This window comes from Furipterus horrens, unplaced genomic scaffold, assembly GCF_987537825.1.
Source record: "Furipterus horrens unplaced genomic scaffold, mFurHor1.1.pri manual_scaffold_4, whole genome shotgun sequence".
Taxonomy (NCBI): domain Eukaryota; kingdom Metazoa; phylum Chordata; class Mammalia; order Chiroptera; family Furipteridae; genus Furipterus; species Furipterus horrens.
Genome location: NW_028327174.1, coordinates 171,323,858 through 171,395,946, shown reverse-complemented (window position 1 = coordinate 171,395,946; position 72,089 = coordinate 171,323,858). Strand labels below are relative to the sequence as shown.

At 38.6% G+C, this 72,089-nt stretch overlaps 3 protein-coding genes and 1 long non-coding RNA gene across 5 annotated transcripts; 2 read left to right on the top strand and 2 right to left on the bottom strand.

The window, feature by feature from the left end:
• Positions 1-39,989: 39,989 nt before the first annotated feature.
• Positions 39,990-46,002, bottom strand: LOC150013286 (uncharacterized). The gene is made up of 2 exons (XR_016510557.1): positions 45,540-46,002; positions 39,990-41,001 (listed from the first exon to the last, which is right to left on the bottom strand). It is a non-coding gene; the product is annotated as an uncharacterized LOC150013286 (long non-coding RNA).
• NDUFB6 (NADH:ubiquinone oxidoreductase subunit B6) lies at positions 45,702-59,783 on the top strand. Of its 2 annotated transcripts, XM_090274254.1 has the most exons (4): positions 45,703-46,015; positions 48,388-48,480; positions 56,716-56,760; positions 59,607-59,783. In XM_090274254.1, the coding sequence occupies exons 1-4, from the start codon at positions 45,836-45,838 to the stop codon at positions 59,673-59,675; spliced, it is 387 nt and encodes a 128-aa protein (XP_090130380.1). In that variant the 5' UTR covers positions 45,703-45,835; the 3' UTR covers positions 59,676-59,783. The 2 variants fall into 2 exon arrangements, with proteins under 2 accessions (XP_090130381.1, XP_090130380.1); XM_090274255.1 differs by lacking the exon at positions 48,388-48,480 and having other exon boundaries at positions 45,702-46,015.
• A 649-nt stretch (positions 59,784-60,432) lies between these two features.
• On the bottom strand, positions 60,433-61,168 carry TZMP1 (transition zone microprotein 1). The gene is made up of 2 exons (XM_090274253.1): positions 60,994-61,168; positions 60,433-60,658 (listed from the first exon to the last, which is right to left on the bottom strand). Exons 1-2 carry the CDS (start codon positions 61,036-61,038, stop codon positions 60,545-60,547), a joined length of 159 nt encoding a protein of 52 aa, XP_090130379.1. The 5' UTR covers positions 61,039-61,168; the 3' UTR covers positions 60,433-60,544.
• A 56-nt stretch (positions 61,169-61,224) lies between these two features.
• Positions 61,225-70,372, top strand: TOPORS (TOP1 binding arginine/serine rich protein, E3 ubiquitin ligase). The gene is made up of 4 exons (XM_090274250.1): positions 61,225-61,373; positions 61,898-61,969; positions 62,466-62,660; positions 67,505-70,372. Exons 2-4 carry the CDS (start codon positions 61,958-61,960, stop codon positions 70,313-70,315), a joined length of 3,018 nt encoding a protein of 1,005 aa, XP_090130376.1. The 5' UTR covers positions 61,225-61,373; positions 61,898-61,957; the 3' UTR covers positions 70,316-70,372.
• The last annotated feature ends 1,717 nt before the right edge of the window (positions 70,373-72,089 follow it).

Sequence of the window (72,089 nt, the reverse complement as noted above, 5' to 3'; positions counted from 1 at the left end):
TGAACTAGAACTTGAAAAATTGAGTGAAAATATAATAAAGGAGAACTTCCCAGACTTGGGAAAGGGAATAGACCTGCAGGTCCAGGAAGCAAGGAGAGTTCCCAAGAAACTGGACCCAGGGAGAACCACTCCAAGACACATTATAATCAAAATGTCAAAAATTAAAGATAAAGAGAGAATCTTAAAAGCAGCAAGAGAGAAGAAAAGAATTATGTACAAAGGGGTCCCAATTAGACTATCAGCTGACTTCTCAAGGGAAACCCTACAGGCAAGAAGAAACTGGCAAGAAATATTCAAAGTAATGAAAATCCAAAACCTACAACCACGAATACTCTATCCAGCGAAATTGTCATTCAGAATAGAAGGACAGAGAAAGTGTTTCCAGGACAAAATAAAACTGAAAGAGTTCATTAGATCCAAACCACTGTTATATGAGATGTTAAAGGGACTGGTTTAAAAAAAAAACCAGAAGCTAGGGAGATGAAACAAAGGCAAACTAAATAGGCAACGAGAGGGGAAGAGGAACTGTGGGTACGGGAAGCATATTGGGGGGAGGTCAACAGGGAGGGGGAATGGGGAAAGGGAGGGAGATGATATAGGAATTGGGGATCAAGGTAGGAGGGAATGGAATAGACGGAGAGAGGTTGGGAGGAACTGTATGCACAACTAATGGACATAATCTAAAAGGGGGGGACAACTGGAGGGAGGGGGGCCACCGGGTGGAGGGGAGCAGAGGGAAGGGAAATTGGCACAAATGTAATAATTTAATCAATAAAACACATTAAATCTGAAAAAAAAAAAAAAGGTTTTGTGCAGATAGAAAATAAATATATAAGTAAAATCCTACTTTTATAATGGGAACATGTCTAAGTCCCAAACTGAGGCATGAAGAAAATGTGCATGTTTTTTTACTTTTCTAAAATTCAAATTAATTTCTATTTTGCACCCCCCCCATTTCATTCATGTGGCAGAAATGTAATCTTTCTGTTTGGGATTTTCTACTTCTCTGTCTGCCCCAGGGGTTTGTGTCTCAACTGTGGGGCACTTACCTAGAACTGGGATATCTACCTAGGACCAAGGAGATGGGTGTGGAGGAGGAATCTGTCCTCTGTTCTATTTGTCCACAAAGTCATCTGTTGAGATCTATCCTTCATCCCATGGAGTCCTTGGCCAGAGGACTACACATGTCTCCTGGCAGACCTCCTTGCTATCTTCACTATGAAGCCTTGGTCTGCGTGGGGCTCTGTCTGCCTGAGCTAATGCTCTGTGGTCTTCCTTCCTTCCAGGAAATAGGGTGCTTTGGACCTCTCTTTGAGGTCCAAATTTGCCAACTTATTTAATTTGTTTTTCCAGAAGAAACTGGAAATTTTTACTTTATGCAAACCTTTCTGGTTTTAAATTCTGGAATTTATTCATTTGGAGAAAAAAAATCACTGCAATTCAAAGGAAAAAAAATCTGTGGCCCAGCTTTGCCCTGGGGGGCTCCATTTTCCAGCCTCTGTCCTAAAGCCTTAGGCTGTGGAAACCAGAGCAGGGGAAACACCTTTTGTTCTGCTTTCCGGTGTGTCACATCTCTCCCCAAAGCAACAAGGTCATGGCTGTCTACTAACTGGAGGAGGAGAGAGGGGCCTCAATTGGTTAGCCATCTGAGTCAGTGGGTTCTGGAGCAAATTCTTTGCTTTCCTGCAGTTTAGTCTCGACTCCTTCAGATGACTTCTCCTCCAACTGACATCTTGACTGCTTATGAGGGACCCCCAAGTCAGAATCTCCCAGCCAATTCACTTCCAAATTCTTGACCCACAGAAAAAGTGAAAATCAATAAATGTTTATTTTATTTTAAAATGTTTTATTGAGGTAAAATTGATATTACATACAACTTATCATTTTAAAAAACAATTCAGTGTTTTTTTGTGTGTGTTTTTGTTTTTAGTATATTCATGACGTTGCACATTTACCATCACTACCTAATTCCAGAATACTTCCATCACCCTGAAATTAAATCCTATACCTGGCTTCTTTCATTTAACATAATATTTTCAAGCTTTATCATGTTATAGCATGAATCAGTACTTTATTCCTTTTATGGCTGAGTAACATTCTATTGTGTAAATATAGCACATTTTGTTTTCCTGTTCATCATCAGATGATCTATTGAATCATTTTAGTTGTTTCTACCTTTTGGTTGTGAAGAATTATGCTGCTACAAGCACTTGTGTACAAGTTTTTGTGTGCACATACGCTTTCAGTTCTCTCAGGTATATACATAAGAGTAGAATTACTGGGTCATACGGCAACTCTACCTTTAACTTTTTGATAATAAGTGTTCTTTGATATTTTAAATTACTAATGTTTTGGGGTAATATATTATGCAGAAATACATAACAATTTCCATTCTTTTAGTGTATAGAACAATTGGCATAGCACAGGTTCTTTTCAACCCAATTTCATTGGCTTTGTGGTTAGTCCCTTTGAAATTCTGGGAATAGATTGACTCAGTCATAGTAATCAATCTTGCTATGATTTTTTCCAGTTTTTTTTTTTTTTTTGGTATGTGATTTCATATGAATTTTTGTTGAAATTTGTGAAAGGCCATGATCAAAGCTGCATTGCTGCATATCAAATTACCACGAACGTAGCAACTTAAAACCAAACACACTTACTATCTCACAGCTTCTGAGGGTCAGAGCTTGACAATTATCTGGGTCCTCTGCTCAGGGTTCCACCAACTTGCAATCAAGGTGTCTTCTAGACGGCATTCTCATCTCGAGCCTCACTGAGGGAAGAATCTCTGCTTCCAAGCTTATGCAGGTATTTGGCAGAATTTATTTCCTTGTGGTTGTAGGACTGAGGGCTCCAGCTTCTTGTTGGCTTTTGCCTGGAGGGTGTGCACAGTTTCTAATGGCCACCCTCAGTTTCTTTTCACAGGGGCTTCTGCCTCATGGTCACTTATTTCATCAAGCCAGCAGGCAGAGTCTCTAGAACAAGTGTGTTAGGAAGGAATCTTATAAAAGGTAACCTTGTCACGGAAGTGACATCTCATCACTTTTGCCATATTCTATTGGTTAGAAGCACAGGTCCTGCCCACACTCAGTGGGAAAGGATTATCCAAGGGTGTGAACAGCAAGGGTTAGGGATCAGGATGGGCCTCCAGAGTCCGTCTCCACAGGCCACAAACCAAAACTATTTTAAACAAGATGTGGGGAGAAATCTTGTAGATAATCAAACTCTTTTCCATTTTACTTTAATTAGTTTCTAGAAGACTAGAATTTGTTTGATTGTACTTGTATGGTACATTTTCATGCTCACATGTTATTGTTTTTGATACAGCATCGTTCAGTTTTCTTTCCTTAAAAAAAAAAAAAAAGTTTTATTTTTCAAGCATTGTTCCAGCTCAGAAATGGCAAAAAAAAAATTGCAATCTAGATCTAGCTATCTATAATGGCTCTGCTGTCTCCGTAATCACTCTCTTGAAAACTTCATGAAGTGATGTAACCTAATGCTTACAAACATATGTTCAAAACCTGGCTCTGCACTTTCCTAGCTATGTCATCTTGGACAAGTTAGTTAACCTTCTGTGCTTCAATTTCTTCGTATGTAACATAAGAATAATAATAATGATATCTAACCCATGGGGTTATGAGTATTCAAGGGCAAAATGCATATAAAGCATTTAACACACCACCTTATATATAGTAAGCACTCTAGTAATGCAAACTTGTAATAATAATGGCAATAATAATTATTCTTATTGATCTAAAAAGGAGAGTTTTGAGAATGAGGAAACAATAAACGGTGTAGCATAAAGGCCAAGTATGATGAGGACTAGAAGATACTCAATAGCTTTAACAACCGGAAAGTCATTGGTGGCCACAGTAAGAGCTGTGCCAGTGGATGGGGGGCCGCTGTAGCTGCACTGCAGTGGGGGGTGTGGAGGAAATGCGAAGCTGGGAAGCAAAGCAGAAAGAGAGGGCATTGACTCTGGCAGGAGAAATTGGGAAGGGGAGATAATTAGACAATACCTACTATATTCACTTTGCTGCTACGTGCAATGAGTAACAGGGTGCCACCTTAAAAAGACAGTGTACTCAGCAACTCTCCACAGCTGTGCAGGAGATTCAGTCTTTTCCCTCTTTGGATTAATGCATTTCTAATCTTTTCTTGTAAGAAAAAAATTTAAAAATCCACACTGCTATTTCTGGTTTCTCTGTAGTTTGCTAAATTACAACTTTAAATATTTAAAGGTTTTCAGCATACATAACAAGCTGATGCAATAAATGCAAAAAAAATAAAAATAAAAAAATAAAAAGAAGCTGATCTGTAAGAAGCAGGAGAGATTAATGAAGAGTTACAAATTCCCAGCTGGCATGAGATGAATGGTGGAGACTTTGAGCATTTGGGAGGAATGAAATGCAAGCCAAAGATGGTGGATTTAGGGGTTTAATATTGTATACTAAATTGCAAACCCATTTGGCAAGTGACCAACTATCAATATGGGTAATTGCAGGAGCTAATGTTTATATTTTTCCTGAGCCAGTTGGAAGATTTATCTTTGTGGTAATAAGCTCTCTGAGCTGAAACAGTAGGTAAAGTGCTTGAGTTTGTAATTTATTATTGTTCCACTTAACATTGTATTTCATGCCAACAGTCACGCTTTACCCAGATATTTCTGAATAATTTTAGTTCATCAACCAGAAGGAAGAATAATTCCTCACGAGTAAGGGTCATAAGCCTAATGCTGTGTATTTACCTTAAAAGGGCATTGGAAATTCGCATTATGCAGAACCTGAATATTTATAGAGCCAAGGGAATCCTTAGTTCTCCCCTTGAGGGTGTTTATGGAAGCTTCAATAAATTGTTACCATGAGGAAGTAGAAAGGGCCTGGACTGGTTTCACAAGTTCACTAGCAATCCTAGCTCCATTACTATTGTGTGAACTGTGTCATTTCATGCCCCCACTAAGCCCCATTTCCTTGGTTGTGAAGTGGGGCAAGTATATAAATTTCATGGATTGTTGTACAGGTGAGATGAGATGCTAGGTGTCTGGCATGTTGAAGGTCCAATAAATTCCTCCCAAATTTGGACTCCTAGAACATCTCTATTTTCTATTCAACAAATATTTTGTATTCTTCCTGTGAATTTAATCTGTGTAATAACCTCTTAAATTCTATCCCCAAAATGGGATATTATGAGTTACCTGTTCCTAGCTGTATGGCAGGAACGGGGAAGTGTGGTGAAGCGATGCTGAAACCAGAGGGCAACTGAGTCAGGAGCTCGTGCTGTCTGTCACCACTCAGCTGAAATGCAGAGACGGGGCTTGGATTATAATTGCGCTTTTATTCGTATCAGAGGCCAGTAGTCTCAAAAGGTGGCAAGTAAAAACCCTAACATTCACCTCACCTGGAGCTCTCAGACCCAAGTTTATATAGAGGAAACATAAGAATTTGGGAAGGGGAAATTCCTGGGGGGAGCACAGATCTGCTGTTTCTCTTGGGAGGGGGAGCTGAAAGGGAACTTCTTCCCTAGCTGGCTCCCTCTGTTTCCATGTTATCTCCCCATTTACATGTCTTCATTAGCATTCTCCTCCCTTCCCAACGCCTGTGGTTTATGGCCAGGGAGGTTGTGTGTTCTCTGGTTAGGAAAGAGAGGGATAGACCATTTGCTCTCAAGTGTCCTTGGTTAGTGGGGATCAGGTCTTGCGATTTACAGCTGGCTGTTAAGTTGCTAAAACTGTTTGGCCTTGTTTAATTTTCTTGTCTCAGTTTCCTCATTCTACTTGCCCAGGGGTTTTCTTAGCTTCTTACTCTCCTGTCTCAACATGACTTTGTTGCCCTGAAAGTCAAGACCCCTGGTTGTACCTGTCACCCACTGAGTGACCTTCAAAATGCTATTGACTCTCTGAGCCTGTTTCCTGAGTTGTAAATTATGGTCACAGGGTGGATGTTGGTATGAAATAAGTACATTCTAAGTTTTCTTCTGTTTGAATATGGCTCATCTAGATCAGAAAATTCTTTCCCTACTGGGCTATTGAGTCATACTTTTGTTCATGGTAATTGATTAAGAAGCATTATTAGCAGTCATTATTATTTCCAGTAACTCTAAATGATTTTTGTGGAAGAATTTAGCAGCTAATGAGATCATTCACAATAAATAGACTTGCAGGCCCTGGCTGCTGTGGCTCAGTGGATTGAGCGTTGGCCTGCGAGCCAAGTGTCGCTGGTTCGATTCCCAGTCAGGGCACATGACTAGGTTGCACGTCAGGTCCCCAGTTGGGGGCGCAAGTGAGAGGCAACCACACAGTGAAGTGTACTGCCTCTCTCTTTTCCCCTCTCTCTAAAAACAAATAAACCAACCAGCAAATAAATAAACTAACAAATAAATAAATTATTAAAAAAAAAACTTGCAGACTAAAATGTGGTACAGTCCTAGGAAGAAGAGAATTTGTTTTATTTCAAATAATATTTATTTAAAAAGTCATTATTAATCAGTTCCTGAATTGTATGTGCATGGATATTTGTTGATTTAACCAGTAAACAGATTCTGGCATCCATATGGGTAACCTATGCAATAGGGTCAAATATGAGTAGGAGCGACTAGGACATTAGAGGAAACTTGGAAGGGGAGTATTCTGATCACTTCCGCTCTCTGATGTTGATCGGTACTGCTGTCCTAAAATATACCTTAGCCTACAAGGACCCTGCAGGCTAATTTCAGCAGCTGGGAACCTGCCCAGGCTGTCACTGGCTTTAAGGTACGCTGCCGTAGGCGGTCACCAGCAGGCATCTGTCTCCAGATCTAGGGGGAGCTTGCAGTGACATGACTCCCGGCCCCAATGGGCCTAATGGAAAGTGATATCATAGTTATAGATACAGTGTTTTTGTCATAATAAATGCAGGACTTGTTAAAAGTTGTGTACATGCACAGAGAAGAGTTAAGTGGACTACACAGGGATCAATGCAGATATTCAGAAACCAACTGGGAAGTTACACATCAGGAGTCCTTACGCTTCAAGGTGCTCAGCACATCTGCTCCATCGTGGGGTCCTCCTATAGAGCCATCAAGCTCTGTGGGCTTTGCTGTCAGCCAGACCCAGAATCAGTTCCACCTGATTCTACTTATAAGCTGTGTGACTTTGGGCACGTTTCCTCTTATGTAAAACGAGGATAAAAATAGTACCTACCTTGTATACAATGATTGTGAGAATTAAATGAGATGATGCATAGTCCATGCTTTGTTAATTGCTTTTCACATAGTAAGCCCTGAAGTATTACACTTGTTTAGTATAATTTTGTTATTGTTAATTCATAATAACAATTGGGGCTCAGGAGAAGTTGCTCAAGATCTGACAATTAACAGCTGGCAGGGCCAAGGTGAATGAAGGCCCAGGTCTATCCGTCTTTGGTCATACAATACCATGCTGCTGCAAAAGGGAAGTGAATATGTTCACTCCAGGAGCACCAACATCAAAGGCAGAACTTGTCTACTAATGCTGCTGTGGAACAGTGGATTCTGAGAAAAGTCTTTTAATTTTTAAAAAATTTTATTTTATTTTAATTATTATTATTATTTTATGTTGTCACTCAGAGACAGAAGGAGGTGGGAACCAGTCACATCTACAACAATCCTTCCTGTCCTTCTTGCAACAGGCCTTAGAAAGACTAAATCTGAGCCTCTGGGGTACTCCCCAAACTGGTGAAACCTAAGCTAACCTGCGTGTGAACTGGGGGTAAATTTAACAACATAAATACTAAGCAGCGCAATAAGTACAGCTTCTTTGTTCTGCATAACTTCTCCTTTGCCTCCCTCCATACTGCTGTCCTACCCCATGTGCTCTGTGAGGCCATCTCCTTCCAAACCCCAAGCTGGGACTGGGATGCAGATGCCTCTAGTATTCCTTTCACTAGACTTTCTGGGGTTTTCTTTTGCATGGCTACCCAGAAGCAACGAGGGGAAGCAGAGGCAGGATGGCACATCTGACTACTCTTCTTTTGGTAAAAGGCTTTTGACTTCCTCTTCCTGTCTTAATGGTAACTTTTTGGGGGGTCACCTCTGAGTCCACAGCACCCATGCTTAGAGGAAAACCATATATTTTCTTAGAGGAAAGCTGTAAGTGTTGTTTCTTATGTGTGAAAAATGAGATTTTATAATTTACAATTCTCTCTCTCTCTCTCCGCAATGTCTGGCTTTCAAATATGTCTTGCTATGAAATTAAGAAAAAAAAAAGACATTTGTTTGAGGTGGTACCAACCTCCTCCTTCCCCAGGGCAATACTACCCTTGGCTTATCTTTAAAACAGATGGGATGAAAGGGAAAGAAAAGAAAATATCACCTAGGTTACTTAGAAATTACTGAGGAAATAATGAAAACTACTTAAAACAATATTATCCCCATGACAGGAGAGAAGATCTACAGTTGTGCCTTTTGGACGGTCATAAATATTTATAGAGAGCCAAAATGGGCCAGGCACTGAGGATAACAATAAACTGAACTTTCCCACTTTTCACAGCCCAGATGATAGCTGAGATCATCGATAAGCATAATTGTCTGATTTTCACAGAGCCTTAGAGAAGTCTCATAGAAAATGAGTAGGTGTTTTTCTGATGGACTGTGATGAGAATATAGATATTTTTGCTTTATGAGAGACCATTGCCTCCCCTGTTCAGGGATGCTATAGTCCAACCCTGTCTGCATTTTGTTTTGGTTATTTAGTGTTGTATAACAAATCACTCCCAAATTTAGCAGATTGAAACAGGGAACATTTATTACTTCACAATTTCTTTGGCTCAGGAATTTGAGTGCAGCTTAGCTGGATGCCTTTGGCCCAAGGTCTCTTATAAGGTTGCCATCAAGCTGCCCACCAAGGCTGCAGTCATCTCAAGACTTGACTGACACTGAAGAACCTACTTTTAAACTTACTCATATGTTATTGCTAGGCCTCAGGTGACCTGCTTCCTAGCTTGCTCACGTGGCCCTCTTCATGAGGCTGCCTCACAACATGGCAGACGGCCTCCCGCAGGATGAACACTCAAGGGAGAGCGGAAGAGAGCACCCACGATGGGAGCCACAGCCTTTTTATAACCTAATATTAGAGTTGCTGTCCTATCACTTCTGCCATATTCTATTTGTTAGGAGCAAGTCAACAAATCCAATCCACACTGATGACCCAGGGTGTGAATACCAGGTAGCTGGGATTATTGGGTGCCATCTTAGAGAGGCTATCTAGCACAACCTTCTTCACCTCCATAAATGCCTCTGGGGTTATAGGTCACAGTATAGGTTTCTCTGATTTCCTCCAATTCTTTGGCATAAATGTCACAGGCATTTGATGAAGTATTTCACACACTGTGCCTTATTCTCAAATATGTTTAGACAAATCTGCCATGTTGCTGATGCCTGGCAGAGCCCATAGCATAGAATCTTCCTTCTGAGGTTCATCTTGTAATCACTTGCTCTCTGTTTGCTATTGAGAGAGCATATTTGAGATACAATGATGGAACCTCAGATGAGTGGTTAATGGGATAAACTAGAAATAGAACAGGCTTTTTCCTGGTGATTCCCATTCTGCCATTTTAGAAGTTGTTTTAACCACAAAATCAGATCACAGAATTAAGAGTCAAGAAATGTGAATTAGAACCCCAGCCATGCCTCTAAGTAGCTCTTGTCATGGGACAAGTTACTTTACTTCTCGGAGTTTCATTTCTTTATTTGGAAAATGAAAGTTTGAACTAAATGGTCTCCCAGGGCACTCCCAGCTCTAACAGTTGGTGCTTCCTTAGCCACAGATGTTTTCCTTCTTCAGGACTTTGTGAGGAGCCAGGTAAATGGTCCTGATGCAGTCTTGCTCCAGTTGTGTGAATTGTTGGCATTAGATACATCACTATTATTTGGCAGTTTTCTAGAAGGACAAAGTCTCAGGGAACTGCTAAGACACATTTTCACCCATCTTGTACGGGAAAAGAATGAACATTTATTGAAATCTTACCATGCGCTAGGCACTATGCTGATCATTTTATAGGCATTCTTAGTTTATCCTAAGAGCAATGTTATGAAGTAGATCTCTTTTTATCCATAGTTTGTAAAAGAATAAACTGAGGCCTAGAGAGTAAAGCGATTTCTCAAGGTCATAAGCTAATAATGAGCAGGGCCAAAATTCTAACGGTCAGTCTTTCTGGCTCAAAGCCAGGCTCTTGACCTCTAAGTTATCTGCTCTGTGCACCAGCTCCGTGGGTGATCAGTTAAGGATCCAAGACTCCGAGCAATGGGGCTTATCAAAGTACTCTGGTCAGTGTGATATCTTAGAAATATGTTTCCAGAATAAACTGATGATGTAAAGATATGAGCAAGTACCATTTTCTAACAAGACTCCTAAATGTGTGTTACTGATTAGAGATGGCCAACCTTGTGCTTCTCTTTTGTTTTCTTTCTGGTGTGAGTTTTTTTTTTTTTTTAATTTATATTTCTTATGGAAGTACATTTATTTGAAAACCTCTCCTGTGTTTTTGGCTAGTAATGTTATACAATGGGGGTCTCCCAAAATCCCCAGAGCCTGTGGCTTGGGGGATGGGGAAAGGAAACAGCTTTTAAGATGCCTTCACATGCCTGTGGCTAGTGGCTAGTGTCTTTGCTACACAAATGACTTTGGTTTTTCCAAGGCCCCAAGAAGATGCGAGAGGTTTTGGACCATGGAATGGTGCCGAAAGAGCATACAGAGCCTGCACAAGGTTCTGTGAATGGTCAGAACTGGTTACCATGCCCACGGCGTCACAGGACGCAGTCAGGGATTTAAAAATAGGCGGCAGACATTTTGGCTAGGAGAATACCATGTGGCTTAGAAAGGAAAGGGAGAACTCCATGCAGTTTACAAGGAGCCTGGGAACGCCACGCAGTTCTGCATTAAGAGCTGGAGGGCACCACAACATAGGCAAAACCTCCCCGATCAGGATCAAATGATTGGGAGCTGCTGGTAAAGTTAAACTGTGTCTGGGAAGTAGGAAAACTGTATCTCTGACTTTTCTAAAACTAGCCTGGTTTGGTAGGGGGAGGCAGAACTGTGTGTTTGTGGGTGTTTTAAAGAAGATAAGACTTAACGGCAGAGATCCGCAAATAATCTAAATCTATATAACCATTAAAATAAACAATTCCTTTTCTTTTCACCAAACTCTGGTATTGAGAGTTATGCTTCTGGTGGTGGGCAATCGGGCCCCTAATAACTGAACAGTCCATGGGTTCTGTTTCAATCGGGGCAGCCTGTGGGTTCTGTTACAGTAAGAGAGATATGAAATGGAAATGCCTCTCTTGGTCCCCTTGGCCCTCCTGGAGGTATAGCTTCTTAAGTTTCCTGTTGCCAGAGGTTTTTTAAAGCAGACAGGACTTTGAGGCTGTGTTTTTGCTCCTTTAGGCTTTTTGTCACACAACTAGAGCTTAGAATTGAATTTGAGCCACAGTATACTGTAGAATTATCTGCAAGAACTCCACAGGGAGCTCCTCCTGGCAAATGATGTGTCTGGTCCCTGGTTCTTTGTAGACACTGATGCTGCTACACAAACCAATTCCTGCTCTGGGTGGAGAAGGGAGGACATTTATCACTTTCCAGTGGCTCTTGTTTCTAAGTGACTGTTTAGGGAGGCAACCCTTTGGAGTTGGAAGAAATACTATTTTATACAGCCATTTATTGGGCTGTTGCTATAAGGAAAATTTCCACTGACATGAAAAGCCATTCCAAAGATTTTACTATGTGGGAAGTTCTGCACTAGAATGATTAAAACTATAAAGTAATGAGGCACAATCGCTGATAATTATGGAGAAATTTGCAGGAGCGTTGCACATTATCTAAGTCAATTCTTTCACCAAGCTTGGTTGAGAAGCTATTATCACCATCATGCAGGTGATGTGTAGAGATTTTAGAGCCTCATTCATCTCTACCTATCCCGCACCCACCTTCCCTTCTGGCTACCTGGGGGGCGGGGTTGAGAATGCAATGGAAAGAGACTTTGCTTGAGGCAATGGGCACACAATGCAGTGTGCAGATGATGTTTTATTGAGTTGTACACTTAAAACCTGTATGGTTTTGTGAACCAATGTGACTATTGGTTCTCAACAAACCCTCTCAAGGAGCAAAGTTTATGCAACAGCAAGAACACCTTAGACCTCTCTATGTTTAGTTTCCTCTGAGAACTTGCACTACTTCCTTATTTGCTTATTCTTCCAACTTCTTTGACTACAGCTGTTCTGTTCAATGAGATCATCATTGGCTACATCAAGCTTCTGAGCACTTGAGTGTGGCTAGTTCAAACTGAAAGGTACTATACCTGTAAAATACACACTAGAATCAGAAGCCTGGGCACCAAAAAAAAAAAATCTCATTAATTCTTTTTTCTATTGATTACATGTTGAAATAATATTTCATATACATTAGGTTAAAGTATATTATTAAAATTAATTTTATCTGTTTGAATTTTTTAAGATGTCTCCTAGATACTTTAAAATGACAAAAGTCCACTCACATCATATTTCAATGGGTCACTGCTAGATAACAGTAGATAGATTAAATAATAAAGGAGATGTAATTAGAAATGTTGATTAGGCCTCAAACTTGGAAGGCCTTGAAAAATATTATGAATCGCTCTGAGTGTGTGAAATATCACCCATAACTTACAGAAATACATGATAGCTTCACTCAAGATTCATGGCTTTAATATTGCATGGTACATATAACTTTAACATGTCCATATCCACAATTATTTCAGCCAGTCACCTTTTCCAGTTTTTCTTTGGTGTGTTTTATGAAATGGTTAAGTCGTTAGAAAAAGCTGCCAAGAATAGAGGTGAGGAAAGAAGAGAGCTCAGTTCTGCAAGGGAATGAAGAGACAGTTGTGTAATTTCCATATAAAAGTGATGAAAATAAAGGCACCAAGTCATTAACCCAGGGTGCAGTCTATGGCAGGCCTTTGGCAAGAAGCATAACACCTACTTAAGTGGGTCACAGCCTGATTGTTAATTTCCATTCATGGGGTTTGTTTCGTTTTCTGGTGTCTCAGTTCGCTCCAAGGGGATGCTTTAAATAGTTGCAAAGATATTCTTGGAGGTAAAGTTTCTGGAGTGGTCATCATTAACTTCCTTTGTCAGTATTTCTCCACTTTCCCATGAGTCTTCAGCAGAATCTGAGCAGTTCCTCCAGCAAGCTGTTATCAGAATTCTCCAGCCACTCCTGGATAGCATTGCCAATGAGCTGGAAAGAACTGTGTGGGAGGAAATGCCAGTCTTGCTGAGTCAGGCAACTTCTTCATCCCAAAGTTGACTGGTAATTATCGTGACTATGTTCATGGGACCACACGAAATACAATCAGCCCAGACCTAACCTCGCTCAGTCAGGGAAGGACACTATCCTGGGTACTGAAGTGGTCCAACCCCATGCAGCGAAGAGCTGGCAGTCAGGCTGCATGAGGGGAGACCCAAAAACCCTGAACTTTATTTTTTAAAAACTTTGTATTTATTCTTACATGTTTAGACTTCAGTCGCCTTCAAAGCACTCCCTATTTGATGCAATACACATATTGAGATTTTATTTCCCACTACTCAAAACAGTTTTTAACTCCTTGATTTTGACGCCTTTTAGTTCTGCTGTGTTTTGTTTCACCTCTTCCACATCACAAAGCATTTTTCTTTGAAGACTTTTTTCAACTGGGAAACAAACAAAAAAAGTTGCTCAGGGTAAGATCAGGTGATTAGGGAGAGTGGGGAATGGGGGTCATGCCGTTTTTTTGGTTAAAAACTGCTGAACACTCAGCTCGGTGTGGGAAGATGCGCTCATAAAATCACCCATTGTGAAATGGGCAAATGCACTGAGAGTCTTCAAAGAAAATTCACTGAACCTCTTACAGCCTCTCACAACAATGCCAACTGGTACACTGATACAGATGGGTTCCTAGAACACTTGTCAAGCAGGGGAAGACTGCACTATAAGGAGCCCTCTCTCCAGAAGACAATTCCAGGTTGTTTTTTTGTTTTGTTTTTGTTTTGGCCTCCCCTTCCTATGCTGGCAGCAGGCATGGTTACCAGTCCTCCAAATTCCGGGGTTCTTTTGGTATGATTAGATTGTGGATGAAAGGGAAAATAAAAGCTGAGGGTTGATAGTCTGTATAACCCACAAACTCATGCTTTCAATTCAGATCCAGTTCTGGATGAGGGTGAGTGGTCCAGTCTGAATAGTACACAAAGGGACTCTAATATGGAAACTTAGTTAAAACGGGGCTTTGAAGTCAAATGAATTAAAGCTGATTACTTATTCTGCAAGTTAACAGCTGAATGACCTTGGCAAAATCACTTAACTCCTCTAAGCTTCAATGTCCTCATTTGTAAAATGATATACTACCTCCCTTCTGGGCTTGTTGACAGATTTAATTGAGATGCATATGTAAAAACACCTGCTATCCATCACAAGGAATGCAATAAATCATCCTGACCTTTCCCCTTTAGTGTATTTTACTGTTACAGCCATAATATAAATAGGGATTTCCCATTTGAAACCAAGTTCTAACTGTTGGTAATGATCATGCTTACTCTAGCATCTTTTTAAAAATACTACTTGACCTTGGAGATCATTCAATTCTGATGATGATCATGATGCTGATGATGAAGCTGAAGAATATGTATATTTTATTCGACACCTACCCAAGGTTTGACCCTGTGTTAAATGTTTTTCATGTATTATCTCATAAAATCATAATAACCCTGTGAGGCAAGTACTGTTTTTCCCACTAATAGATGAGGAATGACATTAAAAAAGATTACTGGTTTGCTCAAGGTTGTGAAACTAGAAAGTAGAAGACCTGGGATTTAAACCAGGTGTGACTGACTCTAACACTATCATTCTTAACCATTATGTTATATGGTATCTATGCTATTAGTTCACCTTATTTTTCCTCAAACCAAAAGAGTTTCTGTGTCCAAAAGAGTTATCAAAATGCACTTTAAAAAGGAACCATTCCCAATTTTAAATATGTTAAGTAGTTTAAAGATATTTAATATCTTATGGAAACAAAAATTTTAATTGAAAGACAATCAGGAAATCATCTGATGAAAAACTATTGAGTTTTTTATTCTGTATGGAAATTTAAAAAATAAATGTATTCCATGGAGAAAGAAAATAAATTATATTTAAACCAACATCTGAAAGAACTAATTATAGAGATGTACATAATTTAGAAATAATTGTAGTACTTAAAGTTTTATTTTAATGTTTTATTATTCACAAAAATGTTTGAGAATTTGTAGACATGAAAGCTTATTTGTATTTTTGTAAGATTCCAAATGTTACTTTTGTTTTCTATAAGAGCTCAAAAATTGAAATACAATTACCACAAAACCAGAAATAACCAGACATTCCAGAAAATAAAGCTACATGGAAGTCCAACATATGAAGTTATAAAGAAGTGGTGCTCGTCTGGATGGGTAGGAGGGGCAAAGCCAGGGTGGAGAGGTCAAGCTGTGCTGGCGGCAGCATCTGCAGCGATGGTGGCGGGACTGTGGTAAGCACAGACACTCGTATTTAAGGGAAGGCGAGAAGCGCCTGGGGAGCACCCCTAGCTGCAGACCAAGCCCGTCAGCTCACAATTCCAACACTGGGGAAGGCAGACCCCCATTGCCTTGGACTGTGAGGGCTGGAGAGTGTGGAAATGGAGGAGGAGGCTCTTGGTCTCTCAGCAGGGAGTGAATGGCAGGAATCCATCTTGGACCCCTGCCCCCACACAAAATGCCACAGAGTGGTGAGAAGGGTTTTCCGGTAGTGACGAGTGCACAGAGCTCCACCCCCTATAGCGTAGGAGGTGTGACAGCCCCGCCCAGGAATCAAAGATAAACACAAAACTGTCAGCATGGCACAGATCATGATAGAGATATCAGATCAGCAGATAGGAAATCTTTCTGAAGCACAGTTCAGAGCTTTGGTTACAAGAATGCTTACAGACCTAACAGCAGATCTTAAACAAGACAGGGAAGGAATGAAGGCTAGTCCTGCTGAAATGAATGAAAACACATGCGAAACAAGTGGTGAGGGAAGGAAAACCGGGCATCAAATCGACAAATCGGAACATAAGGAGGAAACAAACAGTCAACCAGTGCAGAAAGAGTAAATGAAAAGTGAGGAACATGAGGAGAGGCTCAGAAACCTATGGGACAGCTATAAGCGGGCCAACATCAGAATCATTGGGTTGCCAGAAAGTGAAGAAGAACTGGAAATTGAAAAAATTATGTTAAAAAATAATGAAGCAGAACTTCCCTAACTTGGGGAAGAAAACAGACTTACAGGTCCAGGAAGCACAGAGAGTTCCAAAAAAACTGTACCCAGGGAGAACCACACCAAGACACATTATAATCAAAATGTCAAAAATTAAAGATAAAGAGAGAATCTTAAAAGCAGCAAGAGAGAAGAAGAGAACTATGTACAAAGGGGTCCCAATAAGACTTTCAGCTGATTTCTCAAAAGAAACTCTGCAGGCAAGAAGAGACTGGCAAGAAATATTCAAAGTAATGAAAAGCAAAAACCTACAACCACAATTACTCTATCCAGTGAAGCTGTCACTCAGAATAGAAGGGCAGAGAAAGTGCTTCCAGGACAAAGTAAAACTGAAGGAGTTCATCAGATCCAAACTACTGTTATATGAGATGTTAAAGGGACTTGTTTAGGAGAAAAAGGATCAGACTATGAACATTAAAATAAAAACTGTATCACAATAACCAACAACACAAGCTAGGGAACTGAAACAAAGGCAAACTAAGTAGGCAATGAGAGTGGAAAAAGAATTATAGGTATGGGGAACATTTGGGGGGAGGTCAGTGGGGAGTGGGAAGGGGGAAAGAGAGGGAGATGGTACAGGAATTAAGAAGCATAGTAGGAGGAAGTGGAGTAGATAGGAAGAGGTTGAGAAGAACTATATGCACAACCAATGGGCATGAACTAAGGGCGGGGGGGAACCACTGTAGGGAGGAGGGTCACTGGGTGGATTAGAACAAAGGGAAAAGAAATTGGGACAACGGTAATAGCAAAATCAATAAAGCATATTAAGAAAAAAGAGCTCAAAAATTATGTAATACCCCCTGCTCTCATATCACAAAATATAATATTGGATAAATATGAAAAATTTGAGAATATGAAAAATAAGAAATAATCCAGAAATTAAGTTAGACGAAGCTACTTCTGAGGCCAAAGAAATAATTAATTAAAGGGTCAAACCAATGGACATTTTTTATGGTGGAGGCAGGGAGGCGCTTTCATTGGTCAAGTTGATTCCATACAAGACTGTTATTTGCTACAGCCCACAAGGCTCTATTAGAATTCTTTTTCTTGTGTTTTGTTCAAAGGAATATATGTCATTCTAATGTCAATATTATCAAGCGCTATTAATTGCTTAGATTTACTTTTCTAAAAATTTTCCTCTCCTTAAGTAAAATTGTCTTTTAAGAATATTAAAAGCCCCAATTTAACTAATGATGAGATTATTCAGAATAAGTAAAGTGTCCTTCAGCAATTGGCTTATTGATATAATTCACATTAACTGTCTCAGAGGAAAATTAGTAAATCTCATGTTGGTACAATAAGTAGCACCTTTTCTGTTAAGCTTGATAAAGTCTATTTTTAAGTACATTTTATTGATTGTGCTGTTACAGTTGTCCTATTTTTTCCCCCTTTACCCCCCTCTGCCAGTACTCCACTTCCTTCCAGCAATCCTCTCCCATGTCCATGGGTCACGCATATAAGTTCTTTGGCTTCTCCATTTCCTATACTATTCTTAATATCTCACTGTCTATTTTGTACCTACCAAGTGTGCTTCTGTATCCCTGTACCTTTTCCTCCATTTCCCCAAATGATCTCCATACCTATAATTCTGTTCCTGTTCCGGTTGTTTGCTTAGTTTGTTTTTATTTTTTAGATTCAGTTGTTGATAGTTGTGAGTTGGTTGTCATTTGAATGTTCATAGTTTTGATCCTCTTTTTATTAAGTAAGTCCCTTTAACATTTCATATAATTATGGCTTGGTGATGATGAACTCCTTTTTAGCTTTACTTTGTCTGGGAAGCACTTTATCTGCCCTTCCATTCTAAATGATAGCTTTGCTGGATAGAGTAATCTTGGTTGTAGGTCCTTGTTTTTCATCACTTTGAATACTTTTTTGTCAGTGCCTTCTTGCCTGCAAAGTTTCTTTTGAGAAATCAGCTGGCAGTCTTATGGGAACTCTTTTGTAGGTAACTCTCTGCTTTTCTCTTGGTGCTGTTAAGATTCTCTATTTATCTTTAACTTTTGGCATTTTAATTATGGTGTATCTTGGTGTGGTCCTCTTTGGGTTCAACTTGTTTGGGACTCTGTGCTTCCTGGAATTGTATGTCTATATCCTTCGCCAAATTAGGAAAGTTTTCTTTCATTATTTTTTCAAATACTTTTTCAATTTCTTTTTCTTTTCTCCTTCTGGCATCTCTATGCCTCAGATGTTGGCACTTTGGAGATGTCCCAGAGTCTTCTTAAACTCTCCTTGTTTTTTAAAATTCTTAGTTCTTCATTTTGTTCTGGTTGAATGTTTATTTCTTCTTTACGTTCCAAATAGTTCCAAATCTGGGCTTCCTTCCCTTCACTGTTGGTTTCCTGTGGATTTTTCTTTATTTCACTTAGAGTAGCCCTTATTTCTTCCCTTATACTTTTGCTGTTCAATGAGTCCTTTGACCATTGTTATCAGCAGAGTTTTAAACTCTGCATCAGATAGGTTTGGCTATATCTGCTTCACTTCTCACTTTTTCTGGGGTTCTGTCCTATTGTTTTATTTGGGCCATATTTCTTTGTCCCTTCAATTTGGCAGCCTCCCTGTGTTTGTTTCTGTGTACTAGGTAGAGCCGCATTGACTCCCTGTATTAGCGTACCTGTTAAGTTGTACAGGGTGGAGCCTTGGTGATTTGTGAGGGTGGGGCAACCCACTTCACCACTTTGTGGATCCATGTGTTGGGGGTTCAAAGAGGGGACAATGCTGCTGCTGCCTGACTTCTGGAGACTTGCCTGGCACTTGCCCCATTTCTAGTCACTTCACCCAATTCCTGTATGAGACTAGTGCCCCTCCAGCTGCTGCCTTGGTGGTGGTTCCAAAATGGGTGAATTTGTGTAAATTCCAAGCCCTGCAGTAAAGCAGCATTTTCTTCCACCACCCCAACCCCCACTGGTTTTTACAGCCAGCAGTTACAAGGCTTTATTTTTCCCAGTGCTGGAACCCTGGGCTGTGCAGTCTGTCCTGGAGCTGGGATTGCTCACTCACAAGTTATCCCTCCCCCCAACTTTTACCCACCACACATGAATGTGGGACCCTCTATTCTGCCAGCCACTGCCCCACCACAATGCATCCTCTCCACTCCAGCTCTCTGTTTCTGCCCCAAATATGGCTTCTTAAAATCCTTGGTTGTTGGACTTCCATACAGTTTGATTTTCTGGCAGTTCTGGGTGTTTTTTATTTTGAGGTTAGTTGTGAGCCCTCTTATGGTTGTGCAAGGTGAAGCATGTCTACCTCTGCCTCCATCTTAACAGGAAGTCACTAAATATAATTTTAATTAGTCCAAGGAACCATCAAAGATTATAGAGCAAATGAATATTCAAGACAAATGGCAAATCATGTAGTTCCAAGCCACCACTTAGCATATGAAGAAATGCTCAAAATCATTAGTCATCAGGGAGATGTACAACAACATAGCACTAATCACAAAGCAACTGGTAACACCAAGTGCTGGTGAAGATGCAGAACAATCAGAACTCAGACGTATCACTGGTAGGAAAGTAGAGTGCTATAGACACTTTGGAAAGCAGTTTGGTAGCTATGAAAAGGTTAAACACACACTTACCATATGACCCAGCAATTCAACTTCGAGATATTTATCCAAGAGAAATGATATATATCCATACAAAAACCTCTTCAACAAATGCTTATAGTGGTTTTATTTATAATTGTCAAAAATTGGAAATATTTAAAATTGGTAAATGGATTTTTAAAAACTGCTCTGAATACACTACGAAATACTATGCTGTAATATTTGCTGGAACTTCTTTTCAAAAGGCCATGTTTGCTGTTTTGGATTGGTCTGATGTTTCAGTCACCGCTGTGAATGGCCCATGGACATATTGGAGCTTTTGAGAGCAGGACAGTAATAAACCTTTAACTCAGGGAAGGGCAGGCAGCCCTGTCACTTCATGTTTCTCCCTTCTGTTTGGCTTGCTCAGTTTCCCGTTTGACTTTGTGCTCCTTCAGTCGTTCCTGCTGTCTCCTGTGGTTGGGCTCATGACTCCTTTGATAGGGCCAGACAGCCAAGGATGTTTGCACAGGAAGGGCATTTGCTGTGGGCTCAGCTGCCTCACTAATCTGGCTGGTGTTTTATATCCCCTGGAGTAGGAGGGAGAGATAAGACTTGTAACTTGAGTGCAGAACCTTGTTTGGTGTTTCCTGTAGTGATCTGTCATCCCCAAGTACAGAGCCTCATGTTTGGTTTAGGGTATTGGCACTGATTTTTATAAATTATTGGTGGGAATAAACAGAAATAAAACATCTACCACCCTGGCTTTTGTGGCTCAGTGGATTGAGCACTGGCCTATGAACTGAAAGGTTGTTGGTTCAATTCCTGGTCAGGGTACAAGCCTGGATTGTGGGCCAGGTCCCCAGTTGGGCATGTGTGAGAGGCAATAGATTGATGTTTCTCTCAGTCTCTTTAAAAAAAAAACTACCAATGTTTGGAGACTTGTATATGTGTGATTGAATCATGTTCGTGCTTATTGATGCAAAGTGATAATGTTGAATCATTTGGGAGAATGTTTTGTTTTCAGTTAGTTATTTTTCCAAATCAAGATAAATTGAGCTCAAGAGTCTCATTCTCTAAGAAGTCATTATTAATCATTTAGGTACAATAGAAACACCTTTGGCTTACAAGATCCAAGAGGAAATAGCATACATACACAGGAGACAAGCCAGAAAAATGGGGAGTTTTTATTACTCTGAAGATGGGTCCCAAGAGAGCAGAAGTCCAGTTAGACTGAACTAAATGGAGGACTTATTTTAAATACTGTATCTTTATTCCTTTAATTTAAATACTCATTATTCTTTCATAAAAGTAATATACAATGGGGGGAATATAAAACAGAAATTGAAAATCTTCCATAATTCTAGGCCTCAAGATAAACATTATAATCAATTTGGTTTATATCTTCCAGGCATCCCTTTTAATTGCTGCATACAATGTCATTGGAGGGATGTGTATATTTTATTTAACTATTCCTATGCTGATGAGCATTTAGTCTGTTACCAATTTTTCTTTGTTACATATCACTCTATAGAAAATATCGTTATACATAGGTCATTGTGCCCTTAATAGGTTATTTCCTTAGAAGGGATGCCTAGAAGTGAAATTTCTATATCATGAGTCTGCAAATTTTGTATTTAAATGCATATTTCCAAATTATCTTTCAAAAAGATCACACAAACTCTGTGCCCAACAATAGCATAGGAATGTTGTTCTCCCTGGGCTGTGCTTGCACGATTGTAGATTTGTGTATATGTTAGATAGTTTTTAATATGAATTTTAAGATTGTCAGTTTCCATGTGTTGGGCCGTTGTTCTAGTTACCTACTGTTGTTTAACAAACGATCTCAAATAAAACAACAACATTTTACAATATGTCATGGTTTTTGTGGGTTAGGAATTTGGGCAGGACTGTCAGGTGACACTTCTCTCCACCTGAAGTTGAGTGGGGTTGCTTAATGGTGTGGAGCTGGTGCCTGGAGTAGTCTGGAAGGTCCAAGATGGCTTTACTCACCTGCTTCTAGTTTTGATGAGAAAGCTGGAAGGGTGCACTCAGCTGGGCCCTGCTCATTCTCCCTCCAGTTTCAAAGCTTCTCTGTGTGGACTCTCCAACGGGTGGTCTGACTTCTCACAGGTGGCTCAGGGCTTTAAGTAACCAAAATGAAAGCTCCTAATCCTCTCAAAGGCTAGGCTTACAAGTGGCATGGGTCATTTTCACCATTCTAAACTGATCAAAGCAGTCCCAGGTCATCCCAGATTCAAGGGGAAGCCCAATAGACCTTACCTCTCAGTAGGAGGACTGTCAAAAAATTTGTGGCCATCTTTCATCTATCAAATGATAATATTTCCTAATATTAAAAAAACTTTTCATTTCTCAAGGAAATCCTATTTGGACATGGTGGGAAATCCCTAAATATGTATTTTAGTTTAATTTGTAAGTATTTTACCAAAGGTTTTTGCATCTATATTAATATGTAAGGTTGGTTTATAATTGGTGCTGTTGGTTTAAGTTTTGGTATCAAGGTGATTTTATTTTATTTTATAATTAGTTATGTAGCTTTCCATATTTTTAATCTTTGAAGAAGTTTACAAGGGATAAACATTTTTTTTGTACATTTGGAAGACTTACCTACAAAGCTGTTTGGGTTAGGAGGTTTCTTTGGAGGGAATTCTGTGATCATTTAAAAACTTTTGTTATGGGTATTCAGATTGGATAACTGAGTCAGTAGTGGTCATTTAATTTTTTTTTTTCATATGTAAGTCTGGTTGTATGTTGTGGCTATGTATGTATACTTGGAAATTATTTTGTAATATTAAGATGTATGTGTACTTGGAAAATAATTTGTAATATTAAGGAAGGACAACAAAATATTCAGGAAATGTGGGAAGGTAGTATTGGAATGGCCAAAAAGTTTAAGTGGTTTTTTTCTGTTATATAAGAGACACCTTTTTCATTTTCACCAATAACTTTATTGATTTGAATATTTTGAATATGTTGGCTCTCTCCTGCATGGTATAACATTGATTGTTCTCAGTTAATGTCTTGATTTCACTGCTATCAACTTCACTGGTCTACCTGACTGTGGAGCATCATCCATTGAGAAATCTCCAGCATGAAACTTCACAAAGTACTTTTGACATATTCATAAGTCACAGCACCTTCTCCATACACTGCACAAACCGTTTGTTGCATTTCAGTTATGTTTTTACCTTTCTTTAAATAATAAAGCATAATATGCTGAAAATGTCACTTATTTTCTTCCACCTTCAATAATAAAATGGCTACACAGAAATTCACCAATTTTGATTTTTTAATGCACATTGATATGACAGCTGTCACTATACAATCTAACAAGATTGTTTAGAATGAAGTTAAAGACAACTAAGCACTACTAGAACCATCTTACGGAAAAAAACAAAGAAACTTTTTTGGTCAACCCATACCTTCTAGAAAGTTTTATTGCAGGCACAAGAAGCTAATTTTAAGACTTACTTTTACTTCTTTTTATAAAATTCAAGAAGATATAGACTCTCAGAAATAAAGAACTGAAAGGGAAATTTATAAGACACTAAGATGTGACCTGAGTTTGAGAGGTGGTCAGAACAGGAAGCCAAGTTAGGGCTTTTAGAAGCATCCTTACTCCTGGCAGTAAGCAGGATAAAATTTGTTGGTGAACATGTGAAGAATGAATGAATGAATGAATGAATGAATGGTTAAAAACATCAGTTTTCACAGTGTGGTTTGATCTCCTAGAGACTGCAGGAGATTGAGCCGGCTGTCAGCTCAATGTACCTGGCACATACATGTACGCTGAATGCTGCTTTTGTTGTGTGCCTGAGTCACTCTCATCCATATGCCCTTAAGCCCTCACATGTTTATTCTCTGAGCAAAAGTCCAACATGATTGATCTTGGCTTTTCTTTTCCCATTGCTTGCTGCCATTCTCTTAGTTTACCTTTTCCTATTCCTATATATTGCACAAGCCATGGCTTTTTTAACCACTGAATTTCCCCAGCAACTAATCAAGTGTGCCCTCAAATTCTAAATTTTCTCACACACACACACACACACACACAAAAAAAAAAATCTAAATTTTCTCAGGTTACACAGCAAATGAAGAACACACTTAGACTCATGAAAGGGCACATTTAGAAGATGTTAAAGGACATCTGTTGACACTGATCTCACACCTTTCATATATTGAGGAAACTGCTGAGCTGATGGCAGAGGCAAGATTCATTTTGAAAGTATTTTTCAAGCGCTCACTGATGTGGTTCAGTGGGTTGGTCATCGTCTTGCAAACCAGGGGATCACCAGTTCAATTCCTGGTTGGCAAGTATGCCTGGGTTACAGGGCAGGTCCCTGGTTGGGGGCTTGTGGGAGGTAGCTGATCAATGTTTCTCTCCCTCTCTTTCCTCTTCCTTTCCCTTCTCTCTAAAAATAAATAAATGAAATATTAAAAAAAAAACATTTAAAGTATTTTTCAAGAGGGCTGAGTGTAGTTATCAGAAACCAAAAAAACATCATCTGAGGTAAAGTTATCAGATTAGAAGGCAGTCATGCTATGAGGATGGATCCATGAGACGTAAAAAATCATAACCTATCACATAGAATAAATATCAGTGGGATGTATGTTGAACATTTAAAATCATGGTATCTTGCCCTGCTTGTATGGCTCAGTGGGCTGGGCATTGTCTTGCAAACCAAAGGGTCACTGGTTTGATTCCCAGTCAGGGCATATGCTTGTGTTGCAGGTTCAGTCCCTGGTTGGGGGTGTGCAAGAGGCAACACACCAATGTTTCTCTCTCACATCGATGTTTCTCTCTCTCTCCTTTTCCCTCACTTCCCCTCTCTCTAGAATCAATAAAAGAAAAAAATATTTTTTTAATAAATAAAATGATGAAATTTTAAGTGTCTATTTAATTTATCAGCCCACTGTGTACAATCAAAATATCCCTTCAGTGAAATTTTCCTTTATAATCTCTAAGATGCGAGCCCTTTGCAGCAGAGAACAAATATTTCCTTCTCTGGTGTCTCCAGTACCTACACTGTCCCTGGCCCCAGCCTGGTCCTGCTGAACTGGCTAGGATACATGTGCTGCTTCCATTGGCCTTTTAAAAGTGTACAATTCAATAATTCTTAGCAAATTTACAGAGTTGTATCACCATTACCACAATTTTTAGAACATTTTCATCACCACACACACACACACACACACACAGAGCCTATTTGCAGTCAACACTCCTCTCCTTATTCCCACCCCCAGTTACAGGCAGCCACTAATCTACTTCCTATCTCTATAGATTTGCCTGTTCTGAGTATTTCGTATAAATGGAATCATACGATATGTGGTATTTTGCATCGGACTTCTTTCACTTAACACCATGTTCTTGAGATTCATTCATATTGAAGCATGTATCAATACTGGGTTGCTTTTTATTGCTGCAACAGTATTCCACTATATAGATATACCAGATTTTATTTATTTGTTCACCAGTTGATGGACATTTGAGTACACTTTTGGGATATAATGGCTAATTTTCTTATGAACATTCACACACAAGTCTTTGTGTGGACATAAATTTTTATTTCTCTATGGTAGATAACTAGGAGTGAAATTGTTGGGTCATATGATAATTCTTTGTTAATATTTTAAGAAACTGCCAAATGTTTTACAAAGTGGCTGTACCATTTTACATTTCCACCAGCAAAGTACAAGTTACAGTTTCTCTGCATTCTTACCAACACTTGTTATTATCTGTTGGCTTTGTAAATATTGTAAGGACTATGTAGAAGCCCATACCACTTTTTTAGATCCTTAGGTTGAAGGGGCTTTCCTGAAGCAATAGATCATCTTTCGTACAAGCTGTTGTATTAAAATATAGAAACTTAAGGACTGTTAAAAAAAATCACACTCCTTAAAGCTTATTTTGCATGTGTGTAGGTGTGTGAAAGAGATAGTTACTTGTACCCCAAGATCCAATATTTCTTGCATAGAAATGGAATTATTGGGTTGGCACGACCAAGAAGTACATTTCTCAGTCTCCCATGCAGTAAGATGTAAATGGGATGTGAGCAAAAATGTACTCTTAAACATCTTTTTGTGCCTCCCAACCTCTTTACTAAGAAGCGGAAATGCTGGTGAAGCTGGAGGAGCTCTCTTGGACCAGAGATGGATACCAAGTGCTGAAGTGGGGAGGGCACCAAAACAGAGGAAGCCCTGGTCTCTGATGATGGCAGGGTCACCACGCCAGCCCCGGGTTGCTTACCCGGACTTTAATATGAGAGAGAAATTTCTTGTTTAACCCGGAGTTATTTTGAGACTCTCTGTTAAGACAGCCAAAATGTGAAGTTACTACCATCTAGAAAGCCTATGTAGAAACATGATTGCAATGTGTAAGTCTCCCCTGGTGAACACGACCACACAGGAAAGGCAGGGTAACGTAGCAAAAAGAGCACTGGCCTCAGAATAAGGTTACTGGCAGTTTAGTGTTGACTTTACCCCTAGTCAGCTTTGTGACCTCTTCAAGTCTCCTTAATTTTCCATGTTCTTATTCATAAGACAAGGTAGTTTTATACAGTTAAAAATAAAATTTTAAAACTTGAAAATAAAAAGCATCTGACTTCAGAAGTATTTCACTGTGTTTATTTTTATTGGTTAAAAAATTCAATAAAAATTTATAATACATAGGGAGGTGGACAAATAGGGGCAAAGGGAGACATCTGTAATAGTGTCAAAAATAATAATAAAATTAAAAATTTAAAATATATAAACTTGAACCCTTGATACCAGCCTTCTCTCATAAAATAATAAGATGATAACTTTCTTTAGCAGCTGCATCATTTACACAGGGCTAAGAATGTCTAACAATGGGTGCCATTATTACACCCAGTTTACAGAAAAGGAACTTGAGATTCAATGAAGGTGACTACCTGGCCCTGTCCCACACTTAGTTAGTAGTCGAACAAGGATTTAGCTTTCCAAGTCCAGAGCACAGGTGTTTTACTGCTGCTACCCTCCCCCATAGCTACTATACCTAATTAATCATTGTGAAGCATACCAGGGAATCAGTGATAATGGCCATGAGCGCACATGGCCTCTTCAGCCATTGTGACTAGGAAGCATGATTATACTTTAAAATGAATAAACAGCTCTTGCAAATTTGCTCACTAAGTTAAGGTGACATGTGAAGCAATCAATGTGAATCATTAAAGGAGCACAGGGAGAATTAAGCTAATGGTAAAGCACACCTGCCAGATGCTGAAAGAAGATAAGCAGCCCTCAAGAACCCGTGACCTGCAATGCTGGACAGCTGGGCGGTGTAATTGCTGGCCTCTAAGGACCAAGCCTCCTGGGCTTGGCTGGCAGATGTGATTCAAGGGGGTGGGAATGGGGGCGGTCAGGCACTGAGATGCATTGTTTCCTGCTTATTGCACTTCACAGAGTCACATCAGAGAAGCTAAGCCTGATGGACTCTGAACAGAGGTTGAATGTTTTTTTTTTTTCCTGGCAACAAAATTAAAACTGTACCTAGGGATTTATCCACCCTTTTGCTGTTCTCTATGTGAACTGAGCAGTGAAATCCCTGTACACAGCACTGACTCTATCTCCCAGGGTGTTGCTTAAAATGTGGCTGAGCACAAATGGAAAACATCAAGTCTTGTTGAAGTCAGCACACAGAATTCATCTCTAAAAGTAATGAGAGAATTAGTTTCACTCTGTAAGATAAATAAATGCAAAATATGGTAAAGTCAGAGATGTTCAGCCCAGCTGCTTTTAGAAGTAGACATATTAGGGAAAGGATATTGTATACTTGGGACACATTTTAATGCCACTCTGATTCCTTAGGTGATGATGATACTTTGGGTTTCTTTTTAAAAATATATTTAATATATGAGATTTTTAAACCTGCAACTATTCACCTTCAGTGTTTTTTTTATCACTGGAAAAGGTAAAAACTTAAAAGTGTCTTGGTCAGTTTTTTCTTTCTTTCTTTCTTTCTTTCTTTCTTTCTTTCTTTCTTTCTTTCTTTCTTTCTTTCTTTCGCTCTTAGAAACATGTGATATTTAAGTAAATATTTATGTTTAAGTAAATATAAAATTAGGAACCATTTCAATATTTAAAGCCAATATGAAATAAGGCTCTCTGCATTTCACCCCATCTTGAATGTTATTTTTACCTTGACTCTGAATTTCATGCTTTGTTTTTTCTTTTTTTTCTACGTGTGCTCCATGGACCACCTTCTTGAAATTACCAGAAATGCTTGCTTAAATGGTATTGTGAAATGTTGGGGTAAAGAAAGTCATATCAAAAAATTTCTACCCAAGTACTCAATGAAATGAACAAAAATATTATTTTTCAATAGGCCAAAAATTCATCAGCAGCAAACATTGAAAAGAGATAAAACTTTATGTCATAAAGTTTGAAAAGTGGTTCTTAACCTTGATGACCACAGCTGCTCCCCAGAAAGAGAACTAAGGAAATTCTGATATCCTGAATACACTCTGATTTGAAGAGGAGTGGCCAGAAGGGTGAGTAGGTGGGAAAACTATTAAATATGAGCATGGGAGCCGGAATCATCTCTGCACCACTGGAGGTCCTACGGAGGCAGGCAGGCCAGCCATGCTCCAAGGTTGTTGCCGAGTAAAAGGAACGAACCAGAGCCCATGGAGTAGGAAATGCCTGTTGCTAGCTGTGAAGACTGACCCTGATGAAGGACATTGGCTGGGACTCAGAAGAAAGAATGTAGTGCAGGATCCCAGCCAGGACTGCAGGCAGCTCTGGAGAAGCTCTTCTCCTTCCCACTCTCAAGACTCAGGCTATAGAAAAGCAAACAGATAATGACATCCAGCCCCTAAGCTGTTGCCCAGAGGGGTGGTAAGAAAAAGATCAAGAAGTACATTTGATCAGAGAACCTGAAGGGTTGTACAAAACTGCCCAACTGTAGTTTGAACAAAATGAAAATAAATGGCAATGGCATGTCAACCTTGTAAATGTGCCAGGGAGAGAGGGGGGGGGGGAGAGAAGGGGAGAGAGGGGGAGAGAGGGGGAGAGAGAGAGAGAGAGAGAGAGAGAGAGACAAAAACCAGAAGAAAACTACCCCAGATTGCTTGTGCTAAAGTAAAATTTAATCAAAATGTGCTATCAATAAAATAAGAGCTCAAAGACAAAATGCTGAAACAGAAAAAGATGAAAGAAAAATTGCAAAGCTAAGGGAAATAATACAATTATAGGTCTAACAAATAAGTTAGAAAACAAAGAACAGTCTAGACACAACTAAAGTGTTACTGGCATTGAAGAAAGACTTAAAATAATCACTTTGAACACAGAAGAAAATTAAAAAGAAATTAAAACAATTAGACCAAATAAGGTGTTCAGATCTAGGAGCTTCAAAATTAAGATAATTATTGTTCTTAAAATAGCATACTTGCTTCCGGCCAAGATAGAGGCCTAGACTGACACGCTTGATCTCCCTCCACAACTAAGAAGGACTACAACTACCACAAAACCAGAAATAACCAGAAGTTCCAGAAAATAAATGGAAGTCCAACATATGAAGTTATAAAGAAGTGGTGCTCGTCCGGACGGGTAGGAGGGGTGAAGCCAGGGCCCAGAGGTCAAGCTGTGCTGGCAGCAGCAGCTGCGGCGAAGGCAGCTGGACAGCGGTAAGCACAGACACCTGTATTTAAGGGGTGGAGAGAAGGGCCTGGGAACCAACCCTGGCTGCAGACCAAACCCATCAACTCGCAGTTCCAACGCCGGGGATGACAGAACCCCATTGCCTCGGACTGTGAGGGCCAGAGGGCGTGGGGATGGAGGAGGAGGCTCCCAGTCTCTCAGCAGAAAGTGAATGGCAGGAATCCATCTTGGACCCCCGCCCCCACACAAAGCACCACAGTGTGGTGAAAAGGGTTGCTCTGTAGTGACAAGTGCATGGGGCTCCACCCCCTATAGTGTAGGAGGTATGACAGCCACACCCAGGAAACAAAGGCAAACACAAACTGTCAGGATGGCAGGGATCATGATAGAGATCCCAATCACACAGCTGACCAGAGAGCAAATATATGATCTATCGGACCAGCAGATAGGAAATCTTTCTGAGGCTTAGTTCAGAGCTCTGGTTATAAGAAAGCTTACAGATCTAACAGCAGATCTTAAACATAACAGGGAAGGGATGAAGGCTAGCCCTGCCAAAATGAACAAAATACATATGAAACAAGTGGTGAGGGAAGGAAAACCGGGGGACAAATCGACAAATTGGAACATAGGGAGGGAACAAACAGTCAACCAGTGCAGAAAGAGTAAATGAAAAGTGAGGAACATGAGGAGAGGCTCAGAAACCTATGGGACTGCTATAAGTGGGCCAATATCCGAATCATAGGGTTGCCAGAAGGTGAAGAAGAAGAACTAGGAATTGAAAAAGTATGTGAAAAAATAATGAAGCAGAACTTCCCTAACTTGGAGAAGGACATAGACTTACAGGTCCAGGAAGCACAGAGTTCCAAAAAAACTGGACCCAGGGAGAACCACTCCAAGACACATTATAATCAAAATGTCAAAAATTAAGGATAAAGAGAGAATCTTAAAAGTAGCAAGAGAGAAGAAGAGAACTATGTACAAAGGGGTTCCAATAAGACTATCAGCTGATTTCTCAAAAGAAACTCTGCAGGCAAGAAGGGACTGGCAAGAAATATTCAAAGTAATGAAAAGCAAAAACCTACAACCATGATTACTCCATCTAGTGGTTGTCATTCAGAATAGAAGGGCAGAGAAAGTGCTTCAAGGACAAAGTAAAACTGAGGGAGTTCATCAGATCCAAACCACTGTTATATGAGATGTTAAAGGGACTTGTTTAGGAGAAAGAGGATCAAAACTACGAACATTAAAATGAAAACTGTATCACAACAACCAACAACAGAAGCTAGGGAACTGAAACAAAGGCAAACTAAGTAGGCAACGAGATTGGGAAAAGAACTATAGGTATGGGGAACATTTTGGGGTGAGGCGGAAGGGGAGAAAGGCAGGGAGATGGTACAGGAATTAAGAAGCATAGTAGGAGGGAGTGGAGTAGACAGGAAGAGGTTGAGAAGAACTATATGCACAACCAATGGGCATGAACTAAGGGGGGGGACAACTGGAGAGAGGGTGGTCACTGGGTGGAGGGGAACAAAGGGAAAAGAAATTGGGACAACTGTAATAGCATAATCAATAAAGCATATTTTTAAAAAATAGCATACTCAACAATAGAGGATAAAAATTATTCAGAAATACAATGAAAGGAAATGTTCCTGAGGTGAAAGAATAAAATCTGCTATTGAAGGGTACACAAGATACCTTGAAACTATTTAATATGAAACAATGGACATTAATTAAGATATTTAATTTAATTTTCTTTAGGGATAAAAAAAGATTTCCTGACCAAAAAAAAAAAAAAAAAATCCCGCCACCTACAAGCGGAAAAAGTCAGTCTGGCCTCCCACTCTCCTACAGAAGACATGTGAACAGTGTCTACAAGGTCCTGTGGGAAAGAGTGGGACCCAATGATAAAACACTAAGCCAAGTTGCCATTCAAGTGGTAAGGCAGAGGCAGACATTTTTAAACATGTAACAAAATGGGAGGAGAAAAAAGAAAGAAGGGAGGGAGGGAAATTACCAAGAATGAGATTTTCAAATTTCAAAGGAAACCTCACCTACATGAGAGCATCAAGAAGGAGGATTGAAACATTGGAGACAGGGGAGTGAGAATGAGCAAAAAGGTAGAAAACCATAAAAGCCAAGTTTCATTAAGTTGACAACGTTGCACCAGGTTAACCTTCCCTGTGATCTGTAACCTCATTGGTAACATGAAAATAATAATTCCTGTTGGGAGGAGTAAAAGGGAAAGTGAGTATCAAGACTGGACCACAGAACTCGACATTCTAAGTGCCCAGTTATTGCAGTCTCTCCTCCCTCCCCATCCCTTGCCCGTAGCCTGTACACTGGTGTCTGTTTTGTTCTTCACTCAGGCTCACTTTATATTCTTATGCCACTGTAATTCTTCAAGTTGAGTAAGTTATGGCTTAAAGCTAAATATTTGATAGCAAACTCTTCTTGGAGTAGCATGGGAAATGTCATGGGCTTTAGCATTAGAACTAGGCTTCAGTCCTGGGTTGCCTCTCTCAGACACATAACAGATAATAGTTTGAGATAATAATAGCCATGTATTTGATGATTATAGTTTATGTATAAGTGAAATGAGTGACAGCAATGATACAAGAGATGAGAGACAAGAATTGGGAATATTTTGTCATTATAAGGTATTTGCATCTCTTGTAAAGTGATAGAATGTTATTTGAATGTGGTCATGCCCTGACCGGTGTGACTTGGTTGGTTGGGCATTGTCCTGCAAAGTGAAAGGTCAGCTGTTCAATTCCTGGTCAGGGCACATGCTTAGGTTATGGCTTTGGTCCTTGGTCAGGGCTTATGCAAGAGGCAACCAATCAATGCTACTCTCTCACATCGACGTTTCTCTCCCTCTCTTTCTCCCTCCCTTCCCCTCTCTAAAAATAAACAAATAAAATATTTTTTAAAAGAAAGAAAAAAAGTGGTCATACAGGCCACCATCCAACATTGTTGCTTTTACCACCTGTGATTTAGCATTCAAGAACTTCAGAGACCAATGGACTGCATAGTGTCACAGACTGTGGCCTACCTATGGACTGACTGCATGGATGACCTCATCTAATTAGAACTGATGATTCTGTTATGATTGTCCTGGCAACCTGTTCATAAATGACCCTTACTGTTGAGTGTATGCATCTCTTTTAACCTAATTCTCTAAGGGGCCTGGATTCCCCTTTTAATGCCTCTTCTCCTTCATACTTAATCCATTAGCAAGCCTTGCATGTGCTATTTCTGAAATATCTCATATGTACAGGGATAGGCAAAAATAGGTTTATAGTTGTTCATATGGAATAGTACACAATAATTGATAAATAATATTACAAGAATGAACTCTGTTTTGCAACCTCTCAACTGTAAACGTATTTTTGCCCACCCTGTATGTCAAACATATATCTCCTGCCACTGCCTTCTGACTGTTTCTTATTGCGTCTTAGCTCTTCCTTGTCTGGGCTGACCTCTTCATTGTTGGGCAAATTTTCTTTGTACAAACAAAACCTATTACTCTGATTATAAAACTTCATGGACTACCTACAAGGAAGTCTGAACTCCTTGGTATACACAATCATTTAGTGTCTACCATGTCAGCCTCAGAACCCATCACCCTCTTGTGCACCCTCCAGCCTCACTGAGCATCTTATCTTTCCCAGAATATTCTGCGTGGCTTTAGGCCCCTGTCCTTCTCTTCCCTTCCTTCTCCACCAAGACAATGACTCATAGTTTCAAATCTCATCAAGAAGTTTGCTACTCTGGACAAGATATGCCCAGAAAGTCTAATTAGGAGTTTCTCAATGCTTATTCCTAGGCCTTGCCCCTCATCTATGTATGTGCTTTTGCTAGTAACTGTCATCCATAATATGGCTTCATTTATTGACATGCATATGATCCACACATTCACATCTCCTACACAGAATTTTCCTCCAGACTCATATATCCAACCACCTACTTGACATCGCCTTTTCTAATATTCAAGAGCTCTTTTAATAGTCATAAAACTATAATGTAATTATTCTCATTCTGAAAACTAAAAGACTGAAGTTCAGACAAGTGAAATACATTGTATAAATTTGCACAGCTGACTAATGTTTGATGATAGCTGAACCCAGGACTCTCTGCCCTCAAAGTTCATGCTTTTATGCAACATATATCATTATTGACTCTTAAATATTAACATTAGAGTAACTGAGATAGTTTGGTTGACATCATGATCATCATTAATGAAAGCATTACTGTTAAGAAATAGAACTAATTTATTTTAATAGGAATAAATCAACATTCTAGATTATTTTTTAAAAACACACACACTATAATAGAATCTTAGGGCTGGATAGAATTTTGAAGGTCATTTGGCCCATCCATCTTTCCTACTTGATTCTGGGACATGTTTGGGGTAATATGTTTTTTGCTTTTTGTTTTTAAAGAAATATTTTTCATTAGAATGAATTAATATTGCTTTCCTGAGCAATGGGGGAAGAAAATTAATGTCTGTCTTGTCTTCAGAAGCAGAAGTTCTATGTCTATTTTGCCCACTATTGTATTTAAAGATCCTAACACCATGCCTGGAACATAATTAGTACTCAACAAATGTTTTTTAGATGAGTATATAGATCACTCTGTATATTTCAGTGCACTTTGCCTTGATTATTCTGTATTGAAACCCTGGTTTTGCCTTTAAGGACACATGCTTTGTTGTATTCATCTTTGTTTTTATAAAGGGATTGACACCTGGCCTGACTCATAGTAGATGTCCCAAGTGTGTCTGATTTTCTAATTGTTTAAGTCATTAAGGTCCCTGTTACTTTGTTATGGACAAAGGTGGAATTACATACACATTAGATTGGCCAAACTTAATCCCTCAACACCCTGGACACGCAAATGTGCAATTTCTGTGGTCTGGAATTTAATGGATAAGGAAATATATGGCTACCATAGTTTGGAAGAACCAGGATGGGAAATGTTTTCAATATATTTAAGATAATACGAATGACCATGGCCCTGGTGGGAGACTATTTTAGCCTGCATGTAGTAATTTGATTTCTTGTCGCCAATTGTTGATGTGTATTAGAATGGTTTAGTAACGGTGAGTGTAGTGTGAGGGCTCCATTTAAATATAAGAATCTGGAAGGGTGGTAGAAGTGGAGGAAGAAGGATCTGGTGTTGACTTCCTTTGTTTCTGGGAATAAACCAGTGTTGCTATTATGAGATTTGCTAGAGAAATGATGAGAGAAAAGGGGTAGGAGATCCCACCATGAGTCTCCTTTGAGCAGGACTGAGGGTCAGGGAAGGGAAGGAAGGATAGATTCATGGCTCCCTATACATTTCCTGGATTTTTTTAATTTTTAATCAGATGAACTCCCTTCTTGTATTGAGAGCAAGCACCTGATAGGAAGGATGCCAGTATTAATGGGTGCATAGATAAAAGAAAGAGACAGTGGCGTCTCTGTTCTCTCCCGTCAGCAATTTTGGAGATGCTTTATAATACCATCTACCAGGCTCTGGTTGCTAAATACTGAGTTTGCAGCTTTTTATTATAATCTTCCCATTTAAGTTTCAAAGCATATTTTAATTGGGTGGTTTTGACTTATTTGGAGTTGTCAGAGTCCATATAACATGGCAGAATAACCTTCGGGTTTTGAAATGTGTGTCTCAAAATAGAGTTGGAAGAAGAGGAGAAGTAGAATCTGTGTTTGTTTTAAAATCCACTTGGAACAAGGGAAATTTACAGCTTGAGCTGCTTTCTGGACTCTCCAGACATCACTGCTGATTCTGCACTTTGGGGGACAGGTTGTCATTTCAACGTTGCCAGGTTCATTTTAAATGATTTGTTTAGAACAAAATACTCTCTGTTAAGAAAACTTGGGGCTAAATTCTTATACCAAAAGAATTTTCATGTCCTATTAAAAGATGACATTTGCCACATCAATAATATTTTAAGAAAACCACCTATAATTGATAATGAAGTGCCCTAAATACTTAAAAAGGTGTGAGAATTACTATTTATCAGAAAGCTGTTCATCTCCAGTTTTGTAGTATTTTCAAACAGGGCCATCTAGTGGAATCCGCTAGCAATACAACCATGACTGCATCTCTTAGACCATACAGTCAAGTTTTAAAAAACCTCATCTCATAGCTTCTGGTTGTGAAAACTAGTGGGGGTTGGGGCAGTGGAAGAAACTGCCTCTCAGGAGAGTCCATTTAGAGGGCCCCCACAGTCCTAGAACATATGCAAACCCACTCACTCTGAGAACCTTCACTAGGGCAACAGCTAGATAGGCGCCAGTCACATAAAGGAATCAGGTGAAGTGACTGGAAAAGGGGCAAGTGGTCAGCAAGAGGCATTGTTCCCTCTTTGACCCCTCCTCCACACACAGTGCCACAAGGTGGTGGGATGGGTCACCCCGCACTGACGAATACCAAAGGCTCTGCCCCTTATTACGTAACAAGTGCCGCAGCTCTACCCAATACACAGAAGCAAACACAGGGAGGCTGTCAAATTGAGGAGACAAGGAAATATGACCCAAATGAAAGAACAGATCAAAACTCCAGAAAAAGAACTAAGCAAAAAGGAGATAGCCAACCTATTATGCAAAAAGTGCAAAACACTGGTGATAATGATACTCAGAGAAATGATTGAGTACAACAAACACATAAGGGAAGAAATGAAGGCTACACTAAATAAAATGAAGAAAAATCCACAGGGACTCAATAGTGAAGGGAAGGAAGCTGGTGTTCACATCAATTAATTGGAACATAAGGAAGAAAAAAACAGTCAACCAGTACAAAATGAAGAAACAATAATTCAAAAAAACGAGGAGAGAATAAGACGACTCTGGGACATCTCCAGAAGTGCCCACAGCTGAATCATAGGGATGCCAGAAGGAGAAGAGGAAGAGCAAGATATTGAAAACTCATTTAAAAAAATAATGAAAGAAAACTTCCCTATTTTTGGTGAAGAAAATAGACATACAAATCCAGGAAGCACAGAGTCCCAAACAAATGTGACCCAAAGAGGACCACACCAAGACATAGCATAATTAAAATGCCAAAGGTTAAAGATAAAGAGAGAATCTTAATAGCAGCAAGAGGAAGGCAGAGAGTTACCTACAAAGGAGTTCCTATAAGACTATCAGCTGATTTCTCAAAACAAACTTTGCAGGCAAGAAGGGACTGGCAAAAAGTATTCAAAGTGATGAAAAGCAAGGACCTACAACCAAGATCACTCTATCCAGCAAAGCTGCCATTTAGAATGGAAGGGAAGATAAAGTGCTTCCCAGACAAGGTAAAGCTAAAGGAGTTCATCATCACCAAGCGCTTATTATATGAAATGTTAAAGGGACACGTTTAAGAAAAAAAAGATCAAAACTATGAACAGTAAAATGACAACAAACTCATAACTATCAATAAATGAATCTAAAAAATACAAAAACAAACTGAGTAAACAACTTGAACAGAAACAGAACCATAGATATGGAGACCATATGGAGGGATATCAGTGGGGAGGAGAAGAATGGAGGAAAGGGAACAGGCATTAAGAAACATAATTGGTAGGTACAAAATAGGCAGGGGGATGTTAAGAATAGTAAAGAAAATGGAGAAGTCAGAGAACTTATATGCAAGACCCAAGGACATGAACTAAGGGGGGAGGGATTGCTGGAGGGAAGGGAGGTACTGGGCGAAGGGGAGCAAAAGGGTAAAAATTGGGACAACTGTAATAGCATAATCAATAAAATGTACTTAATAAAAACCAGACAACAGCTGCATCTTCATTATAATAAAGAATTTTAATGTTAATTAAAAATTTTAAAACAATGCATTTCCTTTTTACTAATAATGACTTTAAGACTCTTAGATCTAATAAGTAAAAAGTGAAAGCATAGTTCATCAATGATTATGTATATTTGTGTTGTAATCAATTGGGGTAATTCAGATTCCACCTTTCTTCCTCCAAAAGCCATCTCCTTCATCCAAGAAAACCAATTAAAATTAAGGAGGAAAACAAACAAAATTAGTTGCTCATAGTGGGGTGGCAAGAGAAAAAAGAAGAAAGAAAGAAAAATTGTCCTTCTGGCAAACTTCAGAAAATTTGGGGCTTAAACACTTTGTCCTGTTGTTCTGTGAGATATATCATTGATAAAATTGACTAGGTTGAAATTTAAAAATGGTCTCTTATATTTAAGAATACTAAATCATACAAAAAGTTGTCACTCTAGTCCCCAAAAGGCAGTTCTTATGATTATATGTTCACTCTGTTTTTTCTTTTGTTTATTCTTTGTTGGTCATTAATAATTTTATAGAAAAGAAATAAACATGTATAATGTTTACAACAGTGTTTTTCAAATTTAAGTAATGTAATAATTCCTTTTAAAGGAGGGAAAACAAATTCTTGCATATTCCTAGAATATTTTCATTAAAACTTTACTGAATTATTCACAAGCACATATAATCTTTGTCTATATGCATTTTCAACTCCAAACTAAAATCTTTAGATTAAAACAAACAAAAATATACTACTAACAAAATTCACATACTAGATATGGCTTAATAAAATAACAACAATGATGTTGGGTTGAAGAGTGGAAAGATACATTTGGGGGTTTTCTTTTTCATGTGTATTGCCTTCATTTTGAACATGTTGGAACATTATTTAAGTCATTGAGCATTGTTTTTATTGCTCCTATTAAACAATGACATTAATTTTAACCATTTCATTGTTTTGTTGGGCTGATCTGCCTAATAGCACCCTCCAAATTGCAATAGAACAAAATATCCTAACAATAAGATGGGATAATGAAAACGTTTTCATTTTGCCTGTGTATGACCTCACTGAATGAACTGTGGATAGTCCACATTAAAAAAAGATGGAATCTTTGCTGTGAGGTGGCTCCATTCACTACTTCCCTACCTCTGAATGACTGTGAAACCTTTATTCATATAGCGTGTCATATCATCACATGGCCTCTGCTTGGCTCCCTTGCAATTGTAAATAACCATGCATATTTGGGTTCTTGGTTATAATAAGGTGGCTATCCAAATGATCTAGAATACACTCACACTAAATTTTTTAAATTATTGTTGAAATGAAAACACAAAATTTAGAAATTCTTGTAGAGAACTGAGATGAGGTTGCCTTCTGTGTTACAGAGCTAGTGATTTTAATCAATCACTCTTTACAGAGTGTCTGATTGTCATCACTTGCCATGGAAAGTGCAGGGATCCAACTAGAAGTAAAAACTTGAGCAAATGGACATTGCCTTGGATTCCATAATGGTTAAGAAGCCTATTTACTCTGCTACATTAATCTCAGAATATTAAGACAGTTTCAGTTATGCCAACCTTGCCCTTTCCAAGTTTTGTGGGCTGGTTAATGAACTGTATATAAAACCCAATTGCATTGCATTAAATTATCAGTAACCTAGAGCGCCCCCTTGTGGGAATATATATAGTAGTTATCCAGGTACTTGCCCTGGCTGGTTTAGCTCAGTGGATTGAGCGTCGGCCTGCGAGCTAAGTGTCGCTGGTTCGATCTTCCAGTCAGGGCACATCAGAGAAGGAAAACTCTGACTCCAAAAAACCTCCGCTGCCTTGCGGCATACCTCTTCAGGGGAAAGGCTAAGGGAGTAAACCCCGACAGAAAATCCGGAGCCGGAGTCCCTAAGGCGGTTTGACGTTGTAGTCAACACCGGCAACTCCTGCGGCGCACCTGAACCCAAGCTGTATCGACTCCGTCTTTCCCTTGGACCCTTCAGCTGTGAAGAGAGGGGGGGTCTGCTGCATGGGCAACAGCAGACCCTCCATATTACCCTGCCCAGGCTCTGTAGCTTCAGCGTCATCACAAGATGTCGATTCAACACGGGAGGAGACAGATACCATGTCACTCCCGAGTCGGACTGCACAGCCATTCTCGGCGGTGCAGATAGACTCTTAAGAAGCTACACCATCGTCTCTCGAGACGGACGGCTGCCGACGATATCCAGGTACTGCAAGACCATCTGATTTTGTGAGTAATCACTTGCCAGGGATGCTAAATTGAAAACGCTCCACTACTGTGCTTTATTTTTATTCAACTCATATTCATGGGTTTCACAGACATAAATAAATGGGAAGGGGTGGGGATATGGTAGGCCGTAGCCTGTGCTATAGGTATATATTTTCCAGAACAGTATTGATTTTCTTTCTCTTTTTAAATGTGGTTATAGTAGGAGGTGGAGAAAGGGTAATAATTTTCCAGAATAAGTCAGAAAGAAGGCCCCAAATTCAAGAAATTACTAGATGTCTTTAACTCTATCACAAAGGAAGTATTTATTTGGGCTATTATCAAACGTCTCACTGAGGACCTAGGTGCAGTCCTTCCTGGGATGATGAAGCACTCAGGGCATTACTCTCACTTGAGTCCCATATTGTTTGGATCACATCATGACAGAGTTGAGAGCTCTAGCCTAAGTAGGCTTCAGAATTTTAATGTGAAATGTAGCTGTTATGAAACAGAATGAGGATTAAGAAAACTACTTCAAGCTATAGATCTTTTAAAAGTCTTTATTTGGAAGAATTTCAAACATATACAAAATTATATGAGAGGAATATAATTACTGTAATTTCCATTGACCTATCAGACAGCTTCAACAATCACCAACTCATTACTAATCTATTTCCCCCATACTGCTTTCTCTCTCTCCAGTTACTAGGAGTCAATTCCAGACATCATATCCTTTCATCCATAAATATTTCAGAAGGTATCTCCAAGAGATAATACCTCCCTTTAAAAATATAACCACATTAGTACATATAAAAGTTAATAATTGCTTAATATCATAAAAGATTGAAATAGTGTTCTAATTTCCCTCATTGTCTATTTTAATTTAAAAATAGTTAATTTTTAGAGCACTTTTAGGTTTACAATAACATTGAGTTGAAGGTACAGGCATTTCCTAGAACCCCATTCTTACATATACATAGCCTCTTCCATTATCAACATCACTCATCAGAATAATACTTTAAAAAAAAAAAAAAAGGATGAACCTATACTGACACATTATAAGAACCAAAGTTCTTCGCTTATCTGAGGGTTCACTCTTGTGTTGCACATTCAATAGGTTTAGACAAATGTATAACATACGAGGCCTGTCCAGAAAGTATCCAGATATGTTCTATGAAAAATAGAGACATTTATTGAAGAAGATACAAGATACAAAAAACATTGCACAGAGGACAATGATGACTCAGTCCCATGTAAAGTAGGCACCTAGGGACCTCACACAGGTCTCCCAATTGCCATCTGCTGCCCCGTCACATTTTCCTGAATCTCAATGATGGTCTGAAAAATCTTCCCTTTCAAAGGTGATTTTAGTTTTGGGAAAAGCCATAAGTTTCAGGGTGTCAAATCTAGGCTGTAGTAGGGCTGAGTCACCTGGATGATTTGCCGTTTTGCCAAAAACTGTACGAGACATGACGCATGAGCAGGCACGTTGTCATGATAAAGCTGCCAATCACCAGTTGCCCATAGCTGTGTCCTTCTGAATCATCGAAATAGTTTCTGCAGAGAAATGTTCAAGTTTAATGCAAAAATTTTTCATTTATTTATTTAATGCAAAATTTTATGCCAATTCATTGCTCTACTTGCTCAGTCATTTTGAATGCAATGGTCACACAGTACATAAGCTCACTCAATGGCGTCTACCACCCCCACTGACTAGTACAGTGAAGTTGTTGTTTATACATGCACATCCCAGTCCACTCTCCTTGGCTGCCAGGTTACACTGATGTTGTGCTAACTATTCTGGTTATATTAACAATGGCTGGACTTTTTCTGGACAGACCTTCGTATATCCATCATCACGGTACCATATAGAATATTTTCACTGCTCTACATATCCTTTGTGCTCTGCCTACTTATCTTCCACCACCACCAACCCTGACAACCACTGATCTTTTTATCTCCATAATCATGCCTTTTCCAGATTGTCATATAGATGAACTCATACATAGTCTTCTCAGATTGGTTTCTTTCACTTAGTAATATATATTTAAAATTCCTCCATGTCTTTTCAAGACTTGATAGCTCATTTCTTTTTGGCATCGAATAATATTTTGTTGTCTGAATGTACCATAGTTTATTCACTCACCTGTTGAAGGAAATATTGGTTGCTTCCAAGGTTTGGAAATTATGAACAGAGTTGCTATAAACCTTTGTATACAGGTTTTGGTGTAAACATAAATTTTGAGCTCCTTTGGGTAAATATCAAAAGAATGAAATTGCTCGGTTGTATGGTAAGAGAATGTTTAGTTTTATAAGAAACTGCCAAACAGTCTTCCAAAGTGTCTGTATGATTTTGCATTCTCACCAGCAATGTGAGTGTTCCTGGTTCTCCACGTTCCACATTCTCACCAGCATTTGGTGTTGTCAGTTTCGAATTCTGGACATTCTAATAAATGTGTAGTGGTATTTCATTGTTTTAATTTGCATTTCCCTCATGACATATGATGTGGAGCATCTTTTCATATGCTTACTTGCCATTATATATCTTCTTTGGTGAGGTGTCCATTAAGGCCTTTGGTCCATTTTTAAATCAGGTTTTGTTGTTGGTATTGAATTATCATTGTCTCTTTTAATCTATGGGTTCTCTTTCATATACATGTATATGAAATGGAATTGCTTTTCTGCCGTTTCTAAATCAGGATTTTTCTGAATGTGTCATTTCAGTGTTGTATAGGAGTTTCTCTATCCCCTGTATATCCATTAAATGAGTAGTTAGATCAGAAATTTGATCAGATTCAGGTTCAATTTTTTGCTTGGCAAGGTTACTTCACAGGCAGTGAGAAGGCAGCCTTCCACCAGGAGACTCACTTGCTCTCTTTCTGAGATGTCAGCAGCTATTCATTACGGCATTGAATGGTTGCAAAATAGTGATATTCTAACTGCCATCCCTTTTTCTTGTATTAGGCTTTCACGCTTATTTGAAGAAATTTCCCCTTATTAACTATTTTGTTACTTTAGATAAAATTTTTATAGTGAGGCCAGAAAAATGCTTAATTTTTCCTCTACTTACCACTTTTTCAAATAATTGATTCCCTACCACCATTTAAAAATGGCCACTGAGTTTAAAGAAATCATTATAAACATATGCTTGTGAACATATTTAATATTTTTCAATCCACTGACATCATTATATTTATGGATGCTCAGATTGTTCCATCTTTGGTAAATGGAAGTCTATTCAGGTTGCCTCCATGTGAGAAACGCTCACAATAAAACACTGGGACACAGGACTTGAGCAATAACTGGGGCAGTTGTTTATTCACAGATCTGCAGCTCTGGGCACAGCCTAAAAGCCAAATCAAGGTGTGCACCGAAAAGATGGAGCTGGCTGCTTTTATCCTAACACAAGTAAAGCCCGCCCCCCTTTCCCCTCTCCCCCTCCTGCTCCTTCTCTGTTTTTCTGTGCTGGATACTCCAGAATTAAATCTGATGCGATTAACTAAATTAACTGAGGGTGATAATTAACTGAGGGGGATTTAGTTATAGGTCTGTCTCCAGGACTTCTTTGAAATTTCTTTATCTCGTTTGCTGGGCTGTCTAGCTATATTTTCCCATTTCCCAGAGTTTGGTGATGACTATCTCCCCTCCTTTGATCTCAGATATCCTTTGTCCTCAGAAGCATTGGTGCTGAGGTGCGGAATGCTCCTTTTCTGATTTGTAAATATGCTAATACTGTTAACTCTGGCTCAGAGACCCTTTAATTAATTTGTCCTTTGCTGCTAATTATTTTCTACTGGTTTGGGAGTCATCAGTTTCCTTGTCCCTTACATCCTGAATCCTTTCGACCTGACTCTATTAGCCTTTAAGAACTTTGCTGCTTTTTGCTAAGACAAGATGTCCCAGGCTTCTTTTACATTTCCTAACTCAGACCTGAAATCAGCTATTTCTTTAAAGCAATGGTTTTCAAAGTATAAAGCAATGGTTCTCAAAATAAAATCTGAGTCCCTGCGATCCTTCCTTGGGGTCTGTGAGGTCAAAATTATTTTCATAACAATACTAGTTGCTATTTGCTCTTTTTAACTCTCATTCTCTCACAAATGTGTATGAAGTTTCCCAAAGGCCGCATGTATGCTATTATGACTGAATGCAGAAGTGGTTATAAGAATTCTGCTGTCATTTATTAAGCCAGGCATTAAAGAAATTTACAAAAATGTAAAAACAATGGCACTCTTCTCACTAAATAATTGTTAATGGATGTTTTGTTATTTTAAAATTTGTTTTAATTTCTAATGCAACTCTAATTCAGTAATATAACCCATATAAACAAAAGCTCTTTGGAGTCCTCAACAATTTTTAAGAGTTTAAAGAAATTTGGGGAGCAAAATGTTTGAGAACTGCTGCTCCAAGGAGTCTTAGCTCCTTTTAATGAAAAATGATACTTAGAGACCACAATGTAGGAGCTAGAGATGTTCATGGTTACTAGGTTGGCCATTGTTTTTAGGCCATTCAATGAGATAAAATGATATATACATACATATTCAAAGTTAAGACTATAGTTTTTAAACTCATACAATTTGTATCTCCCCTCTCCCATTACAAAAATCCCAGCAAAACCACTTATTTTCAGTGTCAGATTAACAATAGGTCCATTACCATCACTACCAACAATATGATTACTTAAAATAACTTGAGGGTTTTTTTCATTGCAGTTCTTTTTGTCTTTGAGGTATATCTCTATGGATGTACAGTAAGTAATTTGATGGTTTAGTTATTTAAAAAGGTGGGTTTTCAAGATTAGGCCACCAAGCAAATCAATTAGATCCATGTGTTTTTACTTTTGATTTTCAGAAATAGCCTTTTGTAAATTTAATTTTTTTTATGATAATATGAAATGTTAACATGGTTCTAGAGTCAATTCTATTAAGATATATTCAGAAGTTTAGCTTCTACTCCCATCTCCTCTGTCCTATTCCCTTTCTCCCCACAGGTAACATTTTTAATGAACTGACATTCATTTCCATTTTTAAAAAATTTAATCAAATGTATATATATATATATATATATATATATATATATATATATATATAGTATATAATAGGATAAAAGCCCCCTTTCCTAGAGCTAGCTGGAGCCCATAAAGCATGATCAACCCTAATTATTTTATGAGCCTGTATCCTCAGGACTAGAAAATTACTGGAAGCAGCCTGAAGGCACAGAGGCTCTGGGAACTTACAAACAGGACATGCCAGTACGAAAGCACCCGACCCTGCACCCATAGATAACATTGAAACAAGCTGCAGCCTATATAAGACCAACTGCAACATCCTGCTCTACAACCACCCCAATCACCTAAAAATACCCAAAGCCCCTACATTTTGCTGCTGGTGCATCTCTCCACACCTAGCCCTTTCCCTCACTTGGGAAAGTAAATAAAAACTTTTAATCTCTGCACTTCTCTTTGTGAATTCTTTCACAGCCCACCTCACTGACCACTGTGTGTGTGTGTATAATTATTTAGTTTTTAGTATTACTGCCACCCTTCCCTTTTCGGATAAAAGGTAACATACTATATGCACTTCTCTACCCAAAGCTTTTTTCCACTTAACAATATATTCTGGAGAGCAATCCACAGCTGTATACAGAGCACTTCGTTGTGTTGTTGGACTATAATTTATTCAACCAGTTCTCTATTGAGGAATTTGGGGGCAATTTCCATCACATTATTATAAATAGTGCTGCAATGAATAGTCAGTCGTGCACATTCCTTTTATATTTTTACCACATCTTTGGGGCAGAGTTTTAGAAGTGAGATTGCTGAGTCGAAGTGTGAATGTGTCTAATTCTCCCGGATAGTAAACTACTCTTCCTACTTCTGCAGTACAGATAAAGGAGCATACTGAGATGGCTGCTCAAGGCCACTTTACCAGTCACTGACATGACTGGGATTTAAACTCGATATAACGGATTTTACAGACTCCAGGGAAGAGGTATTCCAAGGTGGGAGAGCCAAGTAAAGAATTTTGCATTTGGATATCACAGTCAATGAATCACATATTTGCATTCTTCCAGCTCCCAGCACCCCAGTTCTTCCTTACCAGAACCTCAAGTCCTCTGACTTCTTACATTTTATTCTTATCATCTCTTCCCCTTTATCCTCCGCCCACTCGCTGGTCATCAGTACCCGTGAAACTGCGTGTGCAGAGCTCTGCGCATGGCCAGCCACTCCGCGGCGACTGGAGCCTAGGCCGAGGGAGGACCGGAGTGGCGTCATAACTGCGCGCCGCTCCCAGGCGTCCTCGCAAGGTCGCTTTGCCCAGCGGGAGTGTGCTTAAGTGACAGGACCCTTGTCCAGGGACGCGCTGTTTCCTTCTGTGTGAGCACCAGTGGCGACATGACAGGGTATACGCCAGACGAGAAACTGCGGCTGCAGCAGCTGCGAGAACTGAGAAGGCGATGGCTGAAGGACCAGGAGCTGAGCCCCCGCGAGCCGGTGCTGCCCCCTCAGAGGCAATGGCCTATGGAGAGATTCTGGAATACGTTTCTGCAGGACCAGGCCCTCTGGAAGAACCTGGTGAGTGACGGGCCTCTCTCCCCACCCCTCTCAATACAGACACGCCTCCGCGACCCAGCTAGTCTGCTGGGATGCCTGCTTCTTGCTGCCAAACCAAGGACTGACATCGCTCTGCGCCCTCAAGTGCCGATAGTTCTCCAAGGGAGAATCGGGTTCATCCGAGACTTAGGTTTAGCGGGAACGCTGCCTTGTCCCAAGAGTCCTATGCTGGGTGGGAGTCAGGAGTCCAGGACCACGTATGGCTTTGGGAGAGTCATGCCCCTTTGCTTTCTAGTGTAATCAGAAGGAGGCGAATTTTTGCTTGGGTTTTACAGGACACTGCACGTTTGGTTCTCTTTTGACTGTACAAGTCTTCCTTCAGACTGATAGCCAAGGATTCACAAGTTAAAATTCTATGATTTTAGTATTGGAGGACACTTCTCTGATTTTTAAGGTTGAGATTGTAGAGACCACCAAACACTACCGCCTTCTACCGGAAGGCTCAATGAGCCTCTAGCTGATAGTACAGCCCCTGTGTGATCACCAAAATAGACAGGGTTCTATTGGTGTGCTTAATGAGTCATATTTAGGAGCCACCTTTCTAAACTACCACTATGTACTTTTAACAAACTTTTTCATTAAAAAAAATCCCATTCCTGGACTTTACAGAAAATAAGTCATTCAAGAGTTGTCTTTATTTTCAGGGTCTCTGGCCATTTTTTTTTTTTTTTTGAGGTCATTAATTAAATCACATCAGTTATAAGTGATGAACACTATCTCAGAATTGCTCTCACTTAACTAGGACATTGGCTGATAATAATGGGAATAATATGAAGTAACACTTAGGTGCTTACTTTGTGCATGGCACTTTGCTGAGGGTTTGTTACTTTATTTAATTCTTTACTCCTATAAGGTAGAAAACTTCGCAATTCTTTTTTTTTTTACAATTTTATTTATTTATTTATTTATTTATTTATTTATTTATTTTTAGAGAGGGGGAAAGGAGAAAGAGAGGGAGAGAAACATCACTGTGTGGTTGCTTCTCACGCACCCCCAACTGGGGACCTGACATGCAACCTATTCATGTGCCCTGACTTGGAATCAAACCAGCGACACTTGGCTCACAGGCCGACGCTCAATCCACTGAGCCACAGCAGCCAGGGCTCCTAATTCTCCTTTTAAATGAGTGGAAACTGAGGTCTACAAAAATTCAGTGATCTACCTGTGGTCATACAGCTAGGAAATGAAGTTCACATTGAAATCTGTGTGTATCTACTTTCTTAGAGTTTGGTGCAAATTTTTCTGAGAAAGTGGTATTAGCTACTTATTTATGGTGGTAAAATTACACTCTAATTCAACCCTCTGCTCAACCTTTGTATCCTTCACATTACTTGTTGTTTTTGGCAGCCACTGGTTGAAAGTAGACATCCTTTCCATCAGCTAGTAATGTAAAGAAATAAATAATCCTTTGTTGAAATCCATCTTACCTTACTTTGAGTTAATTTTTTCTTCCACAGTCATATCTATTACAACACTTAGAATCCTTTTCCTGAAAGGATAAGTGTGTTTCAGTCAAACTCGCTGCCATAGAAAAGTTCCATTTTTTTAGTTCTTTTTTGCCTTTCTCTTAAAATAGTATAAAGGCATCTCAAAGTGAGCTTGAAACACTCCTGTGTCAGTATGTAAACCACTTTTTCTGGCATCAGTGTCCTCAGGTTGTCTCTCTTACACCTAGAATGATCAAGTGGCATTGATTGTGGTATCTGAAATTGATAAACTAGTAAGATGAATTTACCTGCAGAATTCTGTAGTTTGTTTACTCTGGTTAAATTGATTAAAAATTTATGCCATGTTTTATCTTTAACAGACTTATAATATGGATATTTTAGAATTTTTAAAAAAGATCTTATTTTTAGAGAGAGAGGAAGGGAGGGAGAAAGAAAGGGAGAGAAACATTGATGTATGAGAGATACAGTACATCGATTGGTTGCCTCTCACTTGCCCCCAAATGGGGACCTGGCCCACAGCCTGGGCATGTGCCCTGCCTGATTGGGACTCAAACTGACAACCTTTCGGGCAGGCCAGCGCTCAATCCACTGAGCCACACCAGCCAGGACTAGAAGTTTTGTTGTTGTTTTTCAATCTATAGATGCCTTACTATAGTTTTGAAAATGCTACTTGTCTTATTGCAACTTGCCCTGACCTCTAGGTATCCCCTAGAAGGCCCTATGCTTAGTAAAAATATTTGAGTGGGTTAGGTTAGCTACAGACTATAAGGATATTTGCAGCATTTAGAAATTTAAAAATAATCATGACATTGTTATATCATTGATTTTTTTTGTCACAAATGTAAAAGATAGGATATCTATTTATTTTGTGTATTTCCCCCGCAGATCTATAGGACATACCGACACAGTGTCCTTGTTTTTACTCATGTACTTATACCTACCTGGATTATTCATTATTATGTCAAATACCATGTGAATGTAAGTATGTTTTAAACATGTGTTTTTCAAAATTTATTTTTAATATTGTACAGAATTATTTCCTATGTGGGTATGCCTTACCCTGCTTTACTTAGTGGAAATAATCCACCACCTATAATTGATTTTGAAATACTTTGTATTCTTTTAAGTAAAAGGTTTAATGAAACTTAAGTAATATATGGTTTTTCAAAAAGTTAATCTTTATATTAACTTGCTTATAATTTGAAATGCATTTCCTTACAGAAACAGTGTATAAATCATTAGAATGTAGTAGACCTAATAATACTGGTGTAAATTCAGGATTGTGGGTAGGAAGAGAGAAAAAAAAATTTTGCTTCTCTTTTTGATCATAGATCTGGTATTAGATGATAATTCAAAATAGTCAAAGGTTATCTTTGTCATCATCTCATTTCCCTTTTTCTTTTATCTGATTTTTACAACTGTTTTCTTTAGAATTCAGGATGTTCAAAAGCTTGAACTTTTTTACCGAAAGATCTTGCATGTTGTGGTTGAACTGAACCAGTTGCCTTATTTAAAAGACTAAAAGGATAACCTGGTGTAGGGTGTTAGAGCCAGGCATGGTGAGGAAGGAGTGCATTTTGAGAGTGGCACGGAAGGGAGAGCAGTGGTGGTTGCCTAGCGTGGAGTGTTGTAACCCACACAGAGTAGGAGGGCATTCTTGTACCCACTGAGGAGCGTTAGATCCTGAGTGGGTTGCTGGAGGGGTGAGGAGTATTGATGAGTACACCTGTTTGGAAAATAGCAGTGGCAGCAACCTGGTGTAGGATATTGGAAGATGGGTGGTTTGGGGCAGTGATAGAGGGGTCAGCACAGGGTAAAATGTCAGAACCCGAAGTGAGGTGAGGGTGTTATTTATATTGGAGTGTGGTGGTCGTGACAGGAGATTGGTTATATATAGGAACATTGCTTAAATAAGTACATAAGTCTAGTATATTAATAATAGTGGCAACCAGGTTCCCATTATCGGAAACTGGAAAGGGAGAAAACTCTGTACTACTGGAACTGAATTGGAAGTATGGGTGTGAACTTCTGTTTTAATATGTATTCATAGATATAGAAGTAAATATAGATATAAGTGTGGCTATTCCCTAGCTCTGTCCACTGACAGCTCCTGGTGGCAGAGCTACCCCATGGTAATTAGCTCATCTAGCAGCCTGGTCTTATTTTATAAATAAAATTCTTCAGTGAAAGGATCCCAAACTCTTTGGAGAAATGGCCAGCTCTGGGGCTGGACAGGGAAAATACAAAATGAACTTGTTGTGCCAGAAAGTAAAGAATTATTCAAAGAATGATGGAGATATATCAAAAGGACACAGAGTCAGCTTGAAAGGACTCCCATTAGGATAATTTGAGCATCAAAATATATAATAATAGCAATAGATGATAGACAATTGAATAAATAAAATGGAAATCCATGAGTCTATACTCATATAAATAAGTAAAATAAATGGATAAAAGAGAAAGCTTTTTTTTTTTGTATAATAGATTGCTAAATAATAAATGGTCAAGGAATGATAGAATTAGAAAAGTCATAATTTGAGACTCATCTTAGTAATATTTTATTCAGCCAAGGAACATCAAAAGATACTAAGATTAATCTCAAAATACCTATCTTCAACATACTTAATTGTTACAAGGGAAAAGGGTAATTTTGTGGTGGAGAAACCTGGCACAGACTACCTTATCAAAAAATCTAAATGAACATTACTAATAATGGGACAAACAAAATTGTGTGCTACTTCATAGTACACAATAAAAAGAAAACAGCATCAGTTTTGCAATATTCCTGCCAAAAATGCATGACTTGAATCTAATCATGAGGATACTTGAGACAAATCCGAACTGAGGGACTTTTATGCATGATAATTGGCTTGTTGCCTTTAAAAGTGTCAAGATCATGAAAGTTAAAGATTAACTAAGATTAATTCTAGATTGAAAAAAACTAAATAGGCATATCAACTAAATGCATTTCTTGATTAATAAGCATAATCTGCTTAGTCAAAAGATTAAAGATGGTATTAAGTCAAAATTTTAAAGATTTTACTTATTTATTTTTAGAGAGGGAAAGGGAGGGAGAAAGAGGGGGAGAGATACATCAAAGTGTGGTTGCCTCTTGCACACCCCTCTTGCACATGGCCTGCAACTCGGCATGTGCTCTGACTGGGAATCAAACCAGTGACCCTTGGGTTTGCAAGCCAGAGCTCAAACCACTAAGCCACACAGGCCAGGGCAACAGTCAAAATTTTAAATAGCCTAAACATTGAAGAGCAGGTCTGGTAAGATGGGATTTTCTGAGAATTTCAAACAATTATGGAGACAATTGGTAAAATTTGAATGGGTTCTTTAGGTAGAAGGTAGTACTGTATCAATGTTAATTTACCGATTTTGATGGCTTTATGTTAGGAATATTTTCTTTATTTGTAGAAAATATCCTAAAGTAATAAACCAGTCAGCAATTTACTATGAATTAACGCAGTAAAAACAATTATTTTTATAATTCTTGCAACTTTCTGTAACTTTAAAATTATTTCAAGATAAAAATGAGACTTCTGGTCAGGACGGAAGTGGAGGTAGACATGCTTTGCGTCCCTATGCAGTCATAGGAAGAATTACAACCAGATCTCAAAAACAAGTAACCACCAGAACTGTCAGAAAATTGAGCTATATGGAAGTCTGATAAGCAAGGATTCAAAGAAGCCACATTCATCCAGCCTGGTAGGAGTGGCTGACTTGCAGAGACAGTGGCGGAGAGGTGGTGTGGCTCAGACAAGTGGCGGCACATGGTCCCACGCTCACATGTGGTGGATGAAAATTGGGAGGGGTACCCTGGGAGCGAGTGATCCCAGCCCCAGGCCAGACCTCACAGCCCGGGTTCCAGCACCGGAAAGGTAAACTCACGTTACATCTGGCTTTAAAAACCAATGGGGGTTGGGGTGGCAGAAGAAACTGCCAGATTTTTGCCCCTTAAAGGGCCCGCATGGTCTTAGAACATACACAAACCTGAGGGCAGCAACTGGAAGGGCACCAGTTGCATATTGGAAGTAGGTAAAGTGACTGGAAATGGGGTGAGTGCCAAGCAAAGTGCCAGAAGCAAGGCAGCGGCACTCTCCGAGCCACCCACCACAGACAGAGCCACAAAGCAGTGAAGTGGGTGGCCCTGCCCCGGCAATTACCTAAGGCTCTGCCACACACAGTTTACAGGTACCTTTGCTACATAGGCCACACTACTAAGACAGGGAGTAAAAGCAGCTCTACCTAATACATAGAAACAAGCACAGGGAGGTTGCCAAATTGAGGAGGCAAAGAAATACGGCCCAAATGAAAGAACAGATCAAAACCCTAGAAAAAGAACTAAACAAAATAAAGATAGCCAACCTATTAGATGCAGAGTTGAAATCACTGGTGATAAAGATGCTAACAGTATGACAGAAAAAAAAATAAAGAAAGAAATGAAGGTTGCACAAAGTGAAATCAAGAAAAATATACAGAGAACCAACAATGAAGGGAAGGAAGCCAGGATTCAAATCAATGATTCAGAACAAAAGGAAAAAAATAAACATTCAACCAGAACAGAAAGAAGAAACAAGAATGCAAAATAAATGAGGGGAGGCTTAGGAACCTCTGGGACAACTTTAAATATACCAACATTCTAATCATAGGGATGCCAGTAGGAGAAGAGGAAGAGCAAGAAATTGAAAACTTATTTGAAACAATAATGAAGGAAACTTCCTTATTGTGGCAAAGGAAAGAGACATACAAATCCAGGAAGCACAGAGAGTCCCAAACAAATGTGGCCCAAAGAGGACCACACCAAGACATAGCATAATTAAAATGCCAAAGGTTAAAGATAAAGAGAGAATCTTAAAAGCATCAAGAGAAAAGCAGAGAGTTTCCTACAAAGGTGTGCCTATAAAACTGTCAGCTAATTTCTCAAAAGAAATTTTGCAGCCAAGAAGGGACTGACAAGAAGTATTCAAAGTGATGAAAAACAAGGACCTACAACCAAGATTACTCTATCTAGCAAAGCTGTCATTTAGAATGGAAGGGCAGATGAAGTGCTTCCCAGACAAAGTAAAGCTAAAGGAATTGATCACCACCAAGCCATTATTACAGGAAATGTTAAAGGGATTTATTTAAGAAAAAGAAGAGCAAAACTATGAAAAGTAAAATGAGAACAAACTCACAACTATCAACAACTGAATCTAAAAAACAAAAACAACAAACTAAGCAAACAACCAGTACAGGAACAGAATCATAGGTATGGAGATCATTTAGAGGGTTATCAGCTGGGAGAGGGAAAGGGGAGAATGGAGGAAATGGTACAGGGGTCAAGAAGCTTAATTAGTAGATACAAAGTAGACAGGGGGATGCTAAGAATAGTATAGGAAAGAAAGAAGCAAAAGAATTTACATGCACGACTCATGGACATCAATGAAGGTGGGGAGAGGATTGCTGGAGGGAAGGTATGTACCAGGCTGGAGGGGAACAAAGGGGTAAAAATTGGGACAAGTGTAACAGCATAATCAATAAAATATACTTTAAAAAAGATAAAAACAAAAGTTAGGGACTGCCTAACAACTTGTAGATAATCCAGCTGAAGTTAGCCTGTTGAAAGGAAAGTGAAACTTAATAACTGGGGTTCTCAGGAAATTCCCTCTAACATGACCAATTCTTTGTTGATTGTGTGGTCTCTTTTAAAATTCTGATCACTGACATCATCTTTTTTCTCTTCACTGAGCATATTATATCCGTTGACCAACAACTATGGAGTACCTATATGTTTTCTTCCTTTATTGCTATCAAAAATATATAAGATAAAATTCCTGATATTAAGGAGTTTATAGTAAAGTTGTAAGATAAGTGTGATTTGGGTAAGCGTGTATTGGAGAAAAGTTATTCCACTTAAAAAGAAAGATAAGAAGTCAGTAATGGGCATGGCTATAACCCAAAACTGAAAAGATGACTAGAATAGCAGGTCTCTTGGCTCAGTAGGCTGGGACCAATTAATGGAAGATCTTGGAAACTGGGCATAGGATGTTGAGCTTTATATGGTAGACAGTGGGAAGCTTTCCAGTTTTAAATAGGAAAGTGACTTAATAAAAGTGATATATTTATGAAAACATAAAAAACATTGACATGTTGAGTGAATTGGAGGCTGTAACCATTTAGTAGGTATTAGTTGATGAAAATCTGGTTAGGGTGAAGATAGCAGGAATGGAATAAGAAAAGTGAAACCAGAAGATACTTTTTAAGGAAGAAATAGCTCAACTTAAGTAGGGGATGACACCAAAGTTCAGAGTCACTTATGACTCTAAAATTTCTAGCCTTGGAAGTTGTAAGTAGGGTTTTAGAAAGGAGGGCTTTCTGGTCATGGGAAGGAAGTAAAGTTGTTTAGGAACATGTGTTGCCAGATTAGTTTCTGGGGATGTCCCAGTGGATGTGGCCTGTCTTATGTTTAGAAATACAAGATTAATGTAGGAATTAGAATTGGGGTTTGGTGTTTCCACTGTATACACACACACACCAACAGAAAATCTTAATGCAGCTATTAAAGGGGGCTAACAATTTTTCTCTCTAAAGGTCAGAGTATAGTTTATATTTCTACTGTTGATGGGCTTAAACAAAGTTTTATATTTATGTTCACCTGCAAGAGTGCAGGCCATTTCATATCATTACAGGTCTGTATTTTTTCACTGTCTTAACATGCAAGATCCTAGAAAGGACAAAATATTACTTTCTGTCAGTTTTTTAACACCCAAGAGTGGTTTTTATGTGCAAAAAGAACTGTTCACAATTATCTGAAATATAAATTAATATTTAATTTATTAGTTTCAAATTAAAATCCTTTTTTCTAATTGTTTAAATTTATTTTTAAAATTCTGTTTACTTATAAAACTAGTAAAATATTAAGTCTCCTTTCTTTGTTCTTATTTTTAAAAAATTAATTCCAGTTGAACTCTTCTAAAACAATTCCACTTACAAACATAATCAAATTCTCTTATGTTTTAAACTGCATTTATAAATTTTATATATTATAAGTATTATAGGACAAATTAATGACCCTAAGAAGCAAAATCTTTTTAAACTTAAAATCACAAGTCTAAATCAATTATGTACTTTAACTAGAATCCTAAAACTAGTATTTTAAAACCAGATTACCTTACACATTACAAATACTCTAACAGAATGTATGGGTTGTCCCATTATTTTCAGAACTTATTATATTTGACATTCATCTGTATACTCTGGATTTGATTTACCTTGTCATATATAGTTAACTAAATTTTTCTAGAAACAAATTTAACAAGCTGCAGTTACTGGGTTAACAATTCAAGATAATATACTTGCTTATCTGAGAGATTCATACTTCCAGGTGACTTTTTCCTGGGTCAAAGATGTCAATAGGGCTCTCTCTTACCGTATTTTCTCTGGATTTGAGTAGGACTGCATCCTTAATAACCTTGCAGCCAGTTTGCTTCATCTAACACCTTTACTGCCTGCTGGAATTTTACCTTCTCTGATGACATTTCAATGTCTTATTGCCTCTGGCGTGAGTTCTTAAAGACATTTTAATGTTCTCACATTGTATTATGTAAAATGTTATTTATTTACTTATTTTAATCCTCATCCAAGGATATGTTTATTGATTTTAGAGAGAGATGAAGGAAGAGAGAGAAAGAAAGAGAGAAACATAGATCTGTTGCCTCCTACGTGCACGTCAGCCAGGGATTGAACCTGCAACCAAGGCATGAGTCCTGACCTGGAATCAAACACCACAGCTTTTTGGTGTATGGTATGAAGCTCCAACCAGCTAAGCCACCCATCCAGGGCTGTATTATGTAAAATGTTTTTAAAGACACTTTAGCCCTGACTGGTGTGGCTTAGTGGCGTGTCCTCCCACATACCAAAAGGTTCCATTCCTGATCAGGGCACATGTGGGTTAGGCCTGGGTAGGGGTCAAGCAAGAGGCAACCGGTCAGTGTTTTCTCTCACACATTGATGTTTCTTTCCCTGTCCTTCTCCCTCCCTTCCTCTCTCTCTAAAAATAAATAAATAAAATCTTTTTTAAAAAGATAGAACATTTCTATATATTTTTAAAGACATTTTAATATCCTCACATTATATTCTAAGTTTCTCTCTTGCTTTTGGCTTCAGTTTCTCCAAGTCTTACGCCATGCCAGTAATCTTAATATTTTTGGTTTAATATTTCATGCAGATGTATATGCTTAATAAGTACATTTATTTTTACAAATAATTAGTTCCTCCTGTGTGCAAGGCACTGTTCAAAACACAGGGCTTCAGCAGTGAACAAATCAGATTGCATCCCTGCCCTCATGCAATGGTTAGTCTTGGAGACTGGCAATAAGTAGATAAACAAAGAGGTACGTAATGGAAATGATAAGTCTGTAGATGAAAAACTAAGTAAGGTAAAAGACCAGAGAATAAAAAATGACAGGATCTGTTATTTCAGTTAGGACTCTGTGAGAAAGTGCTATTTGAAGAGAAACATAAATGGCATGAAGATATCTACCAAGAAGATAACTATGAGAGCATTTCAGATAGAGGAATCATTAAGTGTAAGGGCTCCAAGGCTCAAGCAGGCCCAGCTGATTGGACTAATAGCAAAGGAGCCACCATGACTATAGCCAAGGGGGGAGAGAGAGGTAGGAGGAGCTCAGAGAGGTAGCCAGGGGCCAGATTATGCAGAGTCTTAGAGATCACAGCCAGAATTTGGGCTTTTTCTCTTAAGAATTAAGAAACTTTGAGCAGAGGAGTGATATATCTTAAAAGAATCACTCTGGTCTGCCTGCAGTGTGGAGATTAGACTGTTAGGAGGACACGTAGATGAAAAATTAAAGAGGCTTGGACAAGGATAGTAGTAATAGAGGTGGTGAGAAACGATTTGGGATATAATCTCAAGATAGAACCAACAGGGTCTGCTGAGGAATTAAAGTTTTTGGCCTACTTAATTGGGAGAATTAAAGGGTCATGTACTGAGATAGGGGCTAGTTAGGGGCTGGGGGAAGTTAAGTATTGGACATGGTTAAGTTTGAGATGCCTGTTTGAAAGCCAAGTAGAGATCTTGAGTAAATAGTTGGTTATATGAGTCTGGAGTTTGGTGAAAATTTTGGACTAAATTACACATTTGGGATATTATTATTATTTTTTTAGAAGAAACTAAAACCATAATTAACAGCATTACTTTTATTACAGACAAAACCATATGCCATTGTTGACAGCAAACCCAGAATATTTCCAGTAAGTCTTAAAACATCTGATTTTTTGTTCATATTTTTCTTTCTCCTTTCTCTAAGTGATTGTTAAACTAAAATGTTCCTTTCTTCTCACTGTCAGTTGTTCAAGTGCCTGCTTTGTATAGTCTTGTTAAAAAAAAAAAAAAAGAGGAAATAGTGTAACAGTTACAGTTGAAAATGGAAGGTGGACATATTTCTTTTCAACCTGTCTATAAGACTTGTATGGCCTTTGTAGTCCTAAAGTGAATTGAAGGTAGGTATCCTGTTTTTACGTAGGGTTAAGGACTTAGCCTGAGCAGACACCTAAGCACAGTAATGTATTCAATAGTAATAGCCACTGAATTCCTGTTACTATTTCCAATCTATTTCTTATGTCAGTTTGACTGTAATGTCTCCATCTGTGAGTTTAAAATTTGTTAATGTGTGCTTAAATTTTATAATATGAACATATAAGCTATTATCCTAATTTAAAATGAGTCTTTTCAGCATTAAAGGATTACACAGTAGTCAGCTTGTATTTTTACTCGTTTGTGAAGTTATTAACATAGAAAAATACGTTATGTTTTTGCCCTATTTCTTGTCACAGATAATGAACTACCATCAATCTCTTAAGTTACATAATTTTGAAAAATAAAACTCAGTGTCAGTTCTTGCTTCAGTCAAGTAACAGTCACAATAATCCATTATCTGCGGCAAAAGAAGGGACTTTTAGGGGGAACCACCAAAATTGACTAACCTTCCAGATGGAACTCTGCTTTAGAAAATAATGCGGGATTTCTTCTATATTTCATTATATATAATTGATGTGTGTCAGGGCCTAGGAAGTCTCAAAACAGGCAATTATCTTACTGGTTTCACCAGTTGGGTAATTTATTTATTCTCCATATACATATTTGTTATTTATTTTCATAGCATTTTTCCTTCTTTTTTTTGCCACTATGGTTCTTTGTTTCTGTGCCATTGACCCCTTTGAGAAGCTTCCCATTTGAGGACTTGAATGCTTGTTTGTACACAAAAAAGATAAGCAGTAAGAAACATACCCCCAAATATCTGTGGCTTAACAAAACAAAGGTCAATTTCTTATTGATATCACAAACAATGTGGAACAGGTGGTCTTCCTCAGTCAGTCTTATTAGTTATGCCATCTAGAATGAGGCTTCCAAAATCATGTAAGGGCAAGAGAGGGCTGGACATCTCAGGATGGTTTTAAGGCCTAAACTTGAAAGTAGCTTATATCACTTCTCTTCAATCCTGTTGGCCAGAACTCATTGTCATTGTCCCAAATAGCTATGTGCTTTTTTATATTTCTCAGCCTCCCATGACTGGAATCTCTGCCAAAGTCCATCCTTCTAGCCTAAATAACTCTTTGCTTCCTTCTCCCCACACATGTAACAGTTCCTTCCCTAGGAAAAACCCTTAAGTCCCATTCCACCACTTCAACCAGCCCCAAATCCAAGATCTCCAGATGATGCATAGTAGTATCTGTCAGGTTTAGATGTGACTTCTCTTGGATATTTGAGTTACAAATACCCAAGTTCTGTAGTTACAAAGTTCTCTACTTTCTTTGTCCTCATGCAACTGCCTCTCTCAAGTCAGTGGCAGTTATGAGGAGACTACCTGAAACAGAGTCTGGTTCAAATGCTACCTTCACTTCAATCTGACCTTTGCCATAGGGCTGAGTTCCTCTGTTTACTGACCTTTTACTGGGCTTCTGTTTCTCAGAATGTCTTCAGTGTTAACCCTTACTATTTAGAGATTCAGGAGCAATCTGATTTTCTAATCCTGAAAGGTCCTGGAATATTTTTACTCTCTCCATTTTTATTTCTCCTTTCAAATCAGTCACTTCCTGCCTCAGTTCCTATTTCCTAGAGTACTTTCCCAAGGCAGCTAGTAGTCAAGCACATACTATAACTTTTTTCCAGCTACCTCTTCTAGAATCCCAAGTTCATTAGACAGTCTGCTTCCAAATTATTACTGCCTTTTATTTCCATCGTTTACCTTCCAATGCCAGTGTCCTCACCTCCAGACTGCTAAGCCAGTGCCATGTGGTTCAATTTTTATTACAGCAGTGTTAGTACCACTTCAGAGTACTGATTTCTGTGTTAAGGTAATGTTAGCTGTGGTAACAAATTATCCCCAAAATGTGTAATGGCTTAAACATAAAAAAATTTATTTCTTCATCAGATAACAGGTCAGGGTGGGGATGGGGGATAATTTTTCTCTACCCAGTCATTCATCAACTGTCATGTTGACAGAATCTGCTATCTTGAACACAAAGCTGAAACTAAAGCTAAGTAATTTGCCTAAAATTATACAGCTTGTCTGTGGAGTTTCCAGGATTCTTACCACTTGGCTCTGGGCTCCAAAGCCCATGCCATTTCCACCACACTCTATCTAGGTTTGAAAGGACACCTGAACCAGCTACCCATGCAGTTTGCATTCTGTTTCTACTATCTGGGCCAGACAGTAAACTGGTGATTGCCTAGCATATTTAATTGCTGGGAATACATTACCTTCTTATATTGAGCTGAAGGTACTTCCCTGTAGCTTTTCTAAGGCTTCTCCTATTTCTTGGGGGCAAGCAAACAAATGTTATCTCTTTATCATTTTTGTGAAGGCCACTTTCATGCTCTTTCTGGTCATTTTGTTTGACTTAAACTTCCCCTATTCTTTCACTAACACCTTAAATTTTTGAATATTTTTTTCTCAACTTTAGACAGCCTCTGGTTGTGTAAGTCCCTTTTACAGTGTGAATGCCAAAGCCGTACTAGGTTTTTGGTGTGAGATCTGATGAAGTGGATACACCTCTGCAGACAAGATTTTTCTACTAATGCATGTTTGTTTTCCTAGGGTGATACAATTCTGGAGACTGGAGAAGTAATTCCACCAATGAAAGAATTTCCTGATCAACATCACTGAAGATTAATTTAAAATTTCAGAGGCATATGAGCCCAAGTTTTGTTGCTACATTACCATATTTACTGAATATATATTCTGGAAAAGTAACTAATAAAGTGTACTCTCAGGTATGTGCTGTGCTGTCTGTTTTTCCCCGAAACACTGTACAATTTAAGACTTTGAATTATTTAAGGATAAGTAAAAACTGGGCATGCTTAAAAAAATGGTATGAGAAATCACCCTTTACTGGCCATTCTTGACTTGGAAAACAGGATGTAGAAAAATAGTCATAATAGTTATTTTTCTTACATAGTACTTAATCTAGTCTGATGTGTAGGTATGCAACAGAATAAAATGTTGCAATAAACAAATATAAGAATAGAAATTCCACACACTTGTTTTAAAGGCAGCTTTCTGAGACATTTTAAAAAGTATCTTAAAAAAGTCTAAATTGAAAAGCATGTCATTCCATGTACGATTTGATACTCAAAGGCTGTCAGATCTAGGTCGCTTTGTTATATAAGAATTTAAAAGTATTTGAAAAATTTTAGCTTATTAGTGGTTTATTATAAAGGGCTGTATGCAGGCTCTGGCCTGGTAGTTCAGTTGGGTATAGTGTCCTCCCAATATGCCAAGGTTGTGGGTGCTGATCTCCAGTCAGGGTACATACAAGAAGCAACCTATAAATGCATACACAAGTGGAACAACAAATAGATGTTTGTCTCCCTTCCTCTCTCTCTAAAAACATCAACTAAAAAAATAAAGAACTATGCAAAAATAAATTTGGGAACTTTATATTACATATTTTACTTTAAATTTAGACATGTGTCAGTTAAACATGAGATAAAGAAGTATTTGCATGGAATAACATCTAGAGGAATTACAAATTTTCACTCATTCCCGAAGATTTTGTCTGGGTATTTCTTCCTTAGCTCTCGCCGAGCCGCTACTGTTGATGCATAGATGACATACCCCCAGGAGAGTAATACGATCGCGAGGAGCAACTAAAAACCAAAAATACAAGAGGGGGAGTAAAAGCGAAAAAATTCACCGTAATAATAATGCTTCCACCCTGTCCCCCACCCCATTGGTTGCCAAGTATGTTGCTAAGGTGACAAACGAATAAATAGAGTTCCGGGGGCGTGCCCACCAGCTCTCCTTACGTAAGAAGCGGAAGGAAGAGCGTGTCCTTCAGGAAAAGGCGGAGTCGAGATGGGGTAGCGATATACTTAATTCAGGAATGGGTTTTGCAGTTTTTGGTCGCTGAAGGAATAGCGGGGTTTTACCCCGCGGGACTAGGGAGTCGACACTGTGGAGCTTCGCCAGACCCAGGACCTACCACTGAGTAAATCCAGTCCAGGGTGCGGCGACTCACTGGCTTCATGGTAAGGAGGCAACAGCGGTCCGCGGGAACGGGCAGGACCTGCAGGCCCCGGCGTAACCTCGGCGCGGCGGTTCCCGGGTGGCGGCGGCCATCTTACGTCTGGGCACGAATGCCCGCCCACTCGCCTCCGGGAGCATTTCGCGTCGGCAAGCCTGGCCTCTTCCGCCCGAAGGGAGGGCGGGCTTACTTGTTGCGGGCCTAGCCCGCCTTTCAGGGAGGGGATTAGAAGAACGGGAAAATGTTTAAAAATTGTTTTTCTTTTTTTTTGGACGCTTAGAGAGATAGGCGTACCTCGTCAACCGGTTCTTTCAGTTGCAGTGCAGTGTTAATACAAGGTAATGTACCGTCATGTGCATTTAAAAGTTTATTTGAAAAACTGTTTTATGTATTACATCGGTCCTAACGTTCGAACAATTGTCCTCTCTCGCATCTGTTCCCATGTCTTATATTTATACTTGAGGTAAACAAGAATACCACCCACTTTTATATAACGGTGACGACTCATTGTGGGGAACTCTGTTAACTGAGCCCTTTTTCAAGAAACAAGTCTTTTATAACGCAGTGGCTTGTTGATGTAAATAATAACTTCTGAGAAGAAATAATGTGGCACCAGTTCCCTGGCATAATGTCTGCCGATCAACAAGCATTTGTAGAGCGTTTATTACGTGCTTAACGTTAGCATGTATTAAATATTAAGCTAAACGATCGCGGTTTGGCACGCGAGCGCATGTACCAGGTTCAGCTCTAGAATGTTTGGGACGTTCACATCTGAGGCCGGTAGAGGGCCGTTTTATGCTCAGACGCTTTCTCTGTACAGTTTAGATATCATCTAAAAATGGGGTTTTAATCCTGATTTCAGGAAGTGGAGGAGGAGAGCAGTCTTGAGAGAAAAAGTTCTGTTTTGCGAAGACCCAAGGCTATGTCCTTTAAGGTACAGTAATCTGTTTATTCATGGACTGGAGTAAATCTCTTCACTGGTTGGGCTCTGGTTTCAGATTCTATTCGAATCTCGGTGTTATTTCCTAAGAGGTCACTGAATTCCTTTATCCACTAGAAGTAATTTTAATAATTTCTCGCAGTGTTTGGTGACGTTTAAATGAAATAAAGCTAGTTACCATGTTTTCCGGGTAATTTAGGAGTGAATATTTAATTAGTGTCTTGGTAACGCTCAGAGATTAGTAGTAACAAGAATAAAAACGGTGATAATAGTGAGTTCTGTCTCTGAGGGTCACGTCTCTCTCCAGTAGCCGATGGGGGGGGGGGATGGGCCGAGCACTCTTAAGCCCCGCCCTCAGTGCCGGTGCCCTCCTAATGCGCATGCGTTACGCAGGCGGGTGTTTTGTTTTGACGCGCTGGGGCCGCGGGGTGGGTTTTGTTCATACCACCTCCTTCGTGCTACTATTGGTGATGAGCGCTTTACGTCACAGGGGTCGCAACAGCCGCTGGGGTCTCCGCTCTCTCGCGAGGAGGGTGAAACGCCCCCTCATGCTCCGGCTTCTGAGGGCCAGCGGAGAAGTCGCCGGGTCCGTCTTCGCGGATCCTGCCGTCACAGACCCAGCTTCCTAAGCCGCCCGAACCTTTCAATAAGCATACCAGCCAGAAATGTGCCGACATTCTCCGAGGTGAGTGAGATCCGAAACAATGGGCGCCGAGGTCGAAAGGGCTGGGTGAGCTGGAGCTCCCATCTGCAGCGAGGCCCAGAGATGAGGGAGCGGGCCATCTGGGCCTTGGCGGGGCAGAATCTGCAGCGCACCTGTGGATTTGTGCCGGTGGGTGAGGGAGGGAGGGAGGCTGCGTTTCCAAGAAGCGCTCCGGGCCCCGGTGAGGGGTGGGGGGTGGGCAAGCCCAGCCTTGTAGTGGGAAGACCTTGGCTTACAGGGGGCAAAAAACCCAGCACAAAACATCAAAACGTTCCAGTCTGAATCATGGCACCTCCACTATCGGAGGTGTGACCTTGGATGGGTTCTCTTAATTTCTCTGAGTCTGTCTGTAAAATGGGAATAACTCTTGTAATTCATTGTGATTGTGTAATGCACAGGTGTTTGTCTTAAATCCTGGCTTGTGGCAGTTATCAATCAAAGGAAGAGACTATCACTGTGACTGAGTGGTTTGTGCAGTGTTACATACTGTGGGCTGGACTTGCCTGCCCGTGAGTTCCTTCCTGGTGTGGCTTTAATCATGGGCTGCAGATTCCTGCCCTGGAAAGGGGAAGTACTGAGATGAGGCCAATAGTAATTTGAAGGGAAAAGTGAATATAGAGTTTTTGGTGGGTAATTTTCAAGATTAAGATAAATTATGAAAGAGCTACGAAGGATTTAAGTTAATGGTGGCGAGGGTTGGGGGTTTTTGTTTGTTTTTAGTCAATGATATACAAGGCTATACAGCCAGCGGAAACAAACATGCTTGTCTGGAATGTGTGGTTCTAAGAAGGAAATAGTTCCCAAGTAATTCATTCTGTTGCTGGAATTGGAATCAAATTTTATAGGATGTGGTCGAGAGATCCTCTAACTTCCATATGATCTTTTGGAATTGATTAAATTGCAGTTCAGAGGTATAGTGATTTCTTGAAGGACACAAGAGGTAGAATCCAGCTTGAATACTTGGGGTGTATTTCTAGTTGATCCACTAGCAAAAACCTTTTTTAGCTACTTTGCCTACATATATGTAAGCACAGTAACGAAGAGTAGTTGTTATAGACTGCCGTCTCTCTGGGCCTTTAAAATGGGTTATGGATGATGAAAACGACCAGAAGTAACTTTATTTTCACGTAACATAGGGAAACAGTATTCAGTTCTAAATGCTTACCAACCACTATTCTAAGTTTTTTTGTGGACGATATTCCTTTTCAGGTGGGTACTGTTACTTAAGATTTTATTAAATTAACTTCCTTTAGATCACACAGTTATTAAGTGGTTTTCATTCTCAGTTCTGGCTCTGCATTAAAACTAATATCACTCCTCCAAGTGTAATCAGCTGGCGATTTTATTTTATGTTCTGTAATAATTTAAGAAATGCCATAGAAGATGATTTTTATAGGAAATCTGGCTTATAAAATACTTAATTCTTCACAGCATTGTATCTTTTATGTTTACATCACTGTGCAGTTTTTTAAGTGTCCAGTCTATGGTCTGATTTTAGATTCCAGCCTCCTGATTTTTCACCAATCTCCAGTTCATTTTCCCCAGATATTTGTGCTTGTTGATTATCTGAACTACCCCCAAAATGTAGCATGATGGGTTCTTATTTGTGTTAAAGCCTACTTGAAAATTTGGGGAGGGGAAGGTTTGGCTTAATTCGTTTATCCTAAAGATGTTAAACTTTATTTTGAATTTTGGAGGCAGTTAAGGAAATGGGATCAGAAGAACTGATTAATCTTCTTCCCTTGGAGAAGTAAATTTGAAGTCCTAATTCCTAGAGAGTTAGGGTAAGGCTTCTAGAGCCTGAAGCACTAAATTTACCGTCAGGTCCGCCTTTGCTACCTAAACCAGAACCTCTGCTAAAGAATCTTAATCTGTCTCTAGCCATCCCTGTTCTGTTCCTTAAAGAGCTTTGTTGAGATAATAATTTACATTTCATCCATACAGTTCATTTGTTAAATATATATAATTCAATAGTTTCAACTATTGTATTATTTTCCATATGAACAACTGTAGACCTAACTTTTGCCCAACCCTGTACTTTTCATCTATAGGTTTTCCTGTTCTGGACATTTCCTATAAATGGCATCATATAACACATGGTCTTTTGTGACTGAATTTTTTTTTTTTAATTCAACGTAATAGAAAGTGTCATCCACACTTATATCTGTATGTACCTTATATCTGTATGTCATTCCTTTTTATTGCCAAGTGTTCCATTAATGGATATATCACATTTTATTTATCCTCCACAGTTGATGGGCATTTGGGTTATTTCTACTTTTGAACTTTTATGATAAATGCTGCTAATGAATATTCACATACAAGTATTTGTGTGGACATATGTTTTTATTTCTCTTGAATAGATAGGTGTGGGATTGCTGGGTCATGCGGGAATTCTACTTAATTTCTATCTTAGAAATATTTTAGTGCTATTGAGTGACAGTTTTGAAGAAGGAAATTCCTTATTTGATGATTTACGTTCATTGCTATTGTTTGATGTTTTGGATGAATCTTTGTAGCTAAAGATATTCCTGTGTAGAAATGCAAAACAGAACTCTTAATTAATTTGTTCTGTACTTACTGTGGATGTCATTACTGGACATTCTTTAGACTTGTGCTACCAAAGTGGTTAACAGGCTTATAAAAGTGGGGAAGACTAAGATACCATTTTAAAAAAATCATATTTAGTTGAGCTTTTGTTTTATTTGAACTTCAAATTTATGGCCTAATAATTTTCTTTAATAAATTTTTTCTGGGTTATAATTTTTAATGTGAACTGGAAATGATTAGTAAACACTAAAATTCTGTATTCCAAAGAAATAAATTATGTTAAAATGTACTAACTTGATATTCACCAGTTTAAAGGTTTTACAATCCTCTTAGTATATAGAGGGGCAAACAAGTCCATAGTTAATGTGGATTTTTCTAGATTAGAGTTACATCTAGATGACACCTGGTCTTTAATCCAGGTCTTCTGATAATCTCCCCAGTTCCTTCTCCATTCTTCACTCCTACCTGAAACACATTCTTATCCTAAAGGTTTTTTTTTTTTCTTTCTAAGTAGGGAATAAAAAATGTTAGAAGTGGGAGGAAATGCTGAGAAATTTATGCAGTATTAAAGTTTCAGAGTTTAAATATATTAACAGAAAAGCAATTGGTGTCCTGTATTTATTTATAATTCTATTCCCTTTAAGAAAAATGGGGATTTTTGCATTTCCACTGTAAAAAAATAGAAGACTAGAAATATCTGGACCCTTTGAAAAAAACTTTTTCAGCATTGAGTCCCTATTAGGTTATGCCTCTGAGAAAGTTAAGGTGCCCTAGATGAGCAAGTTTAATTTGAAATCTGTGATAAAATACTTATTTCACAATCAGATTTTTGTTGTTGTTAGAGCTTGGTATGGCCAATGAGTCTGTTCTTTAGGAAATTATAGTTCTAATATTTGACTAACTTGACAGTGGTTGACTAGTGATGGGACTTCCTGTGATACAAGATATTGAGGAAGATGAATAATAGGCCCAGGAAAAAATAAAGGAACAAATTAATATTTAATATATACAAAATGATTACTGTAAAATGGGGCTAAAGAGGGATTTTATGAGATAAGGCTAAAATGTAAAGCAAATTAGAGTTCAGCTCTGGCAAATTCATTTTGTAAATTATGAGCAATATAAACTGATAAAGAAAACAATATTAATCTTTAAGATTCTAGTGATCTTTGTGGGAAAAGATAAGGGAAAAGGATCAAGAGCATAATTCAAGGTGCTTTATGGCTAACTCTGGATTAAATAAAAAGGCTAAGAAAGGCTCCTTAAGGGGCAGTGAAAAGAATCTGATATATTGACTATAATAGTGTGGTAACAATAATAACAGCAAATAACATTTAGTGAGCATTTGCTATGAGCCACACACTGCCCTTGAGTGCTTTTACATTTAGTATTTCATTTAAATTTCACTGAAAACCTTTTGTGTATGAAAGAATATTTCACCAAAGACCACAGGGTTGGTTTAAACATGTGAACTTGCAGGTATGCAAATTATCTTGTGAATGCTTTTCTTAATTCAAGTATAGTTGACATACAATTTTATGTTGGTTTCAGTTATACACTCTAGTGATTTGACATTTACATACGTACTATGTGATCACCATGATAAGTGTAGTAACCACCTATCACCATACAAAATTATTACTGAAGCTATTTTAAAGGTGCATATACATTCTAACCACAAATAAAACAAGTTAGTAGTCTATACTGTTTGGGGCATATATATGAAAGATACAAAACCATATATAGAAATAACATCAACTGAGGACTATGATGTTTTAGGATTTTTCTTTTCTTTTTAAAGATCTGGAATAACCATAAGAAAATGTGTTAAATCTGAGTTAAGGATACTTGGAATATTTTTTTTGTACTTTTTGTATATATTAAATGTTTCTCTATTATAAATAAAGTTATTTTTTTTAAAGAATAATAGAACATCACATAATATTTGAGCATTACTATGTACCAGGCACCTTTTCAAAGGGATTTTTACATCTTCACAAACCCTGTGAAGTGGTGACCTATAGATGAAATTAAAGCATAGAGATAGTAACTTGTGCATAGTCATACTCCTAGTATAGAACCAGGATTCAAACCCAGAAAATTGGTCTTTCAAGCTTATGCTTATGTCCTATGTTACTAGGTGACACTGCCCCTTTATATTACAAAGATAATGAACTATTTTCACCAAAAGTATGTTTCATAGTTATAAATTTTTTTTTCAAGTTTAGTCATTTCTCTTTTACTAGGTTACTGATGTAAATTTTTCCCTTTTACAGGTAATGGCATCAGCAGCTAAGGAATTTAAAATGGACAACTTTTCACCTAAAGCTGGCACTAGCAAATTGCAACAGACAGTACCAGCTGATGCATCGCCTGATTCAAAGTGTCCTATTTGTTTGGATAGATTTGATAATGTGTCTTACTTAGATCGCTGTTTACATAAGTTCTGTTTTCGCTGTGTACAGGAGTGGTCTAAAAACAAAGCTGAATGTCCACTATGTAAACAGCCCTTTGATTCTATTTTCCATTCTGTGAGGGCAGAAGATGACTTCAAGGAGTACATCCTAAGGCCTTCGTATAATGGTTCTTTTGCCACTCCTGATGGTCGACGATTCCGCTATCGTACAACTATGACAAGAGAGCGAAGTGCTGCTTTTTATTCACCCAGTAGTACCACAAGTAGAAGAACAACAACTCCACCAGATAGTGGAGTACTATTTGAAGGGTTAGGCATTTCAACAAGACCCAGAGATGGTGACATTTCTCAATTAATGAGACAGATTCCAAGGAGGCCAACTACTACAGATGGAAGATCTTTGCGGAAAGTTCAAGAACAGGATATTATTAATTTTAGGCGAACTCTTTATCGAGCTGGTGCTCGCGTTAGAAATATTGAAGATGGTGGTCGCTACCGGGATATTTCCGCTGAATTTTTCCGTAGAAATCCAGCTTGTCTTCACAGGTTAGTCCCCTGGTTAAAGCGTGAACTTACAGTTCTTTTTGGAGCTCATGGATCTTTAGTAAATATAGTGCAGCACATCATCATGAGTAATGTTACTCGGTATGACTTGGAGAGTCAGGCATTTGTGTCTGATTTAAGGCCATTTTTACTTAATCGGACTGAGCATTTTATACATGAATTTATCAGCTTTGCTCGATCTCCTTTCAATATGGCAGCTTTTGATCAACATGCTAATTATGATTGCCCTGCTCCTTCCTATGAAGAAGGTAGCCATTCTGATGCTTCAGTCATAACAATATCTCCAGATGAAGCTGAGACCCAGGAGCTGGATATTAATGTAGCCACTGTTAGTCGGGCACCATGGGATGATGAAACTCCAGGGCCATCTTACTCAAGCTCAGAGCAGGTTCATGCTGTCATGTCTTCCCTTTTAAATACTTCTGATAGTTCCGATGAAGACCTTGTAAGAGGAAGAGCCACATCTCAGATACAAGGAGTACAAACCAATGAGGACCTAAATAATGACAGTGATTCTTCTTCAGATAATTGTGTCATTGTTGGATTTGTTAAGCCACTAGCTGAGAGGACCCCAGAACTTGTTGAACTGTCCTCAGATTCTGAGGAGTTAGGCTCTTATGAGAAAATGGAGACTGTGAAGACACAAGAACAAGAGCAGTCTTATAGTTCTGGTGATAGTGATGATAGTAGATGTTCATCTCCACACTCTGCCCTTGGAAAGGATGAGCAAATAAATAAAGGTCATTGTGATTCTGGTACAATAATCGAATCAAAGAAGGAAGAGAACCAATCCATGTTATTGTCCTCTCCCAGAGACCTGAGCTCATCTCTCAGAGGAGACAGAGTATATTCTCCATATAACCATAGACACAGAAGGAGGGGAAGATCAAGAAGTCTGGATTCACATTCCCAGAGTAGAAATGGGCATGATCAGAAGAATCGTAGAAAGCCTCATGGTAAGAAAAGAATGAAAAGAAAACGATCCAGAAGCAGGGAAAATAGTAGACCTAGAAGTAGAAGAGACAAAAGAAGATCAAGAACTAGAGATAGGAGTTGGTCAAGAAGAAGCCAAACTCTGTCTGTAAGTAGTGGAAGCACAAGCAGATCAAGATCTCGTAGCAGTGATCATTGTAAAAGAAGATCACGGAGCAGAACTAGAGATCGTTATTATTTAAAAAATAATTATGGAAGCAGATATAAGTGGGAGTATACTTACTACAGTAGAAACAAGGATAGGGATGGCTATGAATCATCTTACAGGAGAAGGACTCTGTCTAGAGCTCATTATTCCAGACAATCTTCAAGTCCAGAATTCAGAATTCAGTCATTTTCTGAAAGAACAAATGCTAGGAAAAAAAATAATCACAGTGAAAGGAAATATTACTATTATGAAAGGCACAGATCAAGAAGCCTGTCCAGTAACAGATCAAAGACTGCATCTACAGGGCCTGACAGGGTGAGAAATGAAAAGCCTGGAGGGAAACGAAAATACAAAACACGACATTTGGAGGGTACTAATGAAGTGGCACAACCATCTCGCGAATTTACCTCAAAAGTAAAGGAAGGTCGTTGCCAAAAATCTTTATCAAAGTTGGATGGAAATTACAAAAATGAGAGTGATAGTGTTTCAGATAGCCGATCAGACAGAGAGACAAAACACAGGAGGAAGAAAAGGAGGACCCGGAGTCTAAGTGTAGAGATAGTTTATGAAGGGAAAGCTACAGATACCGCTAGACATAAAAAGAAAAAGAAGAAGCATAAGAAGAAACATAAGAAACACCATGAAGATAATGCTTCACATTCCCCAGTTGTAATTACCATTGACAGTGATAGTGATAAGGATTCTGAAGTAAAGGAGAACACAGAATGTGACAATAGTGGTCTTCAGGACCCTCTACAAAGTGAGTTTTTTGCTTTGGAGACATTTGAAACTGAAGATATAGTTACAATAGAAGATGAAGTTGGTGTTCTGGACAAAGAATGTGATATTACCACACTTACCAGAACTGTAGATAATATTCCACTTCAGCCAGCTTCAGTTGAACAAACTCTTGATGTAAGAGAAGAGAGCGCCTTAGCTACAGATTTGGAGAACCAGCCCCAGTAGTATGTCTTCAAACTGAGCCATCAAGACAATTGTTATCTCCATGGACATCATTAATGTCAGTGTCTCTCAGTAGAGACCATGATATGTCTAAATAAACTGCCAAAGTATCTTACCGCGAATTCTGACGATATAAAACGAAGTAGAAAAAGGAACAGTATCATCTCCTGCAGTCTATTTAGATGGCTTTTGGTGAAAACTTTTCCCCCTTAAAAATATTTTAAGTGATTTTTTTTTTGTGTTAAAAATTTATAAAAATTATTTGTTCAAAAAGTATGTTGCATCCTCAGATATATGCACTTTTAAGTGAAGAAAATGTTATTGCTAACAGTTTATTTAAAACTTGGGATCCTTTTAAAATAAGAATATATAATTTTAGAAGTTATTTTATAAAGCCATATGGTATTGACATATTTTTAAAGTCGTCAATATTTTTGAATTTTTTTTTTGAGACTTATTCTGGAAATGTGTTGTAAACTAGGAGAATCTGTTTAGATACTCTTTATTTTTCTTCCTAAAAATTTGTATGATTGGAAAGCATTACTTCAGGTTAAATTGAGACGTTTTAATCTTTACAGTTTATCTTGACTTCTGCCAAAAGAGAAGTTTTAATATTTCCTTTATATATTTGTTTATCTGATCTGCCAGTAAAAAAAAATGTATATTCAACAAAAGAAAAAATAAAACATTAACACTTTAAGACAAGAATGCAGAAATTTTCCTGTGCAGTGTTAATATATTTTTAAGTCAAATTGTTTTAGTGAAAATAATTAAGGATATACTTGTGTCATAATACTGAATTTTAGGTAAGCTGCATTTCAATTTTAATGATTATCTCAGGTCTTTAATCTGATTATGGAGAGTATATTATTTCCTTTTTATCTTCAGAAAAATGCAGTTATGTAGCATTTAGCTTCCTAAAACAAACGAAAAACACCTTTGCCAGACTTCTACATTGGTAGTTCTTTTACACATAATAGCTATATTTATATTTTATCTTGTTTTAGAGATAATAAAAATTGCTCTACATCTATAGCCTGATGTAGACAGCAGAACTTGGATTAAATCTAAATTTAACCTTCAATTTGCTAGAATGCCTGCTGTGTGTTGGGTTCTGTACTCAGGGATTCAGTGATAGGGCAAAACAGATATACTCCCTGTCGTACTGGGGTGTGTGTATATAAAACATACCTATAAGTTCTCTGGAGAGTTAAGTATACTTTCCTGTAAAAACATACAATGGGGGTCTAATCTCAGGTGGAAGTGATGGTTGAATTGAATCCAGAAAACAAGTAGGTATAGGGTTGCTTTTAGCAAAGGAAAAGATGTGCAAAGGTCCAAAGGCAGAAGGGAAAGCTTAGCATATTCCAAGAGCTAAAAGAAGGCAGAGTTAGCCAAAGAACAAAGACTGGGGCCAAACTTTTGTAGGCCATGTTCCCTAAAGGCAGTGGGAAACTGGTTTAAAATGACAAGAATCTAAAAATGATGTTGACGACTTTTAATAAGTTTAGAAAGTGACAGATTGTAGGAAGACTAGTTGATCAAGGAATACACTTTGAAATTATGAAGTGACTGTAGTTTTTCTTATTACAAACTTAAAAATGCTGTTTTTTCCCCACGTTCTGCTTTTACATGATATTTTCAGTTAAAACAATGAAAACCCATCTCACATCATCCTCTTTTAAAAGATGTTTAATTTTTTTTCATTTCATTTTCCTACTTAAAATTCTTTAGTAACTTCTTTTAGAATATTTATTACAAGCAAACAATCCAGTAT

Coding starts and splice junctions, on each gene's coding strand:
- TOPORS (XM_090274250.1), top strand. Junction 62,661..67,504: donor ATGTGCCGACATTCTCCGAG/GTGAGTGAGATC, acceptor TCCCTTTTACAG/GTAATGGCATCAGCAGCTAA.
- TZMP1 (XM_090274253.1), bottom strand. CDS start 61,038: ATGAAGCCAGTGAGTCGCCGCACCCTGGACTGGATTTACTCAGTG. Junction 60,659..60,993: donor TGGACTGGATTTACTCAGTG/GTAGGTCCTGGG, acceptor TTTGGTTTTTAG/TTGCTCCTCGCGATCGTATT.
- NDUFB6 (XM_090274254.1), top strand. CDS start 45,836: ATGACAGGGTATACGCCAGACGAGAAACTGCGGCTGCAGCAGCTGCGA. Junction 46,016..48,387: donor AGGCCCTCTGGAAGAACCTG/GTGAGTGACGGG, acceptor TTTCCCCCGCAG/ATCTATAGGACATACCGACA. Junction 56,761..59,606: donor GCAAACCCAGAATATTTCCA/GTAAGTCTTAAA, acceptor TTGTTTTCCTAG/GGTGATACAATTCTGGAGAC.